We start from the raw sequence: 72,089 nt of genomic DNA on the forward strand, positions 1-72,089 counted from the left end.
GTTTCAGCATCTGTGTGATATACTCTTCTGCATTGTTCTTGAAGTCTGATGTAGGAGAGTGGAGGACTTCATCAAGCAATCCGATGCTGCTCCAGGTTTTCTTGTAATTATTATCACTAATGATGTCGATTTTTCTGTTTAGTTCTTCATCAGCTCTGTTTTCTTCAAGCGACCATCTAGAGAATTGCATTTTAAATCATTGGTGTCCGACCAGTGGTAGAAGCAACTGTTTGCCATCTAGAGTATTGTTGGTGTTGCTGATTTTGATTTATTTTTTGAAGAACAATTTTTTAAAAGACAATTGTTGATGTTTTGAATCAAACTAATCATCAGTCTTTTATAGTGTTTAAAATGCATCTTTATGGTAAGCGAAGAGGTTAATCGTAATGATGATAACCTGTTTTTTTTAAGGTTTAAAATTTGTCCTTTCGGTTTCTTGATATTTCAATTTATAGTTTTCCCACAAAAACTTATTTTTGAAAGGTTTTGCATTAAGTGTCTGTTGTTTTTAAATATGAATTTATATGTTTATATTAACTGTACACGTTTTTTCCCTCCTAGATTATTAAATGTACAGTGAAATTAAATCTGACCTTTGGGCTGTTAGATATTTCACTATATAATATCATTGCCAGTTCACCTGTTTTTCATCACGTTTTACTACCAACATATTCTTCTTTCACATCACTTGAGTAATATATAACTTAAAATGTCATCATACACTTCTGCAGAGTCTGATGATTTAAAGCAGTGCTTTATCAAACAAGTTGAGGATCAAGTATATGAGGATATGGCTATTCTTTAAGAGCTGAAGAGATGTTTTGATGGACTGCATCTTGGTCTGTTCACGAGAGACAACGTTTCCAGAAACCTGATGGCGATGCCTTTGACTTCCGTTCATGACCTTTGTGTTGTCAGTAATATAGAGTGCGGTGATAGAGACGTGGAGTTCATGGCGATGCTCAAGGATATACATCGAGAGGTTCAGCACTCGATGGAGTTGAAGCTAAAATTTCTTAATTCTTACTGTTAGATTCTTAAATTTATGGGTGTTATTGTTAGATTTTAAAGTTTCGTTGTTCAGTACTCGATGTAATTGTTGATCTTTTAATGTCATAAATAAATTCTAATCCTATTAATCTTTGTGGAGCATTTTACTTTTACTAATTTTAGCAAGCATAAGTATTATTATATAGTTTTTAATATCATCTGAGGATTGTAGATCGATATTGATGTTGTAACAACCCGCGTTCTGGAAGTCAAAGTACAAGTCAAAGTCAAAGGAAGAAAAGATTGCTAATTGCGATCTGTCACTCCTTGCTTAATTATTGATTGTACTTCTTGATTTGTAATCGATTTCTTAATATATGTACTTTAGTTGTATTATGTGGAGTATCTATAATAATCGCAGTTCAATCGCATGTTTTTCGCTAATCGCATCATAACTTGAATCGCAGATTCTGAATATTGTTTTACGTGTGTGCTATTTATGTGTTACTAGTGCATGTTTATATTATGTTGTGGTGATTAATCGAAAACGCAATCGCAACTCTATCGCAACGCAGTCTCATCGCGAACTGTAACGCAAGGTTAATTATGTTGTTGTATGTTGGTTATGTTAATTGTGTGACTATTATCTAAACCTATCGCATCGCTTAAATCGACATTCGCTTAAACGCGTCACAATGCTCAACACGCGAAACGAAACATCGAAACTCAACTCGCCGGAGACGTTCGATCGAATGACCATTCGATCGAATGGTCATCCGTACTGATGACCATCCGATCGGACTGCCCTCCGATCCATCACCTGCACCACCTTTCTTCTTCTGTCACCTATAAATAGCACCTGTCACATCATAACAGTGATGTGACAGCTCTCTCTCGACCCTTCGACTTCTCAGGCTATTTTCTCTTGATTCCTCGTGATTCTTGTAAGTTTCTACCTCAAATCTTGTACTTCTATGATCTACACACACATCTTCATCTTTCTCACCAACAAATCTTCACTTTTCACCATGAAATCGGCTGGTATGAGGTGTTCTAGGATGATGTTATCGTGGGGCTCTTATGAACTTCAAGATTTGACCTCATTCCCCCAAGAACAACTCAGATCTAAGAGATTTCAACATGTCTAAATAATGATTTCGTCTAAATCTAAACATTTTCAAGATTAAAAGGATTGAGAGATGTTTTTATAACTTTCTTTCAACTCTTTTACACTCTTGCACTCAAAACCAATAGAATCGGGGTTCATTCAGGCCTTCCACTCATTCTTTAGTGAAGTGTCGGACTGAGAACTGATTCCTATCAACGAGATAACCGACTTAGCGGGTTGAACATGAACTACCGTCAAGAACAGTTAACTGACCAGGCGGGGTGATTCCCATCCGATCAGATAACTTGGACTTGGTGGGGTTCTGTTGTTTAACACGTTGTCATACCGTCTCGGTTATACCGCAACTTTTCAAACTTAACCAAATTTCTCCAAGTTCAAAACAAAACAAGTCACCAAACGGACTGCCGTCCGATCGGACTGCCATCCGATCGAACGACAATCCGATCGAACGACAATCCGATCGGATGACTTGTGGCCTCAAATACTTAAATATTTTGCAAGTTTCCAATAAATGTTATAATTCAAACGAATGGTCATCCGATCGGACCACCATCCGATCGAATGACCATCCTGCTGTGAACTTGTTCTCTATGAAATGTCTCACTTGGAACGGATCGCCATCCGAGCGAACGACCATCCGACCGGATGACCGTTCGACCGGACGACCTGGAAGGTAGAGATACTTCTCTGTTTTTAAAATGCTACAACGAAAACTTCAAAGCCATCATACACAAAAACATCCATCCCAAACGAACGACAATCCGACCGAATGGCCATCCGGCCGGATGACCATCCATCCGGATTGTCATCCGATCGAATGACCTTTCGTCATTCAGCACACTAGTCTCCGTTTAATGCACTGCTCATCGCTTATGATATCGTTCTGTAATCAGGCTAACTTTCCAGCACTCCCTTCAATCCAATCCAAGACTGTGTTATTCATTTAACACGATCTGTGAGTATACTCGAACCCTTTTTGCTTTACGCACTTTTGGGTGTTACATGTGTTACTTATTCAAATCACAAACGACACACAACGCAAACACTGTTATACGCTGGCCGTTAATGCATGTTATACGTATTACTCGATGAATGCTTATATGTTATGTTTACACAGTGATTGATGCCCGAGACCTTAGCAACGATAGTACTATAGTTTGGACTCAGCACCTGTCGTGGACAGGGGTTATTAAGGGCTTTACTTCACATGTCACAGTGGTGATATGTGTTGCGCATTCTACAAATCGCAGTCACATCTGTGCATATTTCATTGTCGATAACCTATGATATTCGCTAATTTACACATATTTTAGTCCCCCGTTTTACCCCTATTTTATGTGTTTTCGGCCGTAAAACCGTCATTCGGATACTTAATTATCTACATTTTTGTTTACAGGCCTAAAACAGCATACCAGACAAGATGATAGCAAAAACGAGGACTTTCCGGACAAAACGACGAAGCTGCGAAGATTCTGTTGAAAAAAACTGACCTGGGCGTGTTGCACGATCATGCGGCCATATGCACGACCGTGAATATCCGACAAACCAAGAAGACCCGGCAGTGAACGAGGCGTGCAACACTGCGTGCAAGGCATTGCAGGCCAATCCGAAAACGCACGGTCATGCCATATGCGGAACGGTCGTGCGGATCCGACAACGCAGGAAAACCTCAGAGCTGAACGACCACAAAACTAGGCGTGCAACAAAATGCCGGTATGAAACGTGAGTGCCATATCAAGAACGCCCGTGCATATGCGAAGACCAGTCAACGATCTGTGACGTCATGCGGTATGGTTGACCACCACCAATAATGCTTAAAGTGCACGATCGTGCAATCGGAGAACGACCGTGCGACGTCGAAAAAGCATAAAAACAGAACAGAACCATTCTATTAGTAACTCGGGAATTTTGGAGAGCTTTACAGGCGATTTTGAGGCTCCGAAGGCTCCTGCAGTCACCCGGATTCAAGCCACATTGCCCGGTTTTGCTCATTTACTATCCGGATTCTTAATCTTATGCTTGTTTATGGTTGGGTTTTCTAATCTTTCCATGTTTTGTTAATCTTTCAAGCATTTAGGTTAATGTTTATGTATTATTGTAGCCTTTGGGCAAAAACACAACAATCCCTTGCTTGATTATAACCATTAGTATGTTAATCTATGTTTGTAATGAAATTTGGAAGTGTTTTCTATGATTATCTTTGATGATTAGTTTGCAACCTTGTTATTGATATTGATTTCTTGATTATAAGTAATTGTGTTGGATGATTAGTGCTTGGTTAGGTAAGATAGTTGAAAAATGAAGCTTATTTAATCATGTATTAGTGAACTTTTAATTTGGTTAACTAGCTTAACTTGGTTAAAATGTGGGCACCATGATACTCTAACGGGTTAGTGGTTTAATAAAATGTAATTATTGTTAATCAAGAAAGCTTGCCTTCACGGAAGGACTCTAACGGGTTAGATGTTGTTGTTATGAATTCTTGCCATGATTTGTTAGCTTAGTTAGTAGTTTCTGCCAAAATTGCTATCTTGGTGAATTTATGCGCAAGATTTGTAAAATGAACTCGGTTGCGATTTAATCTAGTTTATGCTTGTCTCGGTGGTTGCATTGTGTTTATCGGTGTTGCTTTCCTTGATTAAGTGAGGTTAGAAAACTCCTAACGGATGACTAACTTATTTTTAGGAGATTTTTGTAGACATTAATCAATCGCACGTTAAAGAACAATTTTAGGTGGTTAAAGTGTGTTTATCGTTTTAACTTTCCGAATGATTGTCATGTTAGGATTCCCGAAAGGGATACTAATTGTCTCGAAATGGAAAATTGACCGAATGCTTCTAGTGCCAAAACTGACTTAGTTGACATGCTGTGGTTGTGTATTAAGCAAGGCTATTTATATATATTTTACTATGTTTTATAAGTATTTATTTATGCTTAATTTAGATTAATTAAAACCAAGACAATTTATGTTTTTACCGGTAATTTAGTGACAAAGGTCTAGTATTATTTCTCCGCCCATTTCCGTGGATCGATACTTGGTTCTTACCGATACTTTACTACATATATGACGGGGTACACTTGCCTCTTTCGTGTGTGTTTTGATGTAAAAGTAATAATCACTTTTATAAATTTAAAACCAATTCGTGTGTAATTTCATTGTAAAAATATGTATAGTCACGCACGTACCAAGTTTTTGGCGCCGTTGCCGGGGACTGACGAGTTTTAGGAACGACCCGAGTCATTGTGTTATCGGTGTATATACTTGTTAATATTTGTGTATATTTTCGTGATTATTTATTTGTTGATTTAATTGTTAAATATTTCTAGCTTTTAATTCAATTTATTCATTTTCGTGATTCTTTTATACACTTGTAAATTTTTATTCTATTTATTTGTTCAAATCCGGATTTATTTATTCATTTATTCTTTGAGTTTTCGGCTCTTAAAAATCATTTTCATACTAGCCGATTCGATTATTTTCGTTGCTTTAATTTTTATAAAAATTTCGGCCCATTTTCGGATTTTTATAAATTTTACAGCCCATATTTATACATATTCTGCTTCTATTCAGCTAAAAAAAAAACATTATTATATTAATAAACTATTCATTGTGTCAGTTTTTCGTTTGCAGGTTGATGTCCTCAACTCCCGCGCCCGCTATTGCTGAGCCTACTGACGAACCAGCGCATAATCTTAGAAGAAGTAAGAGGCTGCGCGAAAGGTCGCTTGTCGTTGCACAACGCATACCAAATGCAATCGACGAGCCGGTGATTATCTCTGAAGACGAAAGCTCAGGGGACGAGGAGAGAGTCGTCATGGCGGACGACGATCGACCGCTGAATGAAACAAATCAGCCCGGAAGGGCAGGCCTGGAGCCGAGTATCCTTCAGCCTACTATAGATACTCCTACTTTTGAAATTAGACCTAGTATTATTAATATGGTACAAAATTCTGTACAGTTTGATGGACGTGAGCATGAGGATCCTGGGAGACATATCGCTGCTTTTCTTGCTATTTGTTCGACATTTAGGATGACAGGTGTTTCGGAGGATGCCATTCGGTTGAGGTTGTTTCCATTTTCGTTACGTGACAAAGCTAGAGCTTGGCTTATGTCACTTCCTGCCGGGTCCATCAGGACTTGGAATCAGTTGGCGGAGCAGTTTATGCAGAAATATTTTCCACCTGAGAAAACGAACAAACTACGGAACCGGATTGTTTCCTTTCGCCAGGACGAGGGCGAGTCGTTGCATGCGGCTTGGGAGAGATTCAAAGATTTGTTGATTGATGTGCCACATCACGGCTTCTCCAAGCGACAGCTGGTTTTGATGTTCTATCAGGGGCTCAGCTATAATACGCAGGAGCGATTAGACGTGAACGCGGGCGGCGATCTTGGAACTAAGACGCCGACTGAAGCGTATGATATTATCGAAAAAGCTGCGTTGAAATCCAGCTCGCGTCGGGACGGAGATAGAGGTCGGGCATCATCATCATCATCTCGTTCAGGAGTTCATGCTGTAGACGATTACACGGCCATTACTGCACAAATCTCGGCTCTTGCATCGAGATTCGACAGGTCCCAGATGATTGCGCATGCTGGCTCGGGATGTGACCAGTGCGGACTGTCATACGAGCCTGGGGCATGTTTTCAGGGAGTCATATATGAGGGCCACGAAGAAGTAGATTTCGTGTGTAATCAGGTAAGGCCGCAGAACAACCCGTACAGCAACACCTATAATCCCGGTTGGAGAAATCACCCAAATTTTGGGTGGCGAGCGAACACAGGAAATCAGAACCCATTGGGGTTCACTCAGCATGCTCCAGCGCCTCAGCAGGGTCAGCAGTACCAGCAGTACAACTAACCCTACCAGCAGCGTCCATATTCGTACCAGAATCAGGGCACTGGGAGTAGCTCCCAGCAGCAGGCCCCTCAGTCTAGTTCCAAGCTGGAGGATATGATGGCTCAGCTTCTCTCTAGCTCTGAAAAACGATACTAACAAAGCGAAGATCGTTTTCTAGCTAACGAGGGAGAAATGAGGAGTCAGAAGGCCTCGATTCAGAATATCGAGAATCAGGTTGGTCAGCTGGCACAGATGATGTCCAAAAGACCCCCAGGCGGTCTTCCGGGTAATACAGAACCAAACCCGGGCGGACACAGGGATGTGAATGCTGTCATGACCAGGAGTGGAAAAACTACCGGACCCGTCATATCGGACTCAGCACCGATCACTGAAGCGGTCCCGACTGACACACCGGACGAGGTGCAAGCCAGGCTACGCCCAGCAAGTACAGCACAAGTCCAGGAGCCGGTCAAAGATTACACTCCTCCAGTACCTTATCCAAGCAGGCTGAAGAAGCAGAAGAATGAAGAACAATACGGTAAGTTCCTTGAGTTGTTTAAGCAACTACACATCAATATACCGTTTGTTGAAGCCTTGGCCCAGATGCCAAAGTATGCGAAATTCCTTAAGGATATCCTCTCGAATAAACAGAAGCTCGAGGATATATCATGTGTGGTGATGAATGAGACTTGTTCCGCCGTTCTGCAAAACCGTCTGCCCACGAAAATGGGAGATCCTGGTAGTTTCACACTCCCGTGTTTGATTAGAAACATGTCGGTTAGCCATGCATTGGCTGACTTGGGAGCGAGTATTAACCTTATGCCGTATAAGGTTTTTACTAAACTGGATCTGGGTGAGCCGTCACCCACTAGGATGAGCATTCGGTTGGCAGATCGCTCAATAAAGTATCCGCGCGGATTTGTGGAAAACATGCTTGTAAAAATCGATAAATTTGTTTTCCCCGTGGACTTTGTTATCCTTGACATGGACGAAGATTCAAGGGTACCTTTGATACTTGGACGTCCTTTCCTCAATACAGCGAGGACGATTGTTGATGTGGCAGCTGGCCAAATCACGCTCCGAGTGAATGATGAGCACGTGACATTCGATATCAAAAGATCGATGCAGCATCCGCAAAGTCACGATGACATGCTTTACTATGTCGACATTGCCGATGCATGTGTGTGCTCTCATTTTCAAGGTACTATTGACGAGATTGATTCGGACACACGTCTGTCGTGTGGGGACCTGATTGGCATTACGCAGGAGGGCCACGATTTCGAGCAGCCAGTCTATCAGATTGGTGACGATGGTTCCCAGAGTCCGGAGAGATTTCTTGAAATTGACCATGTGAAAAAGGAGGAAGCAGAGCCTTCGGTTGAAGATCCGACGCCTTTGGAGTTGAAAGAACTCCCACCACATCTCGAGTATGCATTTCTGGACGAGGAGCGTCGCCTACCGGTCATAATTTCGGCATCATTGGAAAAGGACGAGAAAAATCAGCTTCTCGAGGTTCTGAGACTTCATAAGAGAGCCATCGCATGGAAAATCATGGATATCAAGGGCATCAATCCTTCTTTTTGTACTCACAAGATTCTGATGGAAGACGAGTACAAACCATGTGCACAGCATCAGAGGCGTTTAAATCCAAATATGCAGGACGTGGTGAAGAAGGAGGTGATTAAGTTGTTGGATGCCGGCATGATTTATCCTATTTCGGACTCTGTGTGGGTCAGTCCGGTGCAGGTTGTACCTAAGAAAGGTGGTATGACTATAGTTTCAAATGATAGGAATGAGCTAATTCCTACCCGTACCGTCACTGGGTGGCGAGTTTGCATTGACTACCGCAAGCTCAATGATGCTACTCGCAAGGATCACTTCCCGCTTCCATTCATCGACCAGATGTTGGAACGTCTGTCGGGGAAGTTGTATTACTGTTTCCTTGACGGATTCTCTGGGTACTTTCAGATTCCTATCGCTCATGAGGATCAGGAGAAGACTACCTTTACATGCCCCTTCGGCACATTCGCCTACAGGCGGATGCCTTTTGGGTTGTGTAATGCACCAGCGACCTTCCAGAGATGCATGGTTGCAATTTTCCATGACATGATCGAGGATTACATGGAGGTTTTCATGGATGATTTTTCGGTATTTGGGGATTCCTTCGATCACTGCTTGGAAAATTTGAGAAAAATGTTGAAGAGGTATGAGGAGACGAATCTGGTCCTGAACTGGGAGAAATGCCACTTCATGGTGAAGGAGGGCATAGTTCTGGGACATAAGATTTCGCATGCTGGTATGGAGGTCGATCCAGCCAAAGTAGATATCATTTCACGACTTCCGCCCCCCACCTCTGTTAGAGCGATACGGAGCTTTCTCGGTCATGCCGGGTTCTATCGGCGATTCATTAAAGATTTTTCAAAAATCGCCAGACCCATGACCCGTTTGTTGGAGAAAGACGCTCCGTTCATATTCGGAGATGATTGCTTGAGAGCCTTTGACCTTCTCAAGCAAAAGTTGATTGAGGCCCCTATTTTAGTTGCACCGGACTGGAGTTTGCCGTTTGAGATTATGTGCGACGCGAGTGATTACGCTATAGGGGCCGTTCTTGGTCAAAAGAGAGAAAAGCACTTTCACCCGATCTATTATGCGAGCAAAACTCTTCACGACGCTCAGGAGCATTATACCACGACTGAAAAGGAGCTCTTGGCGGTCGTTTTCGCATTTGACAAATTTAGATCATACTTGGTGCTTTCGAAAACCGTTGTATATACTGATCACGCTGCCATCCGATATCTCTTCAGCAAACAGGACGCTAAACCACGTCTGATCCGGTGGATCTTGTTGCTGCAAGAGTTTGATATCGAAATTCAAGATAAAAAGGGTGCGTTGAATGTAGCGGCTGACCATCTATCTCGGTTAGAGCATGGAGACATCGTGGACGCGCGTTGGGATACCATAAATGACAACTTCCCACACGAGTCTTTGATGAGTGTTGAGATATGCGATGAGTCGCCATGGTTCGCCGACCTTGCGAACTACCTTGCTTGCGGGATTCGCGGGATTCTGATTAAGGGGTTGACTCACCAGCAAAAGAGGAAATTCTTTTCGGACGTCAAGCACTACATTTGGGATGACCCTTACTTGTTTCGGGTTGGTGCTGATCAGGTGATTAGGAGATGTGTTTCAGGGAAAGAGGCGACCGATATTCTGCGCCACTGTCACGAGGGACCTACCGGAGGCCACCATGGAGCCAACTTTACCGCCAAGAAAGTGTTGGACTCCGGGTTTTATTGGCCGACTATATTTCGTGATGTGCAGAGTTGGGTTAGAGCGTGCGATGCTTGCCAGAGGGCGACAAATATATCGGCACGTGATGAAATGCCTCAGACCTGGATTCAGGTTTGTGAAGTCTTTGATATCTGGGGGATAGACTTCATGGGACCATTTCCCCCCTCACGAGGTAATAAGTACATCCTGGTCGCGGTTGACTATGTATCGAAGTGGGCGGAGGCGCAAGCCTTACACACCAATGATGCCAGGGTGGTCGTGAGATTTTTGAAAAGCTTATTTGCTCGGTTCGGCGCTCCGAAAGCGCTTATCAGTGACAGAGGGACGCATTTTTGCAATACTCAGCTCGAGAGAGCTTTGTCCCGTTACGGTGTGCATCACCGTCTATCCACGCCCTATCATCCACAGACAAGCGGGCAGGTGGAAGTCACGAACCAGGGGCTGAAAAGAATCCTTGAGCGGTCGGTAGGTGCAAACCGCAAGGATTGGTCGGATAAGCTTGATGAAGCGTTGTGGGCTTTCCGTACGGCTTACAAGACGCCTATCGGGACTACTCCCTTTAGGCTTGTATACGGAAAGGCATGCCATTTACCGGTTGAGTTGGAGCATAAAGCGATGTGGGCGCTAAAAACCGCAAATCTGGACCTAAAAGCCGGAGGTGAAGCCCGGTTTCTCCAGATTCATGAGTTGGAAGAGTTGCGACAACGCGCTTATGAGAGCTCGGTGTTGTACAAGGAGCGCACGAAGAGATTGCACGATAAACGCTTGAAGGACCACAAAGAATTCCAAGCGGGCGATCTTGTTCTTCTTTACAACTCGCGGTTGCGCTTATTTCCCGGGAAGCTTCATTCACGATGGACAGGCCCATACACGGTTAAAGAGGTATTTCCGTATGGGACTGTTGCAATAGAGAACGCGGACGGCGTTATTTTCAAAGTAAATGGGCATCGCTTGAAGTTGTACGTTGCCAGGCCGACAGAGTCGGTGATGGAGGTTATTGAACTCCAAACCCCGCACACATCATAAGTGTGGGGAGGAGAGAGTCTACGCTGCTGACTCGTGGATCAAAAATGCAGCAAGAGCGTCTTTGGCGCTATAGGGGCAAAATTGTCCGTTTTTATGTTTTTATAGTTTTAGCGTAATTTAGGTTAGTTAGGTAGTTCCCGTTAGTTTGTACAGTTTTTATTCGTGCCGAGCGAAGGTTCTGTATTGCAATATTGTTAGAACAGTTGGTGTGTCGAAAAAACGGCGAAAAACGACCAAAACAGTTGCTAGAAATGTCTTCTGCAGAAAATTCTGATCTGCAGCTGATGCACGACCATGCCAGGATCCGCACGACCGTGCGTTTCCGAGATGCTGGCACGGTGGATCGCACCCTCGGTGCATCACCGAGAAAAATGGAAGTCGTCGGAGACGCACGACCGTGCCAAACGGCGCACGACCGTGCGTCAGGCTGAGGGCATTTTTGTCATTTTGCACATTATATATACCCTCATCTGCTGCAAAATCCCTCATTCGCGAACCCTAGCAACTGCAGCCGTTCCAGAGCGGTTTTTACACCAAATCGCACGGTTTTTCGCACGATCTCGCACCCAACTTCGCACGGTACGTCTCTAGTGTTAGATTTCTTGTTTTCTTGCTTTCTAGGTAGATTTCATCCGATTCAACAAGGGATTTATTAGGGTTCTCTTCATAAACAAATCGAAACCCTAACCCTTGTTTGAATCGTGCTTATCGTGAACACCCGGTTGAGTTTCCGACCCCTGTTTGTACAAAAAAGTTGTTGATTTTGGAAAAATCATGCTATTCAAAGTTTCAGGGATTTGAAATATGCAGATCAGTTGTCGCACGGTCGTTCCTTGTATGGAACGGTCGTGCCAATCCGGGTGATTCCACGATGTCAGCTTGTGTCCGGAATTGCACGGTGGTGCCAATTGACCGCATGCCGTGCAATTCCGAGTTTCCTGGGCGGATGGTGCACATCGTCGGTGATGCACGACCGTGCGTATCGCCGCACGACCGTGCCGGATGCCCAGATCAGTTTGACAGAAGCTTCATAACTTGCTGCTCGGCTATTTTCAATTCCATTTTCTCCTGTTTCTGTCTTTCTAACAATGTTCCCCATTACAGATGGATCATCCCTTCCTACAGTTTGACCCCAATAACGAGCGTGAAGCTTTATGCATTCCAAAAAGAGATGCATTATGGGCCCGGAGGGGGCAGTTCGGAGTCCCTAGATGGCTGGATTGGGAAGTAATGCAAGAACTAAATCAGTATGACCGACTGGAAAACATGATGAGTCGGCCACTTACAAATCTGGTCGGTTGCAACCGACCCGTTTACTTGGAGCTTACAATAGAGTTCTTTGCATCATATGCTTACGAAAAGCCAGTTGCTGCTCGACGACCCAAATTCCGCCACAAAGAGCGGATAGCTTTCAGATTGTGTGGTAGATGGCACCGGTGGTCGGTTGGTCGTTTGGGAAGGAGACTCGGGATTTACACTAGGGAAGACATGGATGATCCCGAAGTCTTCACAGATCAGTTCACCTTCCCGTCTGATGCAGCACGGGATGAGTTTTGGGCTGCAAATGCTGTTGGGGACCCATACAACCCAAGGATGTCAAAGGCCTCACGACTTAAAGACCCTCTGGTGCGAGTGATGCACCATGTGTTTAGCCACACTATATGCGGTCGCATGGACAGTCTTGGTAACTGTCCAACACCAGATTTGATTTTTCTTTACGCATTGGTGGAGAATGCGCCCATCAACTTAGCGGCGCGAATGGCTGAATACTTTGTGAAGTGCTCAGGGAGGACTTCTAACAGTCAGATACATGGCGGTCAGTATGTGACCGAAATTGCGTACAACGAACACCTTATGACTGAGGAGGTACTTCAGGGTCTCACTCTGATAACTGAGGGAGTTCATGTTGACATCAGGTCACTGAAGGCGATGGGGGTGATTGTTGAGTTAGATAGAGGGGATAGATTGAGGGGGCTGAATAACGAGGTCTGGGACCCGTTACCCCCGCTCCCAGAAGAGGAAGAGGAAGAGGATGTAGAGATGCAGGAGCAGCAGCACCAGCCACACACACCACCGCACCACACACCGCCACATGAGGCGCAACACCAGCAGTACTACCAGCATCAAGATTGGCCTGAATTTTATCAGCAGTTCCAGCAAATGCGTGTTACGCAGGAACAGCATGGTACGTACATCGATCAGATTAGGACCAGCCAGGACCAGATCCGGGCTAGTCAGGATCAGCTCAGGGCCACGCAGGATCAGCTGAGGCATAGCCAGGAGAGCTTATACCAGGGGGTGAGTGCCGGATTCTCGTACCTATTCGGGGAGATGCACCATGCATATCCCGACTACTTTCAGCACCCTCCACAGTTCCCGCCGTGGAACCCACCTGGTTATGGCGGTGCGGGCCCATCTTTCACGAGAGACAATGACGGTGACGACGAGTAGGAGTTGGTGGTGATGTTCGTGGGTGGTTTTTATTATTATTTTAGTACTTGTTATTTCGGGTGTTCTTTTTGCTTAGTATGTCGAACACCCTCGGATTGTATTGTATTTTCAAACACTTTACTTTCTGTTATGTCTTTGTTTGGACTAGTAGTATTTATGTACATTATGGTTTATTTGTGTTTATTCTATTACTGTTCTGTTTTGCTGTGCCATATGACATACTTGCAGATTTTGGCTATCAAGTCTTTGACCGGAGCATATGACAGACGAAGCTTTGGAAGTCTCGATTCATCAGATATCATCTTGAGGGGAGTACTATTATCCTTTTTCTCTATATTTCGAGTTTCGCATTGGGGACAATGCGAAGTTCAAGTGTGGGGAGGGGGTTAACTTTGTTAAACTTTGTTTGTCCTCATATTTATATATAAAAAAAAAGAAAATCAGAAAAATCATTCAAAAATACATGTATTTTGTATATATTTTAGTAAATAAACCGGTTGATTGTGTTTTAGAAAGCATCGGACTTGATAAAAACTCGACAAGCAAAATAAATTTTGAAAAAGAAAACCGGAAAGCGTGACAAACAAAGAAAGACTTGCATGATAGTTTTCACACTTTTACCCATTCCATCCGTTACGTGAGCATATTTGAGCCTATTGTTATATATTTGTTCATTTCGGATATAGGAGTGAGCCGGATGTTATGTGTAATTTAGAATTTGTCACTAGTATGCTTGTTAAGACCATGAACTTGTGAATTTGTGTAAAAGTGATAGAGGCACTTAGATTACCCCTTTGTTGTAAACCTTGTTCTTTGTGTTGTGCTTCCCGTTCACCTTATATTACCCTTTAGGATTAACCATGTCGAGCCTTCCCGTTTACCTTTGTTTACCCACATTATCGCCCACTTAGCCAACTTTAGCCTTTGTATGTTTTAAACCCTTTTTAGTGTTGAAACTCGGACAAAATAATCGTTTAACTAGCGTTTATTTCAGTTTATTGTATAGTATGTTTTCTATGTTAAAAAAAAAAAAAACAACACAGAAAATAAAACACCCTAAAATAGGGTGAAGTTGATAGAAATCGAGCAATTTTGAACACTTAAATGTTAAAATTTCATTGATAAGCTCGATTGCGCTTTAGTCGCCTTTTTAAGGCGTTTGTATGTATAGTTGTATTATTTTCTTGCTAGTTAAACGCTAATACCGAGTTTTAACCATTTTCGCCACTTTATATGTCTACTTCCATACCCTTCGCCCAAGCCTAACGTTACAACCCGTAAAGACCTCTTGATTTACACTTATTTGCATGTTAGTTGGTGGAGACGAGATCTTATGACAAGCTTATGATATTGCATGTTTCATTGATGAGGCATTGAGAGTTTGCACATACACATTATATGTATGTTTCATAAATAAACCCGAGTGTGTGTGAACATTGTGAGTCGCGTGAAGATTAACATGTTGGGTCAATTAAATGTGAAGTCACGGCTTTTTGGTTGTCGCTTTATAATTGCATATGCTTGTTGGGTTTGAGTCTTTTGATGTTGTCTTTCGACAAACCGGCTAACCGTTTATAGTAGTTTTCAATAAAATAGTGTGTAAATTATCGTTCTTGTTTATTTCCGTCTTTTATTGCTTTTTAGTTCAGCTTGCTTGAGGACAAGCAAGGTTCAAGTGTGGGGAGATTTGATATTCGCTAATTTACACATATTTTAGTTCCCCGTTTTACCCCTATTTTATGCGTTTTCGGCCGTAAAACCGTCATTCGGATACTTAATTATCTACATTTTTGTTTACAGGCCTAAAACAGCATACCAGACAAGATGATAGCGAAAACGAGGACTTTCCGGACAAAACGACGAAGCAGCGAAGATTCTGTTGAAAAAAACTGACCTGGGCGTGTTGCACGATCATGCGGCCATATGCACGACCGTGCATATCCGACAAACCAAGAAGACCCGGCAGTGAACGAGGCGTGCAACACTGCGTGCAAGGCATTGCAGGCCAATCCGAAAACGCACGGTCATGCCATATGCGGAACGGTCGTGCGGATCCGACAACGCAGGAAAACCTCGGAGCTGAACGACCACAAAACTAGGCGTGCAACAAAATGCCGGTATGGAACGTGAGTGCCATATCAAGAACGCCCGTGCATATGCGAAGACCAGTCAACGATCTGTGACGTCATGCGGTATGGTGGACCACCACCAATAATGCTTAAAGTGCAGGTCGTGCAATCAGAGAACGACCGTGCGACGTCGAAAAAGCATAAAAACAGAACAGAACCATTCTATTAGTAACTCGGGAATTTTGGAGAGCTTTACAGGCGATTTTGAGGCTCCGAAGGCTCCTGCAGTCACCCGGATTCAAGCCACATTGCCCGGTTTTGCTCATTTACTATCCGGATTCTTAATCTTATGCTTGTTTATGGTTGGGTTTTCTAATCTTTCCATGTTTTGTTAATCTTTCAAGCATTTAGGTTAATGTTTATGTATTATTGTAGCCTTTGGGCAAAAACACAACAATCCCTTGCTTGATTATAACCATTAGTATGTTAATCTATGTTTGTAATGAAATTTGGAAGTGTTTTCTATGATTATCTTTGATGATTAGTTTGCAACCTTGTTATTGATATTGATTTCTTGATTATAAGTAATTGTGTTGGATGATTAGTGCTTGGTTAGGTAAGATAGTTGAAAAATGAAGCTTATTTAATCATGTATTAGTAAACTTTTAATTTGGTTAACTAGCTTAACTTGGTTAAAATGTGGGCACCATGATACTCTAACGGGTTAGTGGTTTAATAAAATGTAATTATTGTTAATCAAGAAAGCTTGCCTTCACGGAAGGACTCTAACGGGTTAGATGGTGTTGTTATGAATTCTTGCCATGATTTGTTAGCTTAGTTAGTAGTTTCGGCCAAAATTGCTATCTTGGTGAATTTATGCGCAAGATTTGTAAAATGAACTCGGTTCCGATTTAATCTAGTTTATGCTTGTCTCGGTGGTTGCATTGTGTTTATCGGTGTTGCTTTCCTTGATTAAGTGAGGTTAGAAAACTCCTAACGGATGACTAACTTATTTTTAGGAGATTTTTGTAGACATTAATCAATCGCACGTTAAAGAACAATTTTAGGTGGTTAAAGTGTGTTTATCGTTTTAACTTTCCGAATGATTGTCATGTTAGGATTCCCGAAAGGGATACTAATTGTCTCGAAATGGAAAATTGACCGAATGCTTCTAGTGCCAAAACTGACTTAGTTGACATGCTGTGGTTGTGTATTAAGCAAGGCTATTTATATATATTTTACTATGTTTTATAAGTATTTATTTATGCTTAATTTAGATTAATTAAAACCAAGACAATTTATGTTTTTACCGGTAATTTAGTGACAAAGGTCTGGTATTATTTCTCCGCCCATTTCCGTGGATCGATACTTGGTTCTTACCGATACTTTACTACATATATGACGGGGTACACTTGCCTCTTTCGTGTGTGTTTTGATGTAAAAGTAATAATTTCTTTTATGAATTTAAAACCAATTCGTGTGTAATTTCATTGTAAAAATATGTATAGTCACGCACGTACCAACCTACTAGCTTCACTTTGCTACATGTTACATGCTGGTTATGCGTAAAACGATTCCGCTACCTATTATGTTATTAAACTTGTATGCTCACCTTTACACTATGTGTATTGACTTTTATTTTAACGTATGTGACAGGTGTTTAGGATGCTGTGCTATGCCTTGCTTTTGTGGAATCAAGCTTGGAGAGAGTCTAGAAACAAACATTTAATAAATTTTGAGTTGTCGAAACAATTTATTTGTCTATATTAACTGATTTGCTAAGTATGTTATGGTATGGGACGTAACTTTAAATATTTGGGAAAATTAGTTGTTATGGATTTCTCCTGGACAATCTGTTTCGCTCAGTGCCTCACCCCGATGTTTCCGCCATCGGTTGGGGTGTGACAGATGTAGATGTGAAATTGTCTTTGAGTTTGATTTAGATTATGTTGATGTTGAATTGTGCTTGAACAGATGTTTGGTAAGTCAACAGAGGTTTAAATCTTGTTGGTGCATATGTCTGTCGACTTCGTCTTGTATCGAGTCTTGTAAATAGAATGATAGATCAGGGCACGAAAAACGAGAAACAAGTAGAAGGTGGCCATTTCGCACGAAATGGAACTTGTCCATTTTGTACGAAATGGAACTAGCCATTTCGTGTGAAGCCTATCTCGTGCGAAATGCCACGCCTATATGTAGCTACCTTGTCCATTTCGTTTGTAACAGTTCCTGATTCCAGAGCCGAAGTGCTGCTGACGTGTCGTTCGATCTGTATTCGTGTCAAATCAATATACAAGACATTAAAAGTGATTCTGTGTGTAAATCAAGTTGATTCAAAGTCAATACGTTTGTTTCCGCCTCTCGTATTGATTAGAATTCTTCTGAACGACTCGTTTTGGTCATGCAAACGATCCTACATGTGGTATCAGAGCTCAGGAGGAAGAGTTCTTACAAAATCAACCTGATTTCACCAAAATTTCTATCTTCTACTCTTTCTTCTTCACATTTTTCAAGATTAAAAAAGATTTTACGGTTAAAATGGATTGAATTTCACACATAACAAGCAAAACACTATTTTAAACAATCCTTGAAAGAATCAGACTTAAAATCGACCTAAATCTTGATCAACTTGTCAAAAATTTGCTCGATCGTGTGACATCAGCATCATTCCGTACGAAATGGTCCATTTCGTTTGAATCAGCATTTCATTTCAAACGAGTTGGTTACATCGGCGTTTCATTTCGCACGAATTGGACCATATATACATCATTTCGCACGAATTGGACCTTAGTTTGCCAGATCGTTTGAGTTTGATCTCCATTTCGCACGTATTGGACAGAATCAGCCCATTTCGTTTGAAAGTAACTTCATTTCGCACGGATTGAAGTTTGGTTTTCCATTTCGCTTGAATAGGTCATTTCGCGCCAAGTTCCAGTTCGTTTGAAATACCATTTCGTTCCAGAACTTTGAGATATTGTGAAATTTTTACCGAAATATGGAAGAAGAGTTTTACAATGCGTTTGCTACCCCAGTTGCTCCAATTACAGCTGCCGAAATTGTGGAAATCAAAAATGAAATGGGAACGTCTCAAAAGCCTCCAAAGCTTATATACATTGAGGATTTCAAAGGATGGCAAAACCGTTTTGAAACATGGGTGCAAGCCTATAAGTTTGATGCATGGGTTTCATTGGACAAAGATTACGTTAACCCAAAAGATGAATGTGGAAGTGAAAAATCTTTGAGTGATTATTCAGCAGATGAGAAATTAAAATACACAAGTGAGAAAATGATGATTAGCATTATTCAATAAGCGGTAAAAGAAGATATCTTTGTTTTGCTTCAACATGAGAATACTGCTAGATCAATTTGGTTAGAGTTGTGTAACAAGTTTAAGGGAAGTGCTGATATGATAAAAAATAAATGTGCATTACTAAAGAAATCTTTTGAAATGTTTACAGCTTATAAAGGTGAAATGACTAAGAGGACTATCGATAGATATTGTCATCTTGTCCAGGAAATGAAAAGATTAGAGATCAAAAAGGAAGATGATGAATGGGTTGATAAGCTATCTGATGCATTACCACAAGATAAATGGGGAACTTATCTGTTGATTTTAAAACATATGAGAAAATCTGAAAGCATGAATTTGTGTAAGTTCATCCAGAAGATCGAAGAACATGAATTGGATGTTCAGAAAACTGCTATCATGAATAATCCAAATGCTCAACAAGATGATAGTTTATAGTATAGAGGAAGCAGAGTTGAGACTACTCCGAGCCCAAAGATTCAGACTGCATTCAGTGCTGATGGTATTTTCGGAACAAATGTTAGCACTACAACTCAGAGTGGTGGATACTCTTCATCTTATTCAAGCTTTGATCCAAATTTCTCAACACCAAGGTCTCAACGACAGAGTTCAACAAATCTGCAATGCAATGTTACATTGAACATACAAAATGGTCAAAATCTTTCTCCAGAAATGGCTAAACAACACATGGCATCACTTGTTACTATGTTAGAATCTTATGAAAGCCTAGTCTCAGGAAGAATTGGAAATCCGATGCTTACTAAGGAGGATTATGACCATATTGATCCTGAGGAACTTGAGCTGAAGGACCTTAAGTGGTGTTTAGCTAGTGCTGTAAGAAGAGCAGAAAAATTCAAACAAATCACCGGAAGAGATGATATTCGTGATGCTGCTACATCTCCGTTAGGGTTTGATAAATCAAAGGTTACTTGTTTTCGTTGCAGAGAAACGGGGCATTTTAAATGAGAGTGTACAAATAAAGAATCAACCGGAAGACAAGATCCGTTTGGAAACAACGATTATCATCGAAAGTCAATTTATCATCAGATTGTTCAACAACCGTCATCATCTCGTGCTATTGAAGATGTAAAGAAGAAAGCTTATCTTGTAAATCAAGATGATGAAAGAGTGGCAGAGGGTTTTAGCTGGGATAAATACGTTCCGGCTGATTTAGCATTTGTTGCTCAAATCTTGGAAGAAGAAGCAGTCAAATCTAAGCCAAAAAGAACGAAGATTTTCAGATCATCAGAAAGTGATGAAGATACAGATGATGAGGAAGAGTATATTAATACAGCTAGACAAAATTTGGACTCATTCAGTTTTAATTTGTTTTTTTTTTTTGCAGATAAAATCGAGATGTTGAAAGAGAAAAGGGCTGCTCGACTGGAGAGAGAATTGGAAGATTTGGAAGCAAGAAGGATTGCTGAAGAAAAGGCAAAAATGGAAGCTGAAAAAGCAAAAGTTGAAGAAAATTCAACAGAGAAGGTCGAAGATGAAGAGTGTAAGGTAAAAGTAAAATTTGATGAAGAACCGATGACTGAAAATGTGATTGAGAAGGTGGAGAAAATTGTTGAAGTGGAGAAATTAGTTGAAAAAATTGTTGAAGTTGAAAAAATCGTCGAAGTTGAAAAAATTGTTGAAGTTGAAAAGATTGTCGAAGTTGAAAAGATTGTTGAGGTCACGAAACCTTGTCTGAAATGTTTGAAACCATGCAAAGAGTGTGAGGAGAAAGACAAGAAGTATCGTGAACTAGAAGAGTTGAAAGAAAAATTGTTGTTTGATGTGAAGTATGTAAAAGAATCATATGATGTGCTGAACAGAACGGTTGATAATTTGAACAAGACAAACCTAGAAATGGGAGCTGCTTCAATAATGATGAGTTCAACATTAATGAGGAAGCAGAAGGTCATCAATGAGTATACTGAAGATTGTGCAAAGCTGAAGCAGGATTTAGAACTCGAAAAGATTGAAAATGAGAGAATCAAACGATTGCTGTTGAGTTATACAACTTATGATTATTTGATTGATAGAGTTTATCCTACTGTTGCAGGTCTTGAAGCTTTTCAAGATAAAAAGACAGAAGATAAGGATACTGGTAAGAAACAAAGTGTCAAGTATAACAAGTGTCCGCCTCCGATCTGGGAAAGTTATTCTCCCAGAAAACCAAAGGAGGAGCAATTAAAAAAGGCAGTCAACATAAAGTTAAAGTCTGAAACCATTGATGAGTTAGCAGACAACATTGACGTCACATTCACAGCGTCTGACACTGATCATGAGTCTGAGTTATTAAAGAAAGTGGCCGATCAGGTGTGGATATAGATGAAGAGTCAAAGTCGGAGTCTAAATCTGAAAGTTCAAGTTCATCAGACAATATGTCACACCCCGAAATTTCAGAGCTGGAGTGACTGGACCGGTATCTTCATTGCACAGCGGAAGCAAATAAGCTAAGACTTCTAGAAAATGAACGCCGCTAAGTACTCGAAATCCCATGGGTTCTCCTACTCCAACCGTTCTGTAGTTTCGAAAAATGCAACCTGAGAAAGAACATGCGAAAAAGTCAACATAAAGTTGAGCGAGTTCATAGTTTGTCTTGAAAAGATTTAAAATAAATCTTTCTGATAACCGGTTTTAAAGTTTTTGAGAAAATATAGTAAAAGCATTTTCTTGGCATGATATATGAGAACTGTGAGTCTAGCCCACGAGAGTGTTTGTGCATTGCACGAGAGAGAACGGGCCGAGCCCAAACGAACCTTTGTAAGCAGGATCAGCGCGTCCTCTTACTTAGGCATAATATGAAAAACGTTACCAAAGTTTGTAAATCCATGTATTTGTGAGTTTCCATCAAATGAATCTTATGAATATATGAAAGTTTTAGTGTTGTAAATGGGCATGTAAAGCGTCTATGAACAGGTTGATCGTTAATGTTTCGCGAGGACATTAACGTAGGCGGCGACATAGGAAGTACTCAACCTGTGTAGACGGTTTTTAGTGTCGAATCACCTCGACTGTGTCAAATCACCTCGACTGTGTGAATCACCTAGACAGTGTCGAATCACCTCGACTGTGTGAATCACCTCGACTGTGTCGAATCACCTCGACTGTGTCGAATCCCCTCGACTGTGTCGAATCACCTCGACTGTGTCGAATCCCCTCGACTGTGTCGAATCACCTCGACTGTGTCGCCCGTACCCATTAGAAAATCATGCACGTTTCGTAAATATGCGCGCGTTTTGTAAAACCGGTATGTTTGATCGAAATCATTCGTAAACCATTTAAGTTCTTTGAAATTCATTCGCAACACGGTTTAGAAATATGAGTTTTCGTTCATCGAAAAGTTGTTTATTTTTGCAAAACTTGCATGTCTTTCCACCCTCGAAAACATTTATAAAAATGTAAAACTGTAAAAAGTGGGGGTTATGAACTCACCTGGATATTCCTGTGTAAAACTAGCTTAGTGTGATTCCGTAGTGCCGTTCCAAGAACATGAATTAGCTAGCGTGCATCTATAGTATTCCTAACAGGGAATAACGTATCAGTTTCTAATTTAAACGTAGCTAAACTACGTGTCCGAGCTCTACCAAGTCGTTAACAAAACGACTCTACGAAGGAAGGTGTTACTACTTTTGTTTGAAATAACCAAACTATTGTTAGTTGATCCCGTTTATGACCGGGATAAAACTAAGTCCCGAAAACGACTTAGCTTTCGAATGGTTTAAAATATATATATTTATATATTTAAATATAAATATACTTACGGCGTCGTGTTATTTGTCGTGAATAGGAATACGTAGGTGGATAGCGATACGTGTTGTGTTTAGTTTAGACGTTTGTAACGAATAATTTTATAAGAATATTCGAAGTCGCGACACTCAAAATAAATATAAATAATTATATTTATGTTGTATATTTTCCGAACACTAGACTTTTGAAATACGATTTCCTAATAGTTGACGTTAGGAATAAATATAAAACATTATATTTATTTTATAAAATATGTCCAAATTTTGGGCGTTTGAAATAAATAAAATAAGGTTCGAGTGTTAGTGGTTTAAAATAAATGTAGGTAACATTTATTTCATATGAGTTTTCGTTAACTCGTAAATGTCGCCAAAATAAGTAATACACTTCATATTTGATCTTATAAGAAAACTCGAATTTTTTTATAAGTGTCGTTTTTGGAATAAAAATACGTTTCTAGTTTCGGATTTTTACGAGAAACGGAAAGAGTTTCCTCTGTTTTTGGAATAACCCCGACAACACAAGTTGCCGTTATTTTGTCAAAAACTCACAATCAAATAATATTTCAACGCAATGTAATAACGATATATAGTTTTAGTCAAAATATATATAAAGAATCACTAATGCATAAACGTTATGTAATCGCTAAAGGTTCGAGCTCGGTTCGCGTAGAAATTTAAACTATCTAAATGATAAGACGAAAAATCCGCGCCAATAAACTTTACCGGGCCTGCAGTTGACTGTCGTTGACCCGTTTGACCGCTGTTGACCTGAGTTGACTCGGATGTTGACCGAGTCAACCGGGTTTGACTTTTGTTGGCTGACTGATTCGACTACGGCTGAACGAACCTAAACCGAACATGTGAACCAAGCCATAACAAGAAACTAGTACATTATACCCCGGGCTCGAACCAAGAACATACTGGTTTTTTTTTTCTGTGAACTCAAACCAACAGCACCTTCACTTCACAAATTCTGTATCTGAGTAGAATCAAGACCAAAATCCAACCCGAAATCGGAGTAAACTAACCCAAACTTGAACTAACCTCCTTGAGCTGAACCGAAAACAAGCTGAACCTGACCGAGATGACCCACAGCCGCCGGAGCTGAGTCGAACACCTGTAACCACCACTGTTACCGCTGTCTCGGGCCCTAAAACCGCCACTGTTACCGTCTTCTACCTGCACTCCTTTCTAGCCGTCGGACAACGGATCCATAACCACCCCTAGTCGCCGGTGTGCGGCTGCCGTTGATGTTGCAGAACCCCACCCCCTCCACCACAGGAGCTGAACGTCGTCGTTGTGCACCGCCACTGCGCGATGGTGGTCGGCCGGTCTTCAAGAGAGGGAGATGAGGGTATGATGGTTATGGGGGTGTCGGTGTTCGAATGTGTCACCTGGCCGGAACACCGTCGACAGTCGGCGCCGGTGATGAGATCGAGAGGGAGAGAGTGAGAGCTTCTGTTGTTTGGCTGTGTTTGTTGTAAATCTTCATGAACTTTTCAAAGAAACTTAATTTGTATCTTGTCTGTGTGTGCGTGTATAATCAGAGAGAAGGGATAAGCACTGTGCTTGTGTGCGCAGGTTTGTTTGAAGGAAAAATAGGGTGTTTAGGGTTTTACTACTCAATTTATACCCAGGTCTTTCTAAGTGGGCTTGGGCCCAAGGCCTATTATCGCGTGTCTAATTGTTCGTGTAGCCCAATAGCAATTCCGAAGCCCGTTATTGAACCTGATTATCGTAAAACGTCATAAAATATAATGATAAGTTGAAATTCCCGAAAATTATGTCAGAAATCGATATTCGACGCACATTTTTATCGGTTGCGTTAAAAACGCGTAAAATGCGTAGTTTCTCGTTTTGAAATCCGTTTCTCGATCCGTTTTCAACTGCAAATAATAAAAATTGATAACGAAGTTAGATATATCATAATATATTAACATTGCAACGTAACTCGACTGCGGTGCTTCCGTTTCGTTGTTGATTGACAGTGTGTTCTGATTTCCGCGTTTTTTTTCGCTCTCGTTTGCGCTTTGTGTCATTCGAAAGCATAAAAATTTCGGAAAAATGAAATCCATAGGTTTAAATTATACGTATAAAATTCGTATTTGTCGGCATTGTCAGTATTTTGTACGGTGTCAGTTCGTTATCACTTGATGCTTAGCAGATCTCCAGAAAACCACCATACGCGCACTGTAAGATTAGATAGGCGTTCACAGGCTTTCCAAAAGCCTAATTAAGTTAATTCGCGCCTTAAACTTTGTTTATTGTCGCCATAAACATTTGCTAATCGCGTAATTAGAAGCCGTTAAGTACCGGTTGTCACATTCTCCCCCTGTTGCAGAAATTTCGTCCTCGAAATTTTCTATGTTATCTCCTTAGAGTTATGACGTTCCTAGGTAAGTCCGAATAATACCAAAGTGAATGATCGTGTAATTGAACAAAAAATTGTTCAGATTACGAGATTGCAAGAACATTTTGCATCAATAGGAACCCAACGGTTTAACTGAGTTTGTTCTGAAAATCGATGTCAAGTGAACGAGATGTTGTGATACTATCACCAATGTGACTAGGTTTACTGGGTTCAACAAAAGAGGAAATTCAACCAATGGAATTCCAAATGAACATTCACAATATGCAAATCAATTTTTGAAACAATAGACTTCACTACCAACAGAAACTTGTGTTGGTTGTTGTATGAATGAAACTCGAATTCAACAAATCCAAATAAATAGAATCACAGAAATGATTTGTCAACTATCGAACCAATAAATGAATCAAATCAACGTGTTGACATTATTGAGCTGCAAGGATACACCGAAACGAAATAAAACCGAACCGGGTGTATCATCGTCTTAATACATAATTGCATTAAGACTATTTAAACGATGTGTCAAACGAAAAGCATAAATAGTTCCGCATGAAACGGCTGATCGTGATTAGCACAAGCTACAAGTTTATACCGACACCACAAGGTGTCGTAGTGATTGAAATAATTCAATAATAGCGGTGAGCAAACAAGTTTACCATGTTTAAGTCAAATGAAAGGTTCATCGGAGTAAATCTGAATATTTATTTCAAACAAATCTCATAGGATTTTCAACTGAAAACGAAACAAATAAACAATGTTTTCGAGTAAAGATGAAAAGCAATGAATATCACCAAAATGTCCGCTCGATTATGAAAGATCCGTTGAGAGGCACACCGAAATATGACATGAACTTGTGTACCGTTATCTTAACACGCGATTGTGTTAAGATTGCTGTAATATGATAAACCAACAAAGCGGATTTAATATCAATAAAAAAATAAATAAATAATTAAATCCGTACATGATGTGAGCAACGAGATTAGCGCAAGCTTCAAACTTGTGAAAGACGCCACCACAAGGTGACCGCGATCAAAGAAACGATTCAATAAAGTTAAAGACCAAACAAGCAAGTTATAGTTCAAAACAAATGAAGTGCTTGTTGGGATTAAGTTGAATATGATGGCCTCAATCCATCATATGGAACCCTGAATTGAATGTATATTACGAGCAAGTTCAAACAATTGAACTTGGTTTAGTCACATTCCAACAATGAATGGATGTATGGATACGAAATTTCGACATGGTTACAACGAAAAACCATGGATACCACTCAAAAGAAAATGAGTTTTCCAAGAAATCTGTCGACTCGGTATCAAAGAGTCAACACTTTGCGATAAGGCGGGTCATCTAGATCACAATGCAAAGCTCAAGTATAGTGAAAGAATATTTGGACTTTGATAAAGCATCAATTTGGAGTGAAACCACATGCGCAACAAACAATGCATGCGTATCAGATGAATTTGTCAAAAAAAAAATGAAACAATTGAGTGTTCGCTATCATGAAATAAAATCTTCATGGTGCAATGACCATTAGGGGGAGTAGAAATACGAAAATCTACTCACTATATGCAAAAGTCAGAATTTCAACAAAAGAAATTTAAGGACTTTACCTGTAATTTCCACATGATAACCGTTTGTTAGTTGACATTACCATGGAATGTCGAACATAGCGTAATCGCCATAAATGAAATAGAGGAGATGCGAAGACGTGTGACTTCTTTTGCAGCGCCAACAATTGTGAGTCTCTTCAGACTAAGTATCGACCATTGTGAAATCTTGTTTAAACGTACCTCAGCGTGTTTCATGTCGTTTGCAGGATCACGTGGCATATTGCTGCTTTTCGATCAGTAGTTCTCCCGCTGACGAAATTAGCATCATTGTTGTCGTGTCTATTTGTGTTTTCCCCGAGGCCTTGCCTCGAAAGTCGTGTGTGATGTACTCTGACGTCCGCTGACGTATGGCTTAAGTTTCGCGTATACTTGTGCACTAGCGTTTTGTTCCGCGTAGAATGTGATGTGCTCTGACATCTGTGGACGTATAATTTGAGTTCCATGTATTCTCGTGCGCTAGTGTTTCGTTCCGCGTAGATTACCTGTTCAAGTAATTAGAATAGCATAGACAACATAGATAATGGCGTTTGCCCGAGTTGTTAGTCACGGTTTCTAAGTGAGGACCTTTAATGAGTTTCGACATAAGCTTTCCAACGGTCCTAAATGCATGTTATCCAAAACTCTCAAAGTTTTGCTTAATGTATGAATCTGTTTCGTGAACCGTGTATCAACACACCACTCATGTTTGTTTAAAACCAAAATTGTTGACTAATTGTTTTTGGCAACGGTTGGAACCCATATTCGAGTCTTGGGCGTTCTGTGTGCGTTCAATTCTTGATATCTAAGTCCCCAGAGGAAAGTGAGGTTAAAGCCTAGGTATCTCTACAGAAACCTAATTCGCTGAAACCTATAGCTCTGATACCAATCTGTCACACCCCGAAATTTCAGAGCTGGAGTGACTGGACCGGTATCTGGACCGGTATCTTCATTGCACAGCGGAAGCAAATAAGCTAAGACTTCTAGAAAATGAACGCCGCTAAGTACTCGAAATCCCACGGGTTCTCCTACTCCAACCGTTCTGTAGTTTCGAAAAATGCAACCTAAGAAAGAACATGCGAAAAAGTCAACATAAAGTTGAGCGAGTTCATAGTTTGTCTTGAAAAGATTTAAAAATAATTTTTGTGATAACCGGTTTTAAAGTTTTTGAGAAAATATAGTAAAAGCATTTTCTTGGCATGATATATGAGAACTGTGAGTCTAGCCCACGAGAGTGTTTGTGCATTGCACGAGAGAGAATGGGCCGAGCCCAAACGAACCTTTGTAAGCAGGATCAGCGCGTCCTCTTACTTAGGCATAATTTGAAAAACGTTATCAAAGTTTGTAAATCCATCTATTTGTGAGTTTCCATCAAATGAATCTCATGAATATATGAAAGTTTTAGTGTTGTAAATGGGCATGTAAAGCGTCTATGAACAGGTTGATCGTTAATGTTTCGCGAGGACATTAATGTAGGCGGCTACATAGGAAGTACTCAACCTGTGTAGACGGTTTTTAGTGTCGAATCACCTCGACTGTGTCAAATCACCTCGACTGTGTGAATCACTTCGACTGTGTCGAATCACCTCGACTGTGTGAATCACCTCGACTGTGTCGAATCACCTCGACTGTGTCGAATCCCCTCGACTGTGTCGAATCACCTCGACTGTGTCGCCCGTACCCATTAGAAAATCATGCACGTTTCGTAAATATGCGTGCGTTTTGTTAAACCGGTATGTTTGATCGAAATCATTCGTAAACCATTTAAGTTCTTTGAAATTCATTCGCAACACTGTTTAGAAATATGAGTTTTCGTTCATCGAAAAGTTGTTTATTTTTGCAAAACTTGCATGTCTTTCCACCCCCGAAAACATTTATAAAAATGTAAAACAGTAAAAAGTGGGGGTTATGAACTCACCTGGATATTCCTGTGTAAAACTAGCTTAGTGTGATTCCATAGTGCCGTTCCAAGAACGTGAATTAGCTAGCGTGCATCTATAGTATTCCTAACAGGGAATAACGTATCAGTTTCTAATTTAAACGTAGCTAAACTACGTGTCCGAGCTCTACCAAGTCGTTAACAAAACGACTCTACGAAGGAAGGTGTTACTACTTTTGTTTGAAATAACCAAACTATTGTTAGTTGATCCCGTTTATGACTGGGATAAAACTAAGTCCCGAAAACGACTTAGCTTTCGAATGGTTTAATATATATATATATTTATATATTTAAATATAAATATACTTACGGCGTCGTGTTATTTGTCGTGAATAGGAATACGTAGGTGGATAGCGATACGTGTTGTGTTTAGTTTAGACGTTTGTAACGAATAATTTTTATAAGAATATTCGAAGTCGCGACACTCAAAATAAATATAAATAATTATATTTATGTTGTATATTTTCCGAACACTAGACTTTTGAAATACGATTTCCTAATAGTTGACGTTAGGAATAAATATAAAACATTATATTTATTTTATAAAATATGTCCAAATTTTGGGCGTTTGAAATAAATAAAATAAGGTTCGAGTGTTAGTGGTTTAAAATAAACGTAGGTAACATTTATTTCATATGAGTTTTCGTTAACTCGTAAACGTCGCCAAAATAAGTAATACACTTCATATTTGATCTTATAAGAAAACTCGAATTTTTTTATAAGTGTCGTTTTTGGAATAAAAATACGTTTCTAGTTTCGGATTTTTACGAGAAACGGACAGAGTTTCCTCTGTTTTTGGAATAACCCCGACAACACAAGTTGTCGTTATTTTGTCAAAAACTCACAATCAAATAATATTTCAACGCAATGTAATAACGATATATAGTTTTAGTCAAAATATATATAAAGAATCACTAATGCATAAACGTTATGTAATCGCTAAAGGTTCGAGCTCGGTTCGCGTAGAAATTTAAACTATCTAAATGATAAGACGAAAAATCCGCGCCAATAAACTTTACCGGGCCTGCAGTTGACTGTCGTTGACCCGTTTGACCGCTGTTGACCTGAATTGACTCGGGTGTTGACCGAGTCAACCGGGTTTGACTTTTGTTGGCTGACTGATTCGACTACGGCTGAACGAACCTAAACCGAACATGTGAACCGAGCCATAACAAGAAACTAGTACATTATACCCCGGGCTCGAACCAAGAACATACTGGTTTTTTTTTCTTGTGAACTCAAACCAACAGCACCTTCACTTCACAAATTCTGTATCTGAGTAGAATCAAGACCAAAATCCAACCCGAAATCGGAGTAAACTAACCCAAACTTGAACTAACCTCCTTGAGCTGAACCGAAAACAGAGCTGAACCTGACCGAGATGACCCACAGCCGCCGGAGCTGAGTCGAACACCTGTAACCACCACTGTTACCGCTGTCTCGGGCCCTAAAACCGCCACTGTTACCGTCTTCTACCTGCACTCCTTTCTAGCCGTCGGACAACGGATCCATAACCACCCCTAGTCGCCGGTGTGCGGCTGCCGTTGATGTTGCAGAACCCCACCCCCTCCACCACAGGAGCTGAACGTCGTCGTTGTGCACCGCCACTGCGCTATGGTGGTCGGCCGGTCTTCAAGAGAGGGAGATGAGGGTATGATGGTTATGGGGGTGTCGGTGTTCGAATGTGTCACTTGGCCGGAACACCGCCGACAGTCGGCGCCGGTGATGAGATCGAGAGGGAGAGAGTGAGAGCTTCTGTTGTTTGGCTGTGTTTGTTGTAAATCTTCATGAACTTTTCAAAGAAACTTAATTTGTATCTTGTCTGTGTGTGCGTGTATAATCAGAGAGAAGGGATAAGCACTGTGCTTGTGTGCGCAGGTTTGTTTGAAGGAAAAATGGGGTGTTTAGGGTTTTACTACTCAATTTATACCCAGGTCTTTCTAAGTGGGCTTGGGCCCAAGGCCCATTATCGCGTGTCTAATTGTTCGTGTAGCCCAATAGCAATTCCGAAGCCCGTTATTGAACCTGATTATCGTAAAACGTCATAAAATATAATGATAAGTTGAAATTCCCAAAAATTATGTCAGAAATCGATATTCGACGCGCATTTTTATCGGTTGCGTTAAAAACGCGTAAAATGCGTAGTTTGTCGTTTTGAAATCCGTTTCTCGATCCGTTTTCAACTGCAAATAATAAAAATTGATAACGAAGTTAGATATATCATAATATATTAACATTGCAACGTAACTCGACTGCGGTGCTTCCGTTTCGTTATTGATTGACAGTGTGTTCTGATTTCCACGTTTTTTTTCGCTCTCGTTTGCGCTTTGTGTCATTCGAAAGCATAAAAATTTCGCAAAAATGAAATCCATAGGTTTAAATTATACGTATAAAATTCGTATTTGTCGGCAGTGTCAGTATTTTGTACGGTGTCAGTTCGTTATCACTTGATGCTTAGCAGATCTCCCGAAAACCACCATACGCGCACTGTAAGATTAGATAGGCGTTCACAGGCATTCCAAAAGCCTAATTAAGTTAATTCGCGCCTTAAACTTTGTTTATTGTCGCCATAAACATTTGCTAATCGCGTAATTAGAAGCCGTTAAGTACCGGTTGTCACACAGTAGTCCGAGTTCACCGGTCAAACGAGTTTACAATAAAGAATTTCTGATGTCGAAAGATAATTTGAATGACGAAACATTCAAAGTAGCATATACTCTGAATGATTCTGACAAATTATTTTCTGATGAAGAATTTCCAATAAGAAGTGTCAAAACTGAAATGATCAACAAGGTTTTCAAATTAACAGAAATTAATATTTCTGAAATAAAAGATGTAAATCTTACTGAAAACCCTAAAAGATACACTTCAAGAGTTCAACAGAGATTGAAGAAGAAAAAAGGTTACAGTTCTGGTTCTGGTTTTCAAAAGAAACCAGACCATAACAGGTATTTCAAAAAGTAGGGTTTAGGTTTCATTCCCCCTGAAAATTATAAAAATGAGAAAACTTATAAACCAAACACTAAATTTGTTTCAGGTACAAGTTCTAAAGAAGAAGAGAAGAAACCATTCTGGAGACAGTCAAACAAAGAGTTTCTTGCTGAGAAGAAAAAGAATATGTTGAAGAAATCTGCACCAAGAGTTGACAGAAGAACCTGTTTCAAATGTCAAGAAGTTGGACATGTTGCTTGGAACTGCCCAAAGCCCAACAACACAAAACAGGGAGTTTCTTCTAACTCAAAGACGAAAGAAAGATGTGTTGATAAAACTAAACAACCAATAGAAAAATTCAAAGTGTTCAAAAATTCAACTTTTGAAGTTGGTGAAAGTTCGAAACGTTTTTACAAAAGAAAAATAATTTTGAACAAACAGAAATGGGTTGTTAAATCAGAGAGTAGTTCTGATAATGAATCTGACTCGTCAAAGTCAGAGGAGTCATTTGTTGTGAAAAATGATGAGAATTCCGTTCCAGAAATGAACGATGAAAAATTTCCGCCATTGTCAAAAGAAAACTTGAAGTTAAAAGTTGGAAAGATTGAAATCTCAAATCAATTCTTCCCTGGTAAGGAAGAATTTGAGGCTGAAAAGTTTTCAATGGAAAAGTGAAACATATTTTTCGGAAGATGGTCGATGGGAATGTGAAAGGAGCAAAAGAGTTTTATAAATCAAAAAGATGGTGGGTTAATGATGATGAACAATCACCCAAGACTGGTCAGGCTTGGGTGATAGCGTTTTCTACTTAAAATCCTGATTTGCCGGAACTCCCAGGTTGGTAATTGGGGTGTAGGAATCGGCATCTTTCTTGAGAAATTCACAACTGTGATATTTCGACCTACAATTGGTAGTATTCTTGAAAATGTCAAATGATAGTTTGTACAAGTGGTGAAAGAAAAGAAAAGTGAACCTTCAAGTGGTTGAAAGAAGGGGTTTTCACTTACAAGTGGTTAATCAAGGTCATTAAGTTGAACTTGATTTAACTTTCATACAAATTGTTAAGAAAACAAAATGATGAGTTTATCCCCTATCATACAAGTGGTTTATGAAACCAACAAAATTTATTTTCCGGAAAAACCATTTTGATTAAAACAAACTTAAGTGTTTTGGAAATCATAATGGGAAAATATTTTGTTGTCAGGGGGAGTTCTGATTGTTTATGCCAAGTGGATGGCGAATTGAAGCAATTCGAATCAGTTTGTCAGTTTATTTATACAGTCTGTTTTCAAATTTTCCTTGAAAATCAAAATTTGAAACATAATTTTGATTTTAGGGGGAGTAAAAATTTTAGAAATTTCGAAAATTTGAAAAAGAAAAAAACATGATAAAATCCAAAAATCCTAAAACATTGAGAAAATCAAAAATGAGTTTTGTTGTGAAAAAGAAGAAATGATAGTACATCAGTGGATTATCATAGCATGCTAAAGATATGAAAAGTCAAAAGTGATAAACGGTCTCATTGATGATATGCCAGTAGATTTTACTAATTTAGTAGATTGTTTTCAAGATATAAACCTAAATATCAAATACTTTCTTATCTCGTGGGGAACATCTCTCGGATATATGGGTAACCCTCGAAATCTTGTTTGTAAGACTTCCTATTTCTGACATACTAGCACAATTTGCGTGATGATATCTGGGGTATTATACCAGGACTTCTGATTTTGCGGGAGCAATAGCCTAGTCCTCGTATAATACTTTGCATTGCTTTGATCATAAAGCCAACCCTCAGCATAAAAATGATGAAATATTGAAAAATGCTAATCATGTGCTGTTGAAGAAAAGATCCCTAAACTAGACACACCTAAAGATAAGCCATCATCTCTTTGTCTGAATGGAAGTTCTAACCTGAGCTCTCATGGTCTCGCATTACCCGTTTACAGATATCATTAGTGTACATTCACCTATAAGACTGAATATAGAAGTCTGGATACGGGAGTATATTCTGAGGTGGTACACGCGAATAAGTTTAAGTGGCTAAAACATTAATCTCGTATCTCGAAACAGTTGAACTTTGTGTGAAAATTTAAGTGGATCAGTATACTGACAATCTACGTGAATCGTTTAGAACTTAAAATGTTTAAAGCTTAACGGTGTTAGTGATTTATCTCAAAAACTGATAATATCCTCTTACACAGACTCACAAAAATATTGTCTGTAAATATTTCTTTATTTTTATTAAAAACAAAAATCCAAACAGAGTTTAAGTGTGTTTTAGCATAAAATTTTGAAAATTCAAAAAGATTTTATTTTATCTTATTTTTGACAACTGATGTTGGAGAGCTGATTTTCAAAATTCCAAATACTAAACATGATGAACAAATGATTTGGGGGAGTTTGATTGAAATGAGAATTGATTTTGAAAAAATTAAATGGTTCATTAAGTTGAAATCAAATTTAAATGTTTTGATTACAAGTGGTTAGCAGAGATTATAAATTTGTCAAATTGTAAAATTTGTGAAGTTTATTTTGAGGTAGAGCCTGTGCAGGATAGCCAGGTTTCGGCTCCTGAAGATATGCAGTCTTGAACCAGGTTCCTGATCCTGTTGCTACAGAAAGCCAGGAGACGCTCTGAACCTGAGAAAGTGCTATGAGGATTGCAATCCCGGAACCATTTAAGGGGGAGTCTGATAGCAAAGGGGAGTCTGAAGATGCAAGAGCCGGTTTCTGATCCTGAAATATTGTTACAATTAGAAGCTGATGAAAGAGGAAAGAGCCAGGATTAAGATTCTAGGAATAATCGAGAAAAAGAGGAGATTGAAGTTTTGATCAACATCCAAGGGGGAGATTAGCTAATAGAAGCTGATTGTAGAGATTGAAAGATGCTTAAAATGTCAGATTCTTTGGATAGAGCACGAAGACTGATCAAGACTGAAGATGTGACATGTCACACCCCAACCGATGGCGGAATCATCGGGGCATGGCACTGAGCGAAACAGATTGTCCAGAAGTTTCCAAAACAACCTCCATTACTATTCAGTTTAAATGATACATCCCATACCGTATCCCAAACAATAAAACAAGTTATTACAGACAAGCATCTAGTCAAATATTCTGTTCTGACAACTCAGATTTTAAATAAAATAAATATTGTTCAAATGCTTCTAGAGACTCGATCTGCAAGATCTACAGACAACTATGCTCTAAACGCTTATTCCTAGCTCGCCTTCCTAGCAGGTAAGCATCCTAATTGCCTGTCACATACGTTAAAATAAAGTCAATACATATAATGTAAAGGTGAGCATACAAGTTTGATAATAGCATATAGAGTTCGAAAATAGTTTACGCATAACCAACACGTACACGGAGGAAAACGAAGCATGTTAATTATCGACATGGACCTATCAATACCAGTGACTGCGGGTTGACTGTCCGAGACAGTTCGCAATACATGATTACCACCATAATCCATGCAAGTCATTGTCCTTAACAACCCCCGTGTGAACGGGTGCTGAGTCCAAACTATAGTACTACGTCGTTAAGGCAGGTAGACAGTATTCCACGTGTAAACACAATCAACGAGCATTTATTTAGTCACGTAATACATGCACTTTGGTTAGCATTCAAATAATTGAGTAGTGTGTTCGATAGTGGTTTTGGTAAGTAACGTATGTAACACCCAAAAGTGCTAAAAGCAAAAAGGGATCGAGTATACTCACAGCGATTGATTGATGGATTGAAGGGAGCGCTTGAGAGTAGGGTTAGCCTGAACAGTTCGATAGCACAACAATGAAGAACACATGGAATGGAAACAAATGTAAATGGGTCGAACAGCCTGGTCGATCGAACAATTGGTTCGATCGAGTGGGTTGTTCGTTCGGCTGGACAATTCGTTCGGACAGCCTGTTCGATTGGCCGGTAGGCTCGATCGGCTGGACTGTTCAAGTGGATTGTTTCTTCCTTGGTGAAGGATGTGTTTGTGTGTGAGGATTTGAACTTTTGAAGTTTTTGTTGTAGCATTTGAGAACACTGAAGTGTTCTTACCTTTTAGGTCGATCGATCGAATGATCCGTTCGATCGGCCGGCATATCCGATCGGTTAGGAACTTCAGTAATAGTCCTCATCAGGATGTCACTCGATCGGACAGCATATTCGATCGAACAGCCTGTTCGTTCTGATAGTATGTTCGATCGGGTGGCACTCCAATGCGTCGAACGAGTTGAAAATCGATTAGGTGTTGAAGCATAGTATCTCATGATCCGAAGAGTAATGTTTACCAATCTGTCGTTCGATCGGACATTACTTCGTTCAATACCATACCTCATGAGCTTGTCAAATTATGGGGCCACATGCTAGTCAATCGGCTGGCCCGGTCGATCGGCTGGCATGTCCGATCGGTTGGGTTGTTCGTTCGAACAGCCTAACCGTTCGGTCAGCATCCTGACCTGGTTGGCCTGTTCGTCTAACACTTGGCTGTTCTCGTTATATCGAGGTAGTTTGACAACGAGCTGAACCATCGAACTTCCATTCTTACTTGTTTCCCCTGTTCGGACAGGAATCACCCAAATCCGGCCAGCGAACGGTTTAGAATGGTAGTTTAATGTTTAACCAAAAATCGGTGAATCTCGTAAATAGAATCGGAATCGTGAACCACTCATCCACTAGAATATTTGGTGAGTTGACTCAAGCTCCGTTTCTACCGGTTTGAAGGCATTGAGCGTAAAAGAGTTGAAAGAAAGTTGGAATTCCTTCTTTTAATCCTTCCCATCATGTAATTGTTTAGATCTTTGATAGATCTTAGCTTGTTTATGTGGAAATCGGTTAGATCTGAGCTATTCATGGTGGATTAAGGTCAAAACATGGTGTTCTTGAAGAACACCATGATGACATCATCCAAGAATGCTTAGATCTTGGTGATTTCACGGTTAAAAATCAAGATTCGAAAGATAGAAAGGTGTAGGAGCATGTTTTGATTAAGAAAGTACAAGATTTAGGATGGAAACTTACCGGAATTTGGAAGAAATCTGAGGAAAGAAGAGGAGCACGGCTGGTCGGTCAGAGCTTTCCAAAAGTGGTAAAGAGTGACAATGACAGCCCTATTTATATGCTCCAAAAGAGGAAAGGGTTGGTCGATCGGCTGGCATCCCGATCGGACAGCCTGCTCGATCGGACAGTCTGTTCGATCGGCTGGGCTGTTCGATCGGCTGACAGCCTGATCGAATAGCAGCCTGGTTCGAGTGTTCGGTGCGACGATTTTCGATATTTCGATTTCGATTGAAGACGTTACGAGTATGATGGAGTTTCCTATTCAAATTACTTTCAGTCACAACTACTATATCTAACATACAATCATCTATAATTCACCCTATCCTAACGTTACCATTTGTCGCAGTTCGATTTCGATTGTATTCGATTTGAGTTTCGAGTTTCGATTCGAGTTTCGATTGATCACCATACAAAGCACAAAACATAAAGTAAGCACGCACAGGTAACACATAAGGCGCGCACACACACACATATAACAACAACCAAAGTTCGCGTAGTTCAAGATTCGAGTTCGATGATAGTTAGATCGGTTTGATTACTGATTAGTCAACTTTATCGCATTGTTACTTCCTACTATTCACAGTCGTAAATCGGTTCGCGTTAAAACATTCGATTACTTCGAATCTTTCTGATTACAACACTTACTCCACATAATACAAATAAAACCGAAAATAGACTATCTACAGTCAAAGAAAGTCAAAGTTGACTTGGACTTGGACTTTGACTTTGACATTCGAAAACATGGGGTGTTACAGCCTCCCCTTGTTTAGGGAATTTCATCCCGAAATTAGGCTCGAAGCTGCACAGCACCGAGGTCCAACATATCGAGGCGCTAGTTTCCCTTTCTTGCCGAATCTGACTACACCCTTCCAAGGTGATACCTTTAGGAGTACGTAGTCGCCAACGTTAAATTCAAGGGGCTTGCGTCTTCTATCGGCGTAACTTTTCTGTCTATCCCTGGCCTTTGCCAAGTTGTCGCGAATCTGGAGGATTTTGTCAGTCGTTTCTTGTAGTAACTCGGGACCGGTTAACTGCGAATGACCGATCTCGTGCCATACAATAGGCGAACGACATCTTCTTCCATACAAAGCCTTGAATGGTGCCATTTGTATGCTGGCATGATAGCTGTTGTTGTACGAGAATTCGACTGGCGGTAGGTGTTTGTTCCAACTACCCTCGAAGTCTATAACACACGCGCGGAGCATGTCTTCCAGAGTACGAATCGTTCTTTCAATCTGACCGTCAGTTTGAGGATGGAATGCAGTACTCAGGTTAAGTGATGTACCAAGGGCCGCTTGAAACGTTTCCCACAATCGCAAAGTAAACCGAGCGTCACGGTCTGAAATGATGTCACGAGGCGTACGATGATTACGAATGATCTCGTCGGTGTAGATTCGGGCTTGTCGTTCTACCTTGTAGTCTTCCCGTATTGGCAGAAAGTGGGCTGATTTGGTCAGACGATCTACTATAACCCAAATGCTATCGTGACCTGATGGCGTGGGTGGAAGTTTGGTTATGAAATCCATGGCTATACTCTCCCACTTCCAGATGGGAATTGGAGGTTGTTCGAGTAAGCCAGAAGGTCGTTGATGTTCAGCCTTGACTCTTGCACAAGTCAGGCAACCTCCAACATAGAGAGCGATATCCCGTTTCATACCCGGCCACTAGTACTTGTAGCGAAGGTCCTGGTACATTTTGTCGGCACCCGGATGAATAGAGTATCGGGACTTGTGGGCTTCGTTCATTATAATCTTTCGCAAATCGGTCCGCTTAGGGATCCAGATTCGGTCCAGATAATAGAAAATCCAATCTGCCTTGCTTACAAGCTGAGCTCCATCGTCGTAGATTCTCTCCTTCTTCAAAGTGCGTTCGTTAAAACAAGCATGTTAGGCTTCGCGGATGAGAGCTTTGAGATTGTGCTGAGCTTGGGTATTGCGAATACTGAGCAAATAACTCCGTCTGCTGAGTGCGTTGGCAACCACATTTGCCTTGCCTGGGTGATAACGAATCTCACAGTCGTAATCGTTAAGAAGTTCTACCCATCGACGTTGACGCATGTTAAGTTCTTTCTGATTAAAGATGTGTTGTAAACTCCTGTGATCGGTGAAGATCGTACACTTGGTACCAAACAGGTAGTGTCGCCAAATCTTCAATGCAAAAACAACTGCGCCTAGCTCGAGATCGTGGGTTGTATAGTTCTTCTCGTGGATTTTGAGCTGACGAGATGCGTAAGCTATAACCTTGTCTTGTTGCATGAGAACACAGCCAGGACCAAGGTTAGAAGCATCACAGTAGACAATGAAATCGTCGCTTCCGTCCGGCAACGTGAGGACGGGAGCGTTGCAGAGCTTGCTCTTAAGGGTTTGAAAAGCAGATTCTTGTTCAGTTCCCCAAACAAAAGACCTGTCTTTATGGGTAAGAATGGTAAGCGGCACAGCGATCTTAGAGAATCCTTCGATAAATCGTCGGTAGTAACCCGCTAATCCAAGAAATGATCGGACTTCAGACGGGTTCTTTGGCGTAATCCAGCTTTTAACTGCTTCAATCTTCGTGAGATCGACATGAATACCCTGACTATTCATGATGTGACCCAGAAACTGAACCTCCTCCAACCAGAATTCGCACTTGGAGAACTTGGCGTAGAGTTGGTTCCCCTGGAGTAACTCGAGAACCAAACGTAGATGTTGCGCGTGTTCGGCTTTCGACTTAGAATAAATTGTCACACCCCGAAATTATCAGAGCATTGGCGTGACTGGACTGGTATCTTCATTGCACATCGGAAGCAAATAAGCTAAGACTTTCTAGAAAATGAACGCCATTAAGTACTCGACTCTTCATGGTCATCCTATTCCAACCGCGCCTTGTCTTAGAATGCAACCTGAGAAAGAACATGCGAAAAAGTCAACGTAATGTTGAGCGAGTCCATAGTTTGTTTGTAAAAGATTTGAAATAAATCTTTTGAGTTGTGAAAGATTTGAAATAAATCTTTGGAATAACCGGTTCTTGAAATAGTATTGAGAAAATGAATTTAAAAATCATTTTCTTGCCAAGTTATAGGGAAACGTTGTGTTTGTAACACGTTATGTTCATAAAACCATGTATTTGTAAAGCCTTGTATTTGTAATGTTCGCATAACCGTCAATGCCCACCCTGACTTTGACTCCATACCCGCATAATGCTTTAAATTTGTATAAAACATGGTAGTTAATTTGTATGAACAAGTAGTTTTGTAAGTATATATGTCCCTGGTATGTAGCAAATAAGGAAAAAGAGATCACCAATGGTTTGCAAGGCCATTGATATGTGTGAAGTGCAAGTAGGAAGACTCAAACCTAGCAAATTTATGCGTCGGGCACAAAGTCACCCCGAGGTCCGTTCTGTTTGGCCTGGGGGCTGGGCTCGCTACACCTAAATAGATCTACCGCTCATGTCCCTCGGTCCTACAATGAGGATTAATGATCCCAAGTTGCGCCTACCCACTCACATGATCTGTACGTTCTAACCCTCCTTACGCTAACCATGCCATGTATAAAAATGTCTGTAATCATTGTACATGTACTTTACCCCAGTCTCTAAGACTGATCCACCCTCAGTCTCTAAGACTGATCCTTCCTCAAAACGCATCATACTTGGTACTCGTTCTCACCAAGAGTGCTTCTTGTATTTACCCGTAGTTTAGAAAACTAGAATTCATGGGTATGCATATTCCGAAAGATACGTTTGTTTGAAAACCGGTATGTTTAGTATAAACCTTTCGTAAATCATTTGAGTTCCTCGAAATCACTTCGTAATATAATTTAGAAATACGAGTTTTCATCTGTTCAGAACTTTGTATGTTTTTGCAAAACGTGCATGTCTTTCCACCCCGAAAACATTTACAAAAATGTAAACTGTAAAAAGTGGGGGTTATGAACTCACCTGAATATTCCTGTGCAAGCTAGCTAATTACGACTTCGTGATGTCGCTTCCAAGATGAGACTCGCTAGCGTGCATCCTACAATATTCCTAACACGGAATATCTAATAAGTTTCTAAATAACGTAGTATCTAAACTACGTGGAATCGAGCTCTACCGAAATGTTGATCGAACGATTTGACGGTAATTTGTCAACTTAGAAGAAGCGAAGAAGTTATACTCGTTAGCTCGTTTTTGAGAGGTCGTATGCAAATAATATATAATAATTTGTATTATATATCACGTCTTGTGTATATTTGCCAAAAATATACGTATATGCCATCTATGCATTCGTAATAAATATAAAAAGTTATATTTATTTGGCGAAAGTGTCATCGAGTTGTTTGAAGTTTGAAATAAATATACAAACTATATTTATTTTCTATAAGGGAATTCGTGTGGTATAAATATAAAAACTATATTTATTTTTATGAAACGAATTCGTGTTACGCGATGTTTGAAATAAATATACATACTATATTTATTTATAAAAGAATTCGAGTTTACGTTTGAAATAAATATATAAATTATATTTATTTTTATAAAAGGATTCGCGTTGTATGGTATTCGAAACAAATATGTGAACTATATTTATTTTGTAAAACGAATACGAGTTGTTTGGCGCTTGACATAAATATACATATTTATTTTATAAAAGAATTGTCGTTTTCGTTTGTGATAAAGCATCGTCGAAAGTGGTATACACATTTATATTAGTTATCATAAATGTTGCTTTTCAATAAAACATGTTTTGGTTTTACGGGTTTCTCGAAAAACGGGCAGAGTTTCCTCTGTTTTTGGACGCCCCGACAACACTAATTGTCGTTATATTATCAAGATTCAACAATATAATCAAACAATGTATACGTATGATCGATTTATATAAACAAAGTAGGAAATAAATCCAAGTAAATAATTCGTCAATTAAGTTGGTCCCAGCTCGTTTTCACGAAATAAATAAAAGAATGTAAATATAATTCGCGACGCTAAATTGTTTACCAAATCTCTCGCGTCGAACCGCGGACCGAGTTGACCGGGTCTGAGTTGACCGAGTTGACTCACTACGTTGACCAGGGTTGACTGAGTTGACTCGGTTTGACGGAGTCAACCCAATGCCCGAACCCGAGATTCTGTCGCGACCCGAACAATGAACTGGCCCGAACCCTAGACGTTGCTTGAAAAACCCAAACCATAGTTTTGACTAGAACCGCTCTGAACCAAAACATAGTCACTGAGCATAATCTCCACCACCTGAAACAACATCACCACAACTGAATCTGAACCATACTTGAATCTGACCCGGGTTTCCGAGTCCTGACTCGAGAGCTCCTTTACTATTGTGAACCCAAAATCAAAGCAACTGAGACCCGAAAAAGGAACTGAGTAGAACCACTAACCTGAACTGAACCGAGCCGATTCTCACCAGAAAAACCAGACAAGCCGGAGATTTGCCGTCGCCGTCACAGGCGCCACCGCCGCCGCCGGTGGTTCTCTGCCGTTCCGTCGCCCACTCTCTCTTCATCTCGTTCCTCTCTCTCTCTCCTCCCGATTTGTAGCCGCCGGATAAAGGTATCGACTGCCGGTCCGAATAAAGGACCACCGGTCCAAGACGGGGACCACCGGTCACAACCACCACCGCTGGTTCTCCCTCTTCGCTGTCTCTCTCTCTCATCGCCTCTCTCTTTCTTCGTCTTGCAGCCGCCGTACGCCACCACCATCGGGTGGTGGCAGCCGATAATCAAAAAGGGGGGGGGTATGAGAGGCTGAGGTGTTCGCCGGAGCTTGAACGGTGCCGGAGCTCGCCATACCCGGCTCCGGTTACCTGGACCGAGAGAATGAAGGAGGATCAAGGGGGGGTGTTTGACCTTGTGCTAGTTTGAAGTGTGTGCTCTAAATTTTTTGTGGGTTTGTCTGTGAGTATAACCGAGAAAGAGAGTAATATGAGTGTATTGTGGGATGAGTGTGTATGTATATATTCGAGTGTGAAGGAAAGGCAGGCAAGGGTTTGCATTTATAGACCATAGTGTCTTTTATGTATATTGTGTATTCAGGTTACCTTCAGGTTGAATGCTTTATCCTTTGAATTAAAATCCTTGGAAGAGATTTTGCAAGATTATAAGAATCTTGTTTAGGATTTCGTAAATCTTAATAAGATTTTTAAGGGACGATCTAATATATTATGTGCAAGTTTAGGCTTGTGGGTTTTGGGCTTAGGCCCGGGGCCCACAAGTCCGTCTCATGTGTAAGGGGCCTGTAATTCTTACGAGACCCGATATCGCGACCTAAATTCCATAAGTGTCGATAGCATAAAAAAAATATTCGTGTAACATCCATATTTGTCGGTGTCGTCAGTTTTTGGTACGGTTTCAGTCTGTTGTCGTTTAACGTTTCGCATGTTTCTCTGTAAACCATCGCTCGCGCTTTGTTAAGACGGATAGGCATTCCCAGGCACTCCAAGGGCCTAATTAAATTAATTTACCTTGTAAACACTAATTATTATTGCGTTAATCCTCTGTTAATCACGTAATTAAGATCCGTAAATTACCGGTTGTCACATTCTCCCCCTGTTACAGAAATTTCGTCCTCGAAATTTAGATTATGTTATCTCTTCAGAATTGTGTTTCAAGAGTTGATGTCAAGGGAAACAAGATGTATAGATACAGTCACTAGTGTGACTAAGTTAACAGGATCCAACAATGAACAGGAACTTCGACCAATCGAATTCCATATGAACGTTTATAACATGTAAACGAGTTCTAGAAGCGATAACATCCACTGGATGAGCTTAAAATCAACAATCTAAAATATAATAGTTTGCATGAAACGCTCGATCGTGATCAGCACAAGCTGCAAGTTATACCGACGCCTCAAGGTGTCGTAATGAATGAAATAATTCAATAATACTGGTGATCAAACAAGTATCACCTGTGTTTTGCATGAAACGATCGATCATGATTAGCCCAAGCTACAAGTTTGTACCAACACCACAAGGTGTCGTAATGATTTAAACAATCCAATAATAGCGGTGATCCAACAATTTCACCATTTTTGAAGTCAAATGAATGCGCAGTAATGGGAATCTGAAAGTTTGTTTCAAATGACATCATAGAATTTTCAATTGAAAATGAAACATCAGAGAAATAATGTTCTCGATCGAAGATGAAGAAGCAATGAATATCGCAAAACATTCGATCGATGTTGAAAGGACCGTTAGGAGGTACACAGGAATATAAAAATGAATTGGTGTACCGTTGTCTTAACACACTATTGTATCAAGACAGCTTTGATATAATAAATCGAAGTGGATTTAAAGCAATTAATAAATAAATATTTAAATCCGTGCATGAGATGCTGAAACGAGTTTAGCGCAAGCTTCAATTAAGTGAAAACACCACCACAAGGTGTCGAAATCAACAAACAATTTAACGGAGTCGAATGCCAAACAAGTTTATTTCGACTCGGAACAAACGAAACACTTGTTAAAACGAATTTGAATATGATGTCTTCTATACATCATATGGTATCTTGAATGAAATGTGTGTAATGAAGAAGTTCAAACAATCAAAATTGGTTTCGGCGCAAGCCGACAATAAGTGCATGTATCAACAATAAAACTTTTGGCATGGTCGCAATGAAAACCATGTATGTAACTCGAAAAGTCAAGAAATTTCAAGGAAATGTGTTGACTCGATAACAAAGGAGCCAACATTTACAATAACGCGGGTCATTCGAATCACAAATCGATAATTAGTTTTAGCGAAGACAATATTTGAACTTTAATGAAACACTTATTTGAAATGAAACCACATGCCTAACAAACGATACATGTGTAACATATAAATTTTCCAAGGAATGAGGCAATTAGTGTTCGCTTTACCGAAAGAAATGATCGTGACACAATGACCATTAAGAGGAGTAGAGATACGAAAATCTACTCAGTAAGTGTGAAAGTCGAAATTTCAACAAAAGAAATTTGAGGACTTTACCTGGGGTTTCGTGTGACGACCAATTGTTTGGTGACATTACCATGGAATGTCGAACATATCGTATTCGTCGTTACCCGAAATAGGGGGATGTGGAGACATACGTCTTTCCCTTGGAGTGATTCGTGTCGTTGCGGGATCGCGTGACAAGTTGTCGTTTCCTGGCCGTTAGTTCTCCTGTTAACAGGAATCTAGTGTCGTCGTTGAATTGCGCCATCGCCTCTTTTCAAAGGCCTTGCCTAGATAGTCGTATGTGACGTACTTCAACCTCCGTTGATATATAGCTTAAGTTTCACATATACCTGTGCATTAGCGTTGTGTGCCGCGTAGAAGGTGATGTACCCCGACATCCGTTGACGTAGAAATTGAGTTCCATGTATTCTCGTGCGCTAGCGTTTCGTTATGCGTAGGCTGCCTGCTCGGGAAGTTAAAATATCATAGACAATATGGATAATAGTGTGTACCCGAGTTAATATTCGCGGTTCCTACGTGATGACCATGCACAAATAATCGATCATATAATCAAATAAGCATATTAGTCACCCATAAGCAATCAAGTAATTCCCCTAGTCCCACTAGTCTATCATCCCAGCCTCTCAGACTGAACTTCCTAGTCCCACTAGACTATCCTCCCAGCCTCTCAGACTGAATCTCCTAGTCCCACTAGACTATCCTCCCAGCCTCTCAGACTGAACTTCCTAGTCCCACTAGACCATCCTCCCAGCCTCTCAGACTGAATCTCCTAGTCCCACTAGACTATCCTCCTAGTCTCTCAGACTGAATCTCCTAGTCCCACTAGACTATCCTCCCAGCCTCTCAGAGTGTTGTGTACTGTATGTAATTGTTTTATGCACCGTGTATGAAACACCACTTTAGCGTATTGTTTGGAGACAAAATTTTGACTGTTTGTTTTTCGGCAACGGTTGGAGACCATATTCGAGTACTAGGCGTTCTGTATGTATTCAACGTCTCAATGATCTAAGTCCCCAGGGGGGAAGGTGAGGTTAGAGCCAAGGTATCACAACAGAAACCTAATTCGCTGTAACCTATAGCTCTGATACCAATCTGTCACAACCCCGAAATTATCAGAGCATTGGCGTGACTGGACTGGTATCTTCATTGCACAGCGGAAGCAAATAAGCTAAGACTTTCTAGAAAATGAACGCCATTAAGTACTCGACTCTTCATGGTCATCCTATTCCAACCGCGCCTTGTCTTAGAATGCAACCTGAGAAAGAACATGCGAAAAAGTCAACATAATGTTGAGCGAGTCCATAGTTTGTTTGTAAAAGATTTGAAATAAATCTTTTGAGTTGTGAAAGATTTGAAATAAATCTTTGGAATAACCGGTTTTTGAAATAGTATTGAGAAAAATGAATTTAAAAATCATTTTCTTGCCAAGTTATAGGGAAACGTTGTGTTTGTAACACGTTATGTTCATAAAACCATGTATTTGTAAAGCCTTGTATTTGTAATGTTCGCATAACCGTCAATGCCCACCCTGACTTTGACTCCATACCCGCATAATGCTTTAAATTTGTATAAAACATGGTAGTTAATTTGTATGAACAAGTAGTTTTGTAAGTATATATGTCCCTGGTATGTAGCAAATAAGGAAAAAGAGATCACCAATGGTTTGCAAGGCCATTGATATGTGTGAAGTGCAAGTAGGAAGACTCAAACCTAGCAAATTTATGCGTCGGGCACAAAGTCACCCCGAGGTCCGTTCTGTTTGGCCTGGGGGCTGGGCTCGCTACACCCAAATAGATCAACCGCTCCTGTCCCTCGGTCCTACAATGAGGATTAATGATCCCAAGTTGCGCCTACCCACTCACATGATCTGTACGTTCTAACCCTCCTTACGCTAACCATACCATGTATAAAAATGTCTGTAATCATTGTATATGTACTTTACCCCAGTCTCTAAGACTGATCCACCCTCAGTCTCTAAGACTGATCCTTCCTCAAAACGCATCATACTTGGTACTCGTTCTCACCAAGAGTGCTTCTTGTATTTACCTGTAGTTTAGAAAACTAGAATTCATGGGTATGCATATTCCGAAAGATACGTTTGTTTGAAAACCGGTATGTTTAGTATAAACCTTTCGTAAATCATTTGAGTTCCTCGAAATCGATTCGTAATATAATTTAGAAATACGAGTTTTCATTTGTTCAGAACTTTGTATGTTTTTGCAAAACGTGCATGTCTTTCCACCCCGAAAACATTTACAAAAATGTAAACTGTAAAAAGTGGGGGTTATGAACTCACTTGAATATTCCTGTGCAAGCTAGCTAATTACGACTTCGTGATGTCGCTTCCAAGATGAGACTCGCTAGCGTGCATCCTACAATATTCCTAACACGGAATATCTAATAAGTTTCTAAATAACGCAGTATCTAAACTACGTGGAATCGAGCTCTACCGAAATGTTGATCGAACGATTTGACGGTAATTTGTCAACTTAGAAGAAGCGAAGAAGTTATACTCGTTAGCTCGTTTTTGAGAGGTCGTATGCAAATAATATATAATAATTTGTATTATATATCACGTCTTGTGTATATTTGCCAAAAATATACGTATATGCCATCTAGGCGTTCGTAATAAATATAAAAAGTTATATTTATTTGGCGAAAGTGTTATCGAGTTGTTTGAAGTTTAAAATAAATATACAAACTATATTTATTTTCTATAAGGGAATTCGTGTGGTATAAATATAAAAACTATATTTATTTTTATGAAACGAATTCGTGTTACGCGATGTTTGAAATAAATATACATACTATATTTATTTATAAAAGAATTCGAGTTTACGTTTGAAATAAATATATAAATTATATTTATTTTTATAAAAGGATTCGCGTTGTATGGTATTCGAAACAAATATGTGAACTATATTTATTTTGTAAAACGAATACGAGTTGTTTGGCGCTTGACATAAATATACATATTTATTTTATACGAGTTGTTTGGCGCTTGACATAAATATACATATTTATTTTATATATTGTGTATTCAGGTTACCTTTAGGTTGAGTGCTTTATCATTTGAATTAAAATCCTTGGAAGAGATTTTGCAAGATTATAAGAATCTTGTTTAGGATTTCGTAAATCTTAATAAGATTTTTAAGGGACGATCTAATATATTATGTGCAAGTTTAGGCTTATGGGTTTTGGGCTTGGGCCCGGGGCCCACAAGTTCGTCTCATGTGTAAGGGGCCCGTAACTCTTACGAGACCCGATATCGCGACCCAAATTCCATAAGTGTCGATAGCATAAAAAAAATATTCGTGTAACATCCATATTTGTCGGTGTCGTCAGTTTTTGGTACAGTTTCAGTCTATTGTCGTTTAACGTTTCGCATGTTTCTCTGTAAACCATCGCTCGCGCTTTGTTAAGACGGATAGGCGTTCCCAGGCACTCCAAGGGCCTAATTACCTTAATTTGCCTATTAAACACTAATTATTATTGCGTTAATCCTCTGTTAATCACGTAATTAAGATCCGTAAATTACCGGTTGTCACATAAATCAGGACATCGTCGATGAACACAATGACGAAACGGTCAAGATACGGCTTACACACGCGATTCATCAGATCCATAAAAACCGCAGGTGCGTTGGTTAGACCAAAAGGCATAACAACGAACTCATAGTGGCCGTATCGAGTGCGAAAGGCGGTTTTGGGTATATCTTCCTCTTGTATGCGCAACTGATGATAGCCTGAACATAGATCGATCTTCGAGAAACACTTGGCACCTTGCAGGTGGTCAAATAAGTCGTCGATTTGAGGCAATGGGTAACGGTTCTTGATGGTCAGCTTATTCAATTCCCGATAGTCGATGCACATCCTGAACGACCCATCCTTCTTTTTGACGAAAAGGACTGGCGCGCCCCAAGGAGAGGTGCTCGGGCGAATAAAGCCTTTTTCAAGTAACTCCTGGAGTTGGTTCGAGAGTTCCCTCATTTCGGATGGCGCGAGTCGATAAGGGGCTTTAGCAACAGGGTTAGCTCCAGGTATGGAGGTCGATACGAAAGTCGATATCACGACTTGGCGGTAGTCCGGGAAGATCGTCAGGGAATACCTGAGGAAATTCACGAACCACTAGAACGTCTTTGACTTCAACCTTCTTTTTCTTTTCCTTCTCCGCTACTACAATGTTAGCCAAGAAAGCGCTGTATTCCTTGCGGAGATACTTGCTAGCTTGGACGCACGACATAAGTTTAAGACCTTTCGAAGCTGTTTCACCGTATACACATAAGAGATCACCATTCGCGAGCGAGAATCGAATCATCTTTTCGAAGCATACAACTTCAGCTTGGTTTTCGCGAAGAAAGTCCATGCCCATTATGACGTCAAAACTTCCGAGTTGCATCGGAATAAGGTCGATTGGGAAGATGTGATTGTTGAGCTCGAGGGTACAATCACGGAGAACAGAATTAACTGCGACGGTCCTTCCAGTAGCAACTTCGACTTCGAATGACGAGGGGAGATAAGAATGCTTACGACTAAGGAGCTTCTCGAATTCAAACGACACAAAGCAGTTATCGGCTCCAATATCAAACAAACATGATGCATAAATACCATTCACAAGGAACGTACCATTGACCACATTGTTGTCAGCCTGGGCTTGATGAGCATTGATGTTAAAGGTTCTGGCACGGGCTGCTTGCTGTTGCTACTGAGGCTGCTGCTGTTGCTGCTGCTGCTGGGGTTCTTGTTTCACAACCCTGTTTGGGCACATGTTTGCAAAGTGGTTAGGATCACCACATGCAAAGCAGACTCGAGCATTGACCGCGGGTGCTTGAGCTACTGGTTGGCCTTGAGGGACTGGAAGCAGAGCTTGATGAGCGGCGGCTTGAACTGGGGCTTGACGGGGACCATAGCGACAATTTGTAGTGAAATGCCCGTAAAGATTGCAGTGAGCGCAGAAACGACAGGCGATTCCCACAGGATGATGGTATGAGCATGTCGGGCAGAGCGGGTGGGGACCTGTGTAAGCGCGCTTAGCTGGTGGCGCATTGATCACTGGAGCTTGTCGATGGTGCCACTGCTGTTGAGCCGGTACGGCTTGCAGAGGGGCAGCAGTCGTTGTCACAGCACAGTTCTTGTTGCTGGAGCTGTTGTTGTTGTGCTTCTTCTTTCTTCTTGATGACTTGGAGGGTTGAGCAGTGGTGGTATCGACGGTTGATGTGGCGGTGGCTTGGTGCAAAGACTTGGTATGCTTATCCCAGAAACCAGACTTTACCCGCTTGTCATTGATCTCTGCGGCAAGCAGGTAGGTCTCTTCAATCATTGAGGGCTTGGCAACATGAACGAAATCGGCAACACAATCGGGTAGAGCTCGAATATACTTCTTGATGGCCATGTCTGACGTCTTGACCTGATCGGGACAGATGATGCTGAGCTGTTTAAAGCGCGCAGTCAAGGTAGTGTTATCTCCATCCTTCTGCTTTATGTTCCAAAACTCGTCCTCCAACTTTTGGTGTTCATGGGGAGGGCAGAATTCGTCCATCATGATGGCTTTCAGCTCCTTCCATGTCAGCTCATAAGCTGCATCATTTCCGCGCTTGTTTCGCTCGGCCGTCCACCAGTCTAGAGCTCGTGACTGGAAGACGCCTGTAGCATTGAGGGTGCGGAGATTTTCTGGACAGCCGCTTTGGCACAGAGTGACTTCGATAGAATCGAACCATTGAAACATAGCTGTGGGGCCATCTTCCCCGGTGAATTCCTTTGGTCCGTATGCCTTGAACGGTTTAAAGCTGAACCCAGTCTTGCTGGTATCCTTAGGAGCATCGATTCGCGACTCTTCAGACGACTTGCTGGCGTTTTCAAAGACATCGCTCACAGCTTTTGCCACGCTCTTGGCGATGATAGTAGCGAGACGCCGGTCTCTCTTCTCTTGGCGAGTGAGCGGGGTTCTGTGTCCAGATGACGACATGGTCTGCAACAGACATCGTCGTATGTCTCAGACACATCAAATCGAATCTTACCTCGCACGTTTACTACTTACTAAAGCTTAGAATCACGTCGAATCACGCATCTCATAAACATGTAGGCACATAACCACAGATTCACGTAATCACAGAAGCACATAGGCACGTAGAGCACAGAGACCCATAATCACAGAAGCACATAAGCACATAGGCACTTAATCACGGATGCAGTCAGAATACAGAAACCTATTATTCACAGCTCGCGCGTCGTTCGTATATAGCGACCGTGCATAGTATATCAAATAGTATCACGTATTCGTATAGCATGTCGAGTACAGCATAGTATAGTGTATATCCTAGCATAGTGTCGTCTAGAATTGCAGCGACTTGTTACCGTTTTGAGATAGAAGGGCAATGCGAGTTGTGTGTGTCGATCGAAGTGATAGCAAAAATCGAGCGAACCTCAAAATTAAACGCATATACAGGCAATTACACATAAAACACATAAAACCAACGAATCATCAGAGTCTGCGGTAGCGGGCTCAGAATCGAAACACATAAAATCGAGAAATAGATTGTCTGCGGCTACTAGACATTGACTACCCAAAGCGATTTGACTATTCACAATGGACTTGTCGTCACTTTCCAACTTTCGGGATCGCGTTTCTGCCTCGATTCTTGGGCATTCAGCGCGTATTCCCTAGGTCATACTTGTGAGTTCAGGTCGTTGGAGTCCGTCGAGGCTTTGGTGAGATGAGTAAAAGTTGGAATAAGTTGCCAAGATTCTGGTTTCACCCCTGGCTTAGCATTTTCTTCCTTGTTTTAGTAAAACTTGAGGAATTGAGCAGATAATTCTGTCGAGAGTTTGCGGTTTTCACACCTATTCTCGATGAATAATCTCCTCCCAATTGTGAATAAATTGCAGACTGAACAAATAATTTAGTCGAGAGTTCGAGGCTTTCACACCTAATCTCGAGCAAATTACTTGTTCGGTGTCAGATGATTAGGCGATAGCAGTGTAGTGCAAAGTAAGAATAGTGAGGCATATAAGCTTGGTCTGTTGGTTCCTAACTATAGTCTAGGTCTCTAAGACAGCGACCCGGACTAGGTCGTGTCCTGTCTAATTCCCTATAGTTATGGCTCTAATACCAATCTGTCACACCCCAACCGATGGCGGAATCATCGGGGCATGGCACTGAGTGAAACAGATTGTCCAGAAGTTTCCATAACAACCTTCATTACTATTCAGTTTAAATGATACGTCCCATACCGTATCCCAAACAATAAAACAAGTTATTACAGACAAGCATCTAGTCAAATATTCTGTTCCGACAACTCAGATTTTAAATAAAATAAATATTGTTCAAATGCTTCTAGAGACTCGATCTGCAAGATCTATAGACAACTATGCTCTAAACACTTATTCCTAGCTCGCCTTCCTAGCAGGTAAGCATCCTAATTGCCTGTCACATACGTTAAAATAAAGTCAATACATATAATGTAAAGGTGAGCATACAAGTTTGATAATAGCATATAGAGTTCGAAAATAGTTTACGCATAACCAGCACGTACACGGAGGAAAACGAAGCATGTTAATTATCGACATGGACCTATCAATACCAGTGACTGCGGGTTGACTGTCCGAGACAGTTCGCAATACATGATTACCACCGTAATCCATGCAAGTAATTGTCCTTAACAACCCCCGTGTGAACGGGTGCTGAGTCCAAACTATAGTACTACGTCGTTAAGGCAGGTAGACAGTATTCCACGTGTAAACACAATCAACGAGCATTCATTTAGTCACGTAATACATGCAATTTGGTTAGCGTTCAAACAATTGAGTAGTGTGTTCGATAGTGGTTTTGATAAGTAACGTATGTAACACCCAAAAGTGCTAAAAGCAAAAAGGGATCGAGTATACTCATAGCGATTAATTGATGGATTGAAGGGAGCGCTTGAGAGTAGGGTTAGCCTGAACAGTTCGATAGCACAACGATGAAGAACACATGGAATGGAAACAAGTGTAAATGGGTCGAACAGCCTGGTCGACCGAACAATTGGTTCGATCGAGTGGGTTGTTCGTTCGGCTGGACAATTCGTTCGGACAGCCTGTTCGATCGGCCGGTAGGCTCGATCGGCTGGACTGTTCGAGTGGATTGTTTCTTCCTTGGTGAAGGATGAGTTTGTGTGTGAGGATTTGAACTTTTGAAGTTTTCGTTGTAGCATTTGAGAACACTGAAGTGTTCTTACCTTTCAGGTCGATCGATCGAACGATCCGTTCGATCGGCCGGCATATCCGATCGGTTAGGAACTTCAGTAATAGTCCTCATCAGGATGTCACTCGATCGGACAGCATATTCGATCGAACAGCCTGTTCGTTCTGATAGCATGTTCGGTCGGGTGGCACTCCAATGCGTCGAACGAGTTGAAAATCGATTAGGTGTTGAAGCATAGTATCTCATGATCCGAAGAGTAATGTTTACCAATTAGTCGTTCGATCGGACATTACTTCGTTCAATACCATACCTCATGAGCTTGTCAAATTGTGGGGCCACATGCTAGTCGATCGGCTGGCCCGTTAGGTCAGCATCCTGACCTGGTCGGCCTATTCATCTAACACTTGGCTGTTCTCGTTATATCTAGGTGGTTTGACAACGAGCTGAACCATGGAACTTCCATTCTTACTTGTTTCGCCTGTTCAGACAGGAATCACCCAAATCCGGCCAGCGAATGGTTTAGAATGGTAGTTTAATGTTTAACCCGAAATCGGTGAACCTCGTAAATAGAATCCGAATCGTGAACCACTCATCCACTAGAATATTTGGTGAGTTGACTCAAGCTCCGTTTCTACCGGTTTGAAGGCATTGAGCGTAAAAGAGTTGAAAGAAAGTTGGAATTCCTTCTTTTAATCCTTCACATCATGTAATTGTTTAGATCTTTGACAGACCTTAGCTTGTTTATGTGGAAATCGGTTGGATCTAAGCTATTCATGGTGGATTAAGGTCAAAACATGGTGTTCTTGAAGAACACCATGATGACATCATCCAAGAATGCTTAGATCTTGGTGATTTCACGGTTAAAAATCAAGATTCGAAAGATAGAAAGGTGTAGGAGCATGTTTTGATTAAGGAAGTACAAGATTTAGGATGGAAACTTACCGGAATCGGAAGAAATCTGAGGAAAGAAGAGGAGCACGACTGGTCGGTCAGAGCTTTCCAAAAGTGGTAAAGAGTGACAATGACAGCCCTATTTATAGGCTCCAAAAGAGGAAAGGGCTGGTCGATCGGCTGGCATCCCGATCGGACAGCCTGCTCGATCGGACAGTCTGTTCGATCGGCTGGGCTGTTCGATCGGCTGACAGCCTGATCGAATAGCAGCCTGGTTCGAGTGTTCGGTGTGACGATTTTCGATATTTCGATTTCGATTGAAGACGTTACGAGTACGATGGAGTTTCCTATTCAAATTACTTTCAGTCCCAACTACTATATCTAACATACAATCATCTATAATTCACCCTATCCTAACGTTACCATTTGTCGCAGTTCGATTTTGATTGTATTCGATTTGAGTTTCGAGTTTCGATTGATCACCATACAAAGCACAAAACATAAAGTAAGCACGCACAGGTAACACATAAGGCACACACACACACACGTATAACAACAACCAAAGTTCGCGTAGTTCGAAATTCGAGTTTGATGATAGTTAGATCGGTTTGATTACTGATTAGTCAACTTTATCGCGTTGTTACTTCCTACTATTCACAGTCGTAAATCGGTTCGCGTTAAAACATTCGATTACTTCGATTATTTCTGATTACAACACTTACTCCACATAATACAAATAAAACCGAAAATAGACTATCTACAGTCAAAGAAAGTCAAAGTTGACTTGGACTTTGACTTTGACTTTGACATTCGAAAACACGGGGTGTTACATGACATGATGAAGACTCGACACTGAAGACTTCGTCAACATCCAAGGGAGATTCTGTTGGTGCATATGTCTGTCGACTTCGTCTTGTATCGAGTCTTGTAAATAGAATGATAGATCAGGGCACGAAAAACGAGAAACAAGTAGAAGGTGGCCATTTTGCACGAAATGGAACTTGTCCATTTCGTACGAAATGGAACTAGCCATTTCGTGTGAAGCCTATCTCGTGCGAAATGCCACGCCTATATGTAGCTACCTTGTCCATTTCGTTTGTAACAGTTCCTGATTCCAGAGCCGAAGTGCTGCTGACGTGTCATTCGATCTGCATTCATGTTAAATCAATATACAAGACATTAAAAGTGATTATGTGTGTAAATCAAGCTGATTCAAAGTCGATACGTTTGTTTCCGCCTCTCGTATTGATTAGAATTCTTCTGAATGACTCGTTTTGGTTGTGCAAACGATCCTACAAATCTCTCAGTTTGGTTTAAGGCTGAACAGATAATTGCAAAGCTAAAATATTCTAGAATATCTAATTGTTGAATAACAGTTTTTTGAAGAATGATTGTGACACCCCAGGAAACAACACAACACAACTAGCTTCCTCAGTAACCGCATGCTAAATTTCGGGACGAAATTTCTTTCAAGTTGGGGATAAATCTGTCACACCCCCAAAATCCACACGCGGAGTATCACCGCTTGGAGGCGTGACTGACCAGGATCAAGCCACCAATCATATTGAACATTTGCAAGTATTAAACAAAGTTCAACCTATAAATATAAAAGGTGTTCAAAACAAAACATAGTTAAGTGTTTAGCGGAAGCATAAATGTGAAAACCCAAACATAGGTATTAAGTTGAAAATGTCATAATGTTTTTAACATGGCATCCACTGTCCATGTCCCACAACGACCGCGCCTCCCTGTGCAAGCTCCATGAGTACCTATCGACCTGCAAGGCATGTAACAGAGTGTCAACAACAAAGTTGAGCGAGTTCACAGTTGATTGTTCAGTTAATGAGTTCATTTCAGAAATCGTAAGTTCGTTTCATAGCCATGCGTTACCCAGTATCTTTGTTCCCAAACCTTTACAATAATAAGTGGGGGCTTCCCATGTTGTATGTACTAGACTAGTTGTATCTATAGGTGTCCTTCCCAATCCGAGGACTGTGGCAAGAATGAGTTTACGTAGGTTTTACGTAAGTGCCCTTCCCTAACCGAGGACACTAGTACATAGCAAGTACGTAGGTTTTGTTGGGTTTTTCACATGTTTATCAAACTATTTTATCCATATAAAATAAAAACACAGCGGAAAATGTTATTTAAAACATGTTACTTACAAGATATAAATCCCATTTTATATGCAAAACCCAATCTCGGATCCATATATGAACATGCAGGCTATCAAAAATTAAAACACAACCATAGAATGTTTAGAATACTACCTTCCAAGGAGTAAATGATATGAAGAAGATGATGCTTCTTGAACGGTTGCCTTCAAGTGTAGAAGACCTCAAGCTTGTATACCCCAAGCCTTCCAACAAACACTCTAGTTTTAGCTAGGATTTGAACACTTGAATCAAACTTGAAAAACCCTTTGAACAACCCTTATGTTGGCCGAAAATTTGAGAGAGAATTCAAGTCTTGCACTTGAAAAAATTATGTCTACTCTTATAAATTTTTGTCATACAAAAAATTAATAAAAGGATGAGAGAGAAGGTTGCCACAAATCTTGCCCAATGGTCTTGGAAAGACCACCCAATCAAAACCCATCTTACACATGCAAATTGCATGTATTGTGATTGGACCACAACTTCTTGGGAAGAGGGGGGCGGCCCACTTTTATTTTTTTTAAAAAATCAAATTTTCTTTTAAATAATATGAGTCTTACATATATATATATATATATATATATATATATATATATATATATATATTTTATAACTTTTATAAAATATAACATCATATTTTATAAGACTTATGTTATTTTTATTATGTTATTTAACTCATTAAATAACAAAATAAAATATTCTCTCAAAATAAATTATCCATATAATTTATTAGTTTCTCAAGTGTAATTACTTAGAAAACCAATTTCTAAATATTGTAAGTGTTAATATTTATTTGTTTGAACATATCACAAATAAATATTATAAGTGTTTGTCTAGCTTGTATTTGGGTATGACTCGACTTGGATCATAATGTACTAGCCACATCAATCTAATATGTGTCTTGGGCATACAGAATCCAACAATCTCCCACTTGCACAAGATACATAGAAGATTGATGCAAGTAGTAAAGACCACCTAACTATAGTTTACTACCCCTAATACGTATGACTATATGTCCCATTCAATAACATCATCCCCTTCAAGTCCCTTACTTGAAAATGATTTAGGTGAATCTATCATTTATCCTTTCGTTACAGATGTCATGTTAAATCCAGAGACATAGAGTGATCACTCTCTGTTGATTTAACTTTAGCAAGCCGTAGACATCTTACTCTAAACGAATAAGAGGAGCAAATCCCATCTTGACTACATACGTCTCTCACAATCACCTTGTACCACACCTGAGCTTAGCCTTATGTACTGTCATATTACTGACAGCGAAGAAATAAGTCAAGGCATAATATTTGGTGAATATCAAGACCCAATGTATCTCAGGTCAGAGGATACTATGATATTCTCCTTTACTCAAATTTACTTATGATCAATCACAGATGATTCCATGCAGTAATATTTGAGAGCGAGTCAGTCCAATATTTGTATCCCACAAATATCTATGAACCTTGGCAGCAACACTTTGCTCTATATTCATACCTCATGAATATCCACCAATCCAAGTTCATAATAGTCTTACATTCATATTTGTTCCCACAAGTATGATCGACTACGGACATTTAGAATAAGTAACTTACTCACGGATTTAAACATGCTAAAATGGAACATAACTCAAAATACCATAAAGAGTTATAATAACAGTTGTTCCAATATCCAAATACAAAATAGGTCAAATCCAATCACTAGAATATCGAAGTCCTTAGGCACAAGTATAACCCTTCATGCTTTGCCCTTTCAAGGAGCTTCGTGAGTGGATCCGCAATGTTTTGAGCAGTGTGAATTTTGCGAATACATATCTTTCCCTTTTTCAACTTCATCCCTATGTAGTTGAAACTCCGCTCAACGTGCCAAGTCATTCGATGTACACGAGGTTCCTTGATTTAAGCAATCGTACCATCATTATCACAAAGATTTCTAGGGGTCCTGAATGGTAGGGACTACCCCTAGATCGGCAATAATTCAAGTGGCAGACCATATGAATTATCTCGATCAATGAAGCGATGATTGTATTCTGGTTCTGTAGTGGACAATGCTACCCTGATTGTGATCGAGAATCATCTCGATCAGTTTGGAAACTCATACCCATGTAAACCTTTATAACGAATTCCGAAACTCGCATCCTTGTAACCTTTTACAACGAGTTCCTTTTTACTAGATCCATATATTAGAAATATATCCTTTGTCCTTCTAAGGTACTTCAATATATTTTTAACAATCACCCAATGACCGTCACTCGCTGGTATCTTCTCGTCGTGCTTAAAGCGCATAACTTATCCTGTCTAGTGCTTATCATTACATACATAATGAATCCTATAGCTGACGCATATGGGATTCCTTTCATTCTTTCCTGCTTATCCTTTGAGCTTGGACATTGAAACACTTTCAATATTGTCCCTTTCTTTGAACAGGTACCAAACTTTTCATAAAGTTCTATATCTTGAACCTTTTCAAGATTTTGTCAATGTATGCGCTTTGGTTTAAACCTATCAAGCGCCTTGATCTATCCCTATAGATCTTTATTCCCAAAATATAGGCGACTACACCAAGATCCTTAATGGAAAAACAACTTCCAAGCCAGGCTTTTACACCTTCCAAGGTTTGGAATGTTATTTCGAAATAGTAGAATGTCATCGACATATAATACTAAGAAAGTAATAATGCTCCCACTAGCCTTCTTATACACACAAGCTTCATCGTCGTTCTCGATGAATCCATATTCCCTAATCTCTTCATCAAAACGGTGATTCCAACTTCTAGATGCTTGTTTTAATCCATAGATTGATTTCTTTAACTTGCATACTTTGTTAGGATGTTCAAGATCGACAAAACCTTCAGGCTGAACCATATAGACGTCTTCCTCAAGATGTCCATTAAGGAAAGCCGTTTTGCCATCCCTTTGCCAAATCTCATAATCATATTATGCAGGTATGGCAATTAATATCCTAATTGACTTTAGCATCGCCACTGGCGAGAAGATCTCATCATAATCAACCCCTTGAGTTTGAGTGAAAACTTTTGCTACAAGTCTCGCTTTATAAGTATCCAAGTTACCATGCGTATCGGTTTTCTTCCTGAAAACCCATTTACTTCCAACTACTTTGTAGTTAAGAGGTGCTACAACCAATTCCCATACTTGGTTGTCATACATGGACTGCATATTTACGTTCATGGCTTCAAGCCATTTGTCATAATCGGATTTTGACATTGCATCATGGCATGTGGTAGGTGCACCCGAATCTACCATGTAGCATCCATGAAAGATCCATATCTTTTAGGTGGACTACTAATTCTACCAGATCTTCGAACGTTTTTGTGTGTATTGATCAACCACTTGATCATTTTCAACAACCTCTTGTTGAGTGCTAGTATTAATCAAACGTGTATTGGCTTGTGGTTCTCGATCCTCATCAAGTTCCACTGTTCGACTGATTCCTTCCACAAGGAACTTAGCTTCCAAGAACTCAGCCTTTCGAGCAACAAATACCTTTTGCTCTGTTGGATCGTAGAAATAATATCCTATATCAACTTTAGGATATCCTACAAAGATACACTCAGTGGATCGTACTTCCAATTTGTTTGAGGTGTATTGCTTCACATAGGCTTCACAACCTCATACCTTCAAATATGATGATGATGGAGCCCTTCCATGCCATATTTCAAAAGGTGTCTTATCCATTTTCTTAGTTTGGGCCATATTTAATATACGAGCCACGGAGAGCAAAGCGCAACCCCAAAATGATAGAGATAATGCGCTCCTAGCCATCATAGATCGAATCATATCCAAATAGAGTTCGATTCCTCCTCTATCAGAATGAAGAACTTTGATTGAGTTGATTTTGTACTTCATCTTTTGAAGGCTTTGAACATCTCAAAATTTCTTCTTTGTGTCTCGGCATGTACACATAACCATAACTACTATAGTTGTCGGTAAAAGTAATGAAGTATCTTTCACCATTCCTAATCATTGGCTTAAAAGGATCACATACATCCGAATATATGATGCCTAATAAATATTTTGCCCTTTCCCTCTAAAGGATTACTTGGTCATTTTACCTTGTTAACAAGATTCGCATGTATCAAATGAACCAAGTTCATTTGTGTCCAAAAGTCAATTCTTTTGAAGTGCTTGCATGGGATTTCTGTTTATATGACCAAGACGACAATGCCAAAGATAGGTCTTACTCAAATCCATTTTGAGTTTCTTGGTGATTGCTTGGTACATTGAACTATCAAATGATGTATTATCATGAACCAATTCATAAATACCATTTGAAGGCATAGCTTTAAAGTAAAACATGTCATTTATCGAAATATAAATGTCACTATTTACAAACTTTAAATCAAAACCATATTGTCTTATAAGGGAAACTTGAATAATGTTCCTAGTCAAACTAGGATCACACAATACAAAATAATTTCCAAACCATTTGGAAGTTTCAAAACACAGTATCATCAGGCTACAACTTGAACTTTCGCTCCATTGCCCATGAAGAGACGAATGTCTCCCTTCTTGTAATGCTTGTTTCTTTTGAACTCTTGCAACGAATTGCAAATATGAGTTCCACATCCGGTATCTAATACCTATGTGTTAGAAGAAATAACATTAAGGTCAATATGTATCATTAAGATTGTACCTGAGGTTTGCCCTGCATCTCTCTTAGTTATCAACTCTTTGAGATAGGTTGGACAATTCCTATTTAAATGTCCTATCTCACCATACTCAAAGTATGGATCATTCGTGGCAACCTTTGCCTTCTTATATATTGGCTTCATTGGTTCCGCTTTAGCCTTTCCTTTTCTTTTCCCTTTGAGTTACCCGTTTTCATTTGCAACATTTGCTTTTGTGTCGGGGTGATGCCCTTTCTTGTTGCCACCCTCATTGATCGTTTAGAGTGGATAAAGCCCTTTTACCCATATTGAGCCTTTCGAGGTGATCAATGTGGCTTTTCATTTTAAAGACATAAGATGAGACCGATTGGGTTTCCTCCATTCGACATGCATGAAGCGCCCGAAGCGTTCTACCCATGCATATTGTAGGAACATTTCCTTCAATTGGGTAATCATGTCGTATGCTCATGATGTTCAAAATCCTTTTGAATCTCGGGAATTATAATTCCTAACATAATGCAAGAGGCTTGTATAGTATTCTTGGTATACTTAATCTAATCGTTATTGGCATCCTCATCTTCCATAAGATGTTCATCGGGAATAGGATCATTCAACACATAGGATATCTTTTCTTACTTGAGAATGATTCTTAAGTTTCGATATCAATCCATAAAGTGGGACGATCCTTTTCAAGGATTGTTTTTAGTGATAGGTTACAGACGGTTTGGGTAATATTGTTAGCGGCCATCTACAAAATTTTACAAAGTTCAATTTTAGTATTATCGATATTATTAATATTTTAATCATTAATACCCTTTTATGTCTCATAAACAATTAATAATTAAAATCTAGAATCCAACGTTACATTTAAATATTGGTTAGGTGACCTTTATCCCTCTATTTAAAATAACAAGGTAGTCAACGTTTGACAATTGCAACCCTTTGCAACTTCTAGCCATATGGGATCGGTTAAACATCTTTATGTTTAGTTGGCATGTTTAATCCCATCAACACCTTTTGTTCGCCATGCTTCGGTGACCCTAAGTTCATGGTTTCCAAATCAAGTCATCCAACTTACACACACGTGTGAGTTTATACACATAAGTGGTTAGGTGACCTTTGTCCCACAAACATGGTAAACCCACCTCGAATATACAAGTTACCTCAAATGTGGTTAGGTGACCTTTATCCCACAAAAGAGTCTCCAAGTGATGCGAGTGTTGTATAAAAGGATGGTGTTTGACTTGTTTTATAAAAGGGATTTTGAGTTTTCAAAATTCTAGTTTAGAAAACTTTATGTACCATACATTTGCATGCATTCAAATCCTTGGTACTTTTGTGGAAACAAATTTTCAAGGTTCTTTTTAATAAAACCCATTTTATTATAAAAATCATTAATTTTTTTAATAACCTTTTATTAACCAATTTTAATGATTTATTAAGAACCAAATTTAAGCTTGTTGTTGATTATTAGTTTGTTAAGCATGCATATCAACATATCATCCAAACAACATAAATAAACAACCACACAACCACACATATCAATAGATGCATAACCATAGCCAACTATTTTGACCACACTTGTTAGCCGAAACAAGTGTGTCAAAAGGCCCTTCCTAAGGGTGAATATTGACACAAATAATGTGTCGTTGAACTCCCACTTGATCCCGCATCCAAATGCTTCAAGTCTTCTTCTTGTGTTGTGATTTCTTCACAATCTTTGGTCTTCCAAATGTCTTTTATATTCAGCTCCAAACTTCTTTGGACTTCAAAAATGTGTTTTGGTTATCGGGCTAAAATCCTGTTAAGAACTATGAGGTCCTTTAGGCCCGAAATTAGCCAAAACCAAAACCGCATTTTGTGTGCATCTTCTTTTACAAAAAAATATCCTAATACATTTTTCTAGTAAAATAAAATGCACCTAATTTATTTATTTTACATACCAAATGAAATAAATAAATTACATATTTTACAAATGGAAGAACAAAAATAATAATTATTACAACCCTTTGAAATAATTAAATACAAATCACAAACACAAACATTCAACATATTCAAACACAAGGTCATGGCTAGGTTATGAACACCAAAATATATATCCACATATATATAAAATTCAAGAAGCAAAAATGGTTTCCTTTCTACTACCTACTTTTCGGTCAAGAATGAAAAAAAAATCGAAAAAGTGGGTTTTTGTCCAAACAAAACATTCATCCAAATGACATAATTTTTCAAGATACTTTTATGCATGTATGAAAATAATCTTGAAAAACAAAAGGAGAACCATGATGAAAAATTTTGGCCTTAGGGTTTAACCAAACCCGAAACCCGAAAATTTCATATCCTATGAAGCATGCACTCACATAAGCGGCTCTTGATACCATTGTTGGGTTTTTCACATGTTTATCAAAGTATTTTATCCATATAAAATAAAAACACAGCGGAAAATGTTATTTAAAACATGTTACTTACAAGATATAAAACCCATTTTATATGCAAAACCCAATCCCGGATCCATATATGAACATGCATGCTATCAAAAATTAAAACACAACCATAGAGTGTTTAGAATACTACCTTCCAAGGAGTAAATGGTATGAAGAAGATGATGCTTCTTGAACGGTTGCCTTCAAGTGTAGAAGACCTCAAGCTTGTATACCCCAAGCCTTCCAACAAACACTCTAGTTTTAGCTAGGATTTGAACACTTGAATCAAACTTGAAAAACCCTTTGAACAACCCTTATGTTGGCCGAAAATTTGAGAGAGAATTCAAGTCTTGCACTTGAAAAAATTATGTCTACTCTTATAAATTTTTGTCATACAAAAAATTAATAAAAGGATGAGAGAGAAGGTTGCCACAAATCTTGCCCAATGGTCTTGCAAAGACCACCCAATCAAAACCCATCTTACACATGCAAATTGCATGTATTGTGATTGGACCACAACTTCTTGGGAAGAGGGGGGCGGCCCACTTTTATTTTTTTTTTTAAAAATCAATTTTTCTTTTAAATAATATAAGTCTTACATATATATATATATATATATATTATAACTTTTATAAAATATAACATCATATGTTATAAGACTTATGTTATTTTTATTATGTTATTTAACCCATTAAATAACAAAATAAAATATTCTCTCAAAATAAATTATCCATATAATTTATTAGTTTCTCAAGTGTAATTACTTAGAAAACCAATTTCTAAATATTGTAAGTGTTAATATTTATTTGTTTGAACATATCATAAATAAATATTATAAATGTTTGTCTAGCTTGTATTTGGGTATGACTCGACTTGGATCATAACATACTAGCCACATCAATCTAATATGTGTCTTGGGCATACAGAATCCAACAATCTCCCACTTGCACAAGATACATAGAAGATTGATGCAAGTAGTAAAGACCACCTAACTATAGTTTACTACCCCTAATACGTATGACTATATGTCCCATTCAATAACGTCATCCCCTTCAAGTCCCTTACTTGAAAAAGATTTAGGTGAATCTATCATTTATCCTTTCGTTACAGATGTCATGTTAAATCCAGAGACATAGAGTGATCACTCTCTGTTGATTTAACTTTAGCAGGCCTTAGACATCTTACTCTCAACGAATAAGAGGAACAAATCCCATCTTGACTACATACGTCTCTCACAATCACCTTGTACCACACCTGAGCTTAGCCTTATGTACTGTCATATTACTGACAGCGAAGAAATAAGTCAAGGCATAATATTTGGTGAATATCAAGACCCAATATGTATCTCAGGTCAGAGGATACTATGATATTCTCCTTTACTCAAATTTACTTATGATCAATCACAGATGATTCCATGCAGTAATATTTGAGAGCGAGTCAGTCCAATATTTGTATCCCACAAATATCTATGAACCTTGGCAGCAACACTTTGCTCTATATTTCTACCTCATGAATATCCACCAATCCAAGTTCATAATAGTCTTACATTCATATTTGTTCCCACAAGTATGATCGACTACGGACATTTAGAATAAGTAACTTACTCACGGATTTAAACATGCTAAAATGGAACATAACTCAAAATACCATAAAGAGTTATAATAACAGTTGTTCCAATATCCAAATACAAAATAGATCAAATCCAATCACTAGAATATCGAAGTCCTTAGGCACAAGTATAACCCTTCTTGCTTTGCCCATTCAAGGAGCTTCGTGAGTGGATCCGCAATGTTTTGATCAGTGTGAATTTTGCGAATACATATCTTTCCCTTTTTCAACTTCATCCCCTATGTAGTTGAAACTCCGCTCAACGTGCCTAGTCATTCGATGTACACGAGGTTCCTTGATTTAAGCAATCGTCCCATCATTAACACAAAGATCTCTAGGGGTCCTGAATGGTAGGGACTACCCCTAGATCGGCAATAATTCAAGTGGCAGATCCATATGAATTATCTCGATCAATGAAGCAGCGATTGTATTCTGATTCTTTTAGTGGACAATGCTACCCTGATTGTGATCGAGAATCATCTCGATCAGTTTGGAAACTCATACCCATGTATCCCTTTACAACGAATTCCAAAACTCGCATCCTTGTAACCTTTTACAACGAGTTCCTTTTTACCAGATCCATATATTAGAAATATATCCTTTGTCCTTCTAAGGTACTTCAATATATTTTTAACAATCACCCAATGACCGTTACTCGCTGGTATCTTCTCGTCGTGCTTAAAGCGCATAACTTATCCTGTCTAGTGCATATCATTACATACATAATGAATCCTATAGCTGACGCATATGGGATTCCTTTCATTCTTTCCTGCTCATCCTTTGAGCTTGGACATTGAAACGCTTTCAATATTGTCCCTTTCTTTGAACAGGTACCAAACTTTTCATAAAGTTCTATATCTTGAACCTTTTCAAGATTTTGTCAATGTATGCACTTTGGTTTAAACCTATCAAGCGCCTTGATCTATCCCTATAGATCTTTATTCCCAAAATATAGGCGACTACACCAAGATGCTTAATGGAAAAACAACTTCCAAGCCAGGCTTTTACACCTTCCAAGGTTTGGAATGTTATTTACAAATAGTAGAATGTCATCGACATATAATACTAAGAAAGTAATAATGCTCCCACTAGCCTTCTTATACACACAAGCTTCATCGTCGTTCTTGATGAATCCATATTCCCTAATCTCTTCATCAAAACGGTGATTCCAACTTCTAGATGCTTGTTTTAATCCATAGATTGGTTTCTTTAACTTGCATACTTTGTTTGGATGTTTTAGATCGACAAAACCTTCAGGCTGAACCATATAGACATCTTCCTCAAGATGTCCATTAAGGAAAGCCGTTTTGCCATCCCTTTGCCAAATCTCATAATCATATTATGCAGGTATGGCAATTAATATCCTAATTGACTTTAGCATCGCCACTGGCGAGAAGGTCTCATCATAATCAACCCCTTGAGTTTGAGTGAAAACTTTTGCTACAAGTCTCGCTTTATAAGTATCCAAGTTACCATGCATATCGGTTTTCTTCCTGAAAACCCATTTACTTCCAACTACTTTGGAGTTAAGAGGTGCTACAACCAATTCTCATACTTGGTTTTCATACATGGACTGCATCTTTACGTTCATGGCTTCAAGCCATTTGTCATAATCGGATTTTGACATTGCATCATGGCATGTGGTAGGTTCACCCGAATCTACCACGTAGCATCCATGAAAGATCCATATCTTTTAGGTGGACTACTAATTCTACCAGATCTTCGAACGTTTTTGTGTGTATTGATCAACCACTTGATCGTTTTCAACAACCTCTTGTTGAGTGCTAGTATTAACCAAACGTGTATCGGCTTGCGGTTCTCGATCCTCATCAAGTTCCACCGTTCGACTAATTCCTTCCACACGGAACTTAGCTTCCAAGAACTCAGCCTTTCGAGCAACAAATACCTTTTGCTCTGTTGGATCGTAGAAATAATATCCTATATCATCTTTAGGATATCCTACAAAGATACACTCAGTGGATCGTACTTCCAATTTGTTTGAGGTGTATTGCTTCAAATAAGCTTCACAACCTCATACCTTCAAATATGATGATGATGGAGCCCTTCCATGCCATATTTCAAAAGGTGTCTTATCCACTTTCTTGGCTTGGGCCATATTTAATATACGAGCCACGGAGAGCAAAGCGAAACCCCAAAATGATAGAGATAATGCGCTCCTAGCCATCATAGATCGAACCATATCCAAATAGAGTTCGATTCCTCCTCTATCGGAACGAAGAACTTTGATTGAGTTGATTTTGTACTTCATCTTTTGAAGGCTTTAAACATTTCAAAATTTCTTCTTTGTGTCTCGGCATGTACACATAACCATAACTATTATAGTTGTCGGTAAAAGTAATGAAGTATCTTTCACCATTCCTAATCATTGGCTTAAAAGGATCACATACATCCGAATATATGATGCCTAATAAATATTTTGCCCTTTCCCTCTAAAGGATTACTTGGTCATTTTACCTTGTTAACAAGATTCGCATGTATCAAATGACCAAGTTCATTTGTGTCCAAAAGTCAATTCTTTTGAAGTGCTTGCATGTGATTTCTGTTTATATGACCAAGACGACAATGCCAAAGATAGGTCTTACTCAAATCCATTTTGAGTTTCTTGGTGATTGCTTGGTACATTGAACTATCAAATGATGTATTATCATGAACCAATACATAAATACCATTTGAAGGCATAGCTTTAAAGTAAAACATGTCATTTATCGAAATATAAATGTCACTGTTTACAAACTTTAAATCAAAACCATATTGTCTTATAAGGGAAACTTGAATAATGTTCCTAGTCAAACTAGGATCACACAATACAAAATAATTTCCAAACCATTTGGAAGTTTTAAAACACAGTCTCATCAGGCTACAACTTGAACTTTCGCTCCATTGCCCATGAAGAGATGAATGTCTCCCTTCTTGTAATGCTTATTTCTTTTGAACTCTTGCAATGAATTGCAAATATGAGTTCCACATCTGGTATCTAATACCTATGTGTTAGAAGAAATAACATTAAGGTCAATATGTACCATTAAGATTGTACCTGAGGTTTGCCCTGCATCCCTCTTAGTTATCAACTCTTTGAGATAGGTTGGACAATTCCTATTTAAATGTCCTATCTCACCATACTCAAAGTATGGATCATTCGTGGCAACCTTTGCCTTCTTATATATTGGTTTCAATGGTTCCGCTTTAGCCTTTCCTTTTCTTTTCCCTTTGAGTTACCCGTTTTCATTTGCAACATTTGCTTTTGTGTCGGGGTGATGCCCTTTCTTGTTGCCACCCTCATTGATCGTTTAGAATGGATAAAGCCCTTTTACCCATATTGAGCCTTTCGAGGTGATCAATGTGGCTTTTCATTTTAAAGACATAAGATGAGACCGATTAGGTTTCCTCCATTCGACATGCATGAAGCGCCCGAAGCGTTCTACCCATGCATATTGTAGGAACATTTCCTTCAATTGGGTAATCATGTCGTATGCTCATGATGTTCAAAATCCTTTTGAATCTCGGGAATCATAATTCCTAACATGAGGCAAGAGGCTTGTATAGTATTCTCGGTATACTTAATCCAATCGTTATTGGCATCCTCATCTTCCATAAGATGTTCATCGGGAATAGGATCGTTCAACACATAGGATATCTTTTCTTACTTGAGAATGATTCTTAAGTTTCGATATCAATCCATAAAGTGGGACGATCCTTTTCAAGGATTGTTTTTAGTGATAGGTTACAGACGGTTTGGGTAATATTGTTAGCGGTCATCTACAAAATCTTACAAAGTTCAATTTTAGTATTATCAATATTATTAATATTTTAATCATTAATACACTTTTATGTCTCATAGACAATTAATAATTAAAATCTAGAATCCAACGTTACATTTAAATATTGGTTAGGTGACCTTTATCCCTCTATTTAAACTAACAAGGTAGTCAACGTTTGACAATTGCAACCCTTTGCAACTTCTAGCCATATAGGATCGGTTAAACATCTTTATGTTTAGTTGGCATGTTTAATCCCATCAACACCTTTTGTTCGCCATGCTTCGTTGACCCTAAGTTCATGGTTTCCAAATCAAGTCGTCCAACTTACACACACGTGTGAGTTTATACACATAAGTGGTTAGGTGACCTTTATCCCACAAACATGGTAAACCCACCTCGAATATACAAGTTCCCTCAAATGTGGTTAGGTGACCTTTATCCCACAAAAGAGTTCCCAAGTGATTCGAGTGTTGTATAAAAGGATGGTGTTTGACTTGTTTTATAAAAGGGATTTTGAGTTTTCAAAATTCTAGTTTAGAAAACTTTATGTACCATATATTTGCATGCATTCAAATCCTTGATACTTTTGTGGAAACAAATTTTCAAGGTTCTTTTTAATAAAACCCATTGTTGGGTTTTTCACATGTTTATCAAAGTATTTTATCCATATAAAATAAAAACACAGCGTAAAATGTTATTTAAAACATGTTACTTACAAGATATAAAACCCATTTTATATGCAAAACCCAATCCCGGATCCATATATGAACATGCATGCTATCAAAAATTAAAACACAACCATAGAGTGTTTAGAATACTACCTTCCAAGGAGTAAATGATATGAAGAAGATGATGCTTCTTGAACGGTTGCTTTCAAGTGTAGAAGACCTCAAGCTTGTATACCCCAAGCCTTCCAACAAACACTCTAGTTTTAGCTAGGATTTGAACACTTGAATCAAACTTGAAAAACCCTTTGAACAACCCTTATGTTGGCTGAAAATTTGAGAGAGAATTCAAGTCTTGCACTTGAAAAAATTATGTCTACTCTTATAAATTTTTGTCATACAAAAAATTAATAAAAGGATGAGAGAGAAGGTTGCCACAAATCTTGCCCAATGGTTTTGGAAAGACCACCCAATCAAAACCCATCTTACACATGCAAATTGCATGTATTGTGATTGGACCACAACTTCTTGGGAAGAGGGGGGCGGCCCACTTTTATTTTTTTTTTAAAAATCAAATTTTCTTTTAAACAATATAAGTCTTACATATATATATATATATATATATATATATATATTATAATTTTTATAACATATAACATCATATGTTATAAGACTTATGTTATTTTTATTATGTTATTAACCCATTAAATAACAAAATAGAATATTCTCTCAAAATAAATTATCCATATAATTTATTAGTTTCTCAAGTGTAATTACTTAAAAACCAATTTCTAAATATTGTAAGTGTTAATATTTATTTGTTTGAACATATCATAAATAAATATTATAAGTGTTTGTCTAGCTTGTATTTGGGTATGACTCGACTTGGATCATAACGTACTAGCCACATCAATATAATATGTGTCTTGGGCATACAGAATCCAACAGGTTTAGCGCTGGTGTCCTTCCCAAACTGAGGACAATAGTACGTAGGTTCTAACACTGGTGTCCTTCCCAAACCGAGGACAATAGTACGTAGGTTTTACGTAGGTTCTAGCACTGGCGTCCTTCCCAACCCGAGGACGGTGTTAAGTAGTCTAGTAGTGCATAGATTACCGCGAACTCAACAAGGTGACCGCATGTGCATAGATTACCGCAAACTCAACAAGGTGACCATGAAGAATCGCTATCCTCTTCCACACATTGATGACTTGTTCGACCAGCTGCAAGGGTCGAGCTACTACTCAAAGATTGATCTGAGGTCAGGTTACCATCAACTGAGAGTCCGGGACGAGGACGTCTCCAAAGCAGCATTCAGAACACGCTACGGCCACTACGAGTTTCTGGTCATGCCATTTGGATTAACAAACACGCCTGCAGTCTTCATGGATCTTATGAACAGAGTGTGCAAGCCTTACTTGGATAAGTTTGTTATTTTATTCATCGACGACATCCTGATCTATTCTAAGAGTCAGGAGGAACACGAGCAGCATTTACGACTTATTTTGGAACTCCTTCGAACAGAACACTTATATGCCAAGTTTTCGAAATGTGACTTCTGGCTTCGTGAAGTCCACTTTCTAGGCCATGTGGTAAACAAGGATGGGATTCATGTTGATCCATCCAAGGTAGACTCGATTAAGAACTGGCCTGCACCTCGCACACCAACGGAAATTCGCCAATTCTTGGATTTGGCAGGTTACTACAGAAGATTCATCAAGGATTTCTCTAAGATTGCGCAACCTCTCACCTCTAACGCAGAAGGGCGCTACTTATCGTTGGGGTAATGCATAGGAATCAGCATTTCAGCACTTAAAGGATAGACTTTGCAGCGCACCTATTCTTTCATTTCCAGAGGGCACAGATGACTTTGTGGTTTATTGTGACGCATCAATTCAGGGTCTTGGTTGTGTATTGATGCAACGGGATAAAGTCATTGCTTACGCCTCACGCCAACTTAAGATTCACGAAAGGAATTATACTACACATGACTTGGAGCTGGGAGCTGTTGTCTTCGCACTTAAGATATGGAGACACTACCTGTACGGTACCAAGTGCACTATCTACACCGATCATAGGAGTCTCGAGCATATCTTCAAACAAAAGGAATTAAACATGCGACAACGTCGATGGGTCGAACTATTGAATGATTACGAATGTGCCATCAAGTACCATCCGGGCAAAGCAAATGTTGTGGCCGACGCCCTTAGTCGAAAGGATACTACACCTAGGCGTGTGCGAGCATTACAACTCACCATTCAATCTAGTCTTCCTGCACAGATACGAGATGCTCAGGTAGAAGCATTGAAACCAGAAAACGTCAGGGCTGAAGCCTTACGCGGCTCAAGGCAACGGTTAGAACAAAAGGAAGACGGCATCTACTATGTAACAGGATGCATTTGGGTCCCACATTATGGAAACTTACACGAGCTAGTGATGGATGAAGCACATAAGTCTCACTACTCAGTACATCCTGGTTCGGATAAGATGTACCACGATCTCAGAACTACGTATTGGTGGCCTAGCATGAAAGCTCACATAGCAACTTACGTTAGCAAGTGTTTGACTTGTGCGAGAGTCAAGACGGAATATCAGAAACCATCAGGCCCACTCCAGCAACCAAAGATACCACAATGGAAATGGTAGGAAATTTCCATGGATTTTGTTACTGGCCTGCCTAGATCTCAACGTGGGAATGATACTATTTGGGTGATGGTGGATCGACTCACTAAGTCTGCACACTTCTTGGCTATCAAGGAAACAGGCAAGTTCTCTACCTTAGCAGACATTTACTTAAAAGAAGTGGTTTCGAGGCATGGGGTGCCAACCTCTATTATTTCCGATCGTGATGCACGTGTTACTTCGGAACTGTGGCAAGCAATGCACAAATCTTTTGGCTCACGATTAGACATGAGCACAGCTTATCACCCTCAGACGGATGGGCAGTCTGAGCGCACTATTCAAACTCTAGAAGACATGCTACGTGCATGTGTAATCGATTTTGGCAACGGCTGGGAAAAACATCTCCCGTTAGTGGAGTTTTCGTATAATAACAGTTACCACACTAGCATTCAAGCCGCTCCATTTGAGGCATTATACGGGTGTAACTGCCGATCACCTCTTTGTTGGGCAGAGGTGGGTG

The 72,089-nt window shown here is 39.6% G+C and overlaps 1 protein-coding gene across 1 annotated transcript; it reads left to right on the top strand.

Moving 5' to 3' along the window:
- The first annotated feature begins 18,789 nt into the window (after positions 1-18,789).
- Positions 18,790-32,340, top strand: LOC110918914. Its single transcript, XM_022163193.1, has 4 exons — positions 18,790-19,072; positions 19,253-19,531; positions 20,447-20,607; positions 32,107-32,340. The coding sequence occupies exons 1-4, from the start codon at positions 18,790-18,792 to the stop codon at positions 32,338-32,340; spliced, it is 957 nt and encodes a 318-aa protein (XP_022018885.1).
- Positions 32,341-72,089: the final 39,749 nt, after the last annotated feature.

Source organism: Helianthus annuus, chromosome 16 (assembly GCF_002127325.2).
Source record: "Helianthus annuus cultivar XRQ/B chromosome 16, HanXRQr2.0-SUNRISE, whole genome shotgun sequence".
Classification (NCBI taxonomy): domain Eukaryota; kingdom Viridiplantae; phylum Streptophyta; class Magnoliopsida; order Asterales; family Asteraceae; genus Helianthus; species Helianthus annuus.

What these genes read in the sequence shown, in the direction of transcription:
- LOC110918914 (XM_022163193.1), top strand. Translation starts at nt 18,790, where the DNA reads ATGGAAGAAGAGTTTTACAATGCGTTTGCTACCCCAGTTGCTCCAATT. An exon ending in TGAGAAATTAAAATACACAA is followed by an intron (nt 19,073 to 19,252) that starts GTGAGAAAATGA and finishes AAATGTTTACAG; the next exon opens with CTTATAAAGGTGAAATGACT. An exon ending in TCGAAGATGAAGAGTGTAAG is followed by an intron (nt 20,608 to 32,106) that starts GTAAAAGTAAAA and finishes TTGAACAAACAG; the next exon opens with AAATGGGTTGTTAAATCAGA.